The following is a 72,089-nucleotide window of genomic DNA, read 5'->3' on the forward strand; positions in this document are numbered from 1 at the left end:
GTATATTTTGAAACAAAAGTGATCTGCAGAAGCAGAAAGAGAGAAATAGCACAGTCCTATCCCAGTGTGAACTTCAGCAAAATCTGATAGCTTGACTCTGTAAACTCTTTTGCTAGCAATTTTGTTAGCCGTCTGGTTCTGAATACACCTGGATCAGGGCCCTTGTGCTGTTTTGGGAAGCCACAAAATCTTAGATTCTAACATTGGGCCCAATGATCCAGGTCCTGAACTTTCAAAGCAGGTTCCTCCTTCTACTTCTGTAACCAGAACATTTTGTCCTGAAAACTTAATCCCAGCTGCATTGCCGTGCATGAAGTATCACCAATCCCCTTTAATTGCTGATGATTTGTGTCTGAGAGGGCTTGTATGTTTAAGATGAGTTCATCCTGGTTGCATTTGATCTCATCCTTGCCATTTGAGGCTTCAGCAGGCCTTTTGGCCATTCTGTCTCCTTCTCCGGATACAGAAGTTGAGGGACATGAATAGAATTTTCAGGAGGAACAAGATAAGTTTTCAGGTCTTCAGAAGCAGGCATGGACTTGTCTAAGACCTTTATTATTCCATCTTTACCCATTTGGGGAAGTTTAGGAAGCTTGCAGGCATGACAAATTCAGCTAATTTCAGTACTTGAGGGAATAGCTTGGGCTTCAGATGACCCTGCTGACTTCATCTCTGACTTCACTGACCTCATGATGTTACTGACTGACATCCTCTCCCACCTCCTTCTAAGTTTGTATGTGGGCAGATTCTAGGCTAGAGGCTTTGTCTTGGCAGCGATAGTGGCCTTCACTATTATGGACAGAGAACTCCCACCACCACCACCTCAGGTAAGTATTTGGGAGTGACACGGTGACAGGGAAGGCCACATGTACAGCATGAAGGCTGCAGCAGTGACTGAAGCCTCCAGATTCTGCCTTCTGGTGTCTATGCCATCATATGGCATCAAAGCCTGGGGGCATATGGACCCATTTTGTACCAAGCCCAGATGCTGGATGGCCTGAGGTACAGTTGAAGTGGATCTGTGAGGGATGATCCAGGTCTTAAAAAATTGTTTTTTTGCGGTGGTGGGTGGCATTGAGTTCGCTGCCATTTGATGTCTCTGAGGTAGTTTTCTACTCTGCGATCCTTGTATGCCACAGGAATAGGCTTGGTGTATCTTGACAATCAGTTTTCCATTCGTGGCACTAAAAAAGAGGTGGTAGTAATTCTGTGTGGACTTTTTTTCATATGCGAATGTTGCTAATGCAGCCTCGAAAGTGGAAGAGAACTATTTTTAAATTGACTGGCAGGGACGTAGGCTATACAGTTGTCTTGCAGACTGATTTTAAACATGACCTAACTGAATGCAAAAATGCAAGTCAAAGCATTTTGTAAGGGACATAAGGATTGCAACTCCTCCATTGCAAGTATATATTTTGTCTCATGGATTTCTCCTATACTAGAAAAGGCAATGGTGGTGAAAATATGTACAAAAAAGAACCCTAAAGGCAACCACCATAGAAACAAATTCAACACATTGAATTAAATAGTCATTCAAACAATTATTCTACTCCAAGTAATTTTTTACTAAAGTAACCTCTTTACAATACAATGCTACTACCCCATGTATAACATTTCATTACATATCCATGATATTCAACACCTGTGTAGCATTTTAGTATCCAGACCCATCAACATTCAAACACATTTAACACTTGAATCTAAATCATTCATTATAACAAGGCCAAAATTATTTGTTTAACAAGGTTCATGCTATTCCTTGTTTCGAAATATCTTCTTCCAAAACACTTGTCCTTGTACTCGCCAACAGGCAGTGGAAAGCTGACAAAATTTTTCTTTATAAAGTTTTTCAACATGAGAACATCTTCCGGAATTTTATCTATATGATATACAAAAGGCTAAATTAGCTATACTTCAACTAAATCCACATTGGACAATGCCGTTATGTATTATTTACACATTATTTAACATAACAGGAAGATAACACAAAACTAAGACCTTGCATACATACCAAAACAGTCAACAGTCCTTCGCTTAATCACACTGACTATCTGTTCCTCAACATGTTCATTTACTTATTCGCATTTGGTGTATCCCATTATTAACATAATTAAGAAACATTGGCATATTGTCAAGGATCTTCCAGGTTGCAGTGATTTTCCGTATTTTGGTTTAAAACGTTCCAGGAATCTAAAGGATTTATTGATACATACTGATGTTGACCAGCCCACAAGGAGAGTGGATTCTATTTTTGGACATTTTAAATGTGGAGGATGTTCTGGGTGTGCATTGGCTTTGGAAACGAAAACTTTCATACATCCTATGGATCATCGTCATTTTGATTTGGATCATTTTTCGAACTGTGCCACAAAAAGGGTAATTTATTTGATCATGTGTCCATGTGGCCTTATTTACATTGGTAAAACGACACGTGCAGTGAGGACAAGAATATTGGAACATAGATCCAAGGTTAAACATCAAATTGTGGAGGCACCCCTTGTGCAACATTTTATGGAGAAAGGACATGGATGTAATGATTTTAGGTTTCTGGTAATAGAGAGAGTTTATGCACACAAGTATAATTGTGTGCCCTGTCCTCCTTTTCATACGGTCACCCTACAGTTGTTGGAAGGCCTCTATTGGTGATAGCATGGCCACTAAGTAACCAATATCTTCCCACACACCGCAGATCCCATCAGCAATTACGTAACAATTGTTTTTTTTAATAGGTTCTGATTTTCTTTTGCAGATTTAAGGATACATACCTACTTCTTCATACAGTGCATAGTTAAATTATGGAATTCACTTCTGCAAGATGTGGTGATGGCCACCAGGGGATTGGTCAAGTCCATGGATATTAGGTTGTCCATGGCTACCTTCAGTATCAGTATACCTCATTATACCAGCTGCTGGGGAAAGTGAGCGAGAAGGTCCTGTTGCACTCAAGCCCTGCTTGTGGGCTTCCTGTGGGCAGCTGGTTGGCCACTCTGTGAGCAGAATGCTAAACTAGATGGACCCTTGGTCTGATCCAGCACAGCTCTCCTTATGTTCTTATGCATGCACTGCTTTGAAAAATCATGGACAGTTCACCTGATGTATAAGGTTTGAAGAAGACTGTGGGTTTATCCAATGATTGGCTTGTTGGGATGTAATGAAATGACTGATTGAATGAACGTATGTAGCTCTGTAATGGAAGATGCAAAGCCAGGCCCACATTCAAGCAGTAATATACATACATGGAATTTTATTTATTTATTTATTTATTACATTTTTATACCGCCCAATAGCCGAAGCTCTATTGTCTATATCTGTAGCAATGAATACATATGAAATGCATAAAATACAACTTTCTAGCAATTATAACAAGAGCGGACCAGATACCCAAACAAGTATCCATTTGGAGGTGACATAAAGCTCACTATCTAACGATATTTTAAATTCTAAATATTCTATTTATGTCATTGGTCTTTGCAGTCAAATCCCTGCAGCTGAGACGCGCACCATATTTCTTACGAAAAGCTGAAAACGCACTTGGAATTTATTCAGAACGAATCCAAAATGTGCAATGGAGTTAAATGGGTTTCATTAAATCTTCCAAAAAGAGACTTGCCCAAATCTTTCTGCACTGACTGTGTGGTTTACTAGGCATAGGGAGTGACTTTCCCTCACTCAAAACTCCAAGGAAAGAGCATTTTGCTAATAGAATCCTTTGCTACCAGATTTGCTTCTGCCCAGTGAATGTTGGAAGCAGCTGGAATTAGTCTTGATTGTTATTCTCTCATCTTGTTTTCTGAGTTTAATTTCTGGGAAAGAAGCTGAGATCAAGGGTGCAGGAGGCATGGTTTTTTTTTTTTTTTTGCCTTCATTTGCCAGCTTATATTTCTGTATAATGGAAAGGTTCCAGGATAGTTTTGCATGTACTGCGCACAGAATGTAGAGAATTTGCTCCTTAGCTTCTTGTTTGCTGGGCTCACCCCTCTACAGTGCAGGAAATGCCCATGCATTTCTAGGAAGCCTTTATGACATCATCGCCCCCTCTCCTCTTTCCCTACTTCTGTGTCTGACAGGCTCCTTCCCTATTTTCTTTTTATACAAGAATTTAGAAACTTGTGTTCTCGTCCCAACCCACAACAGTTGTTTAAAAAACAACAACACAGGGGTACTACTACTACTACTAATATATTTTTTTATTACCCGCCTCTCCCTCTGGATCGAGGTGGGGAACAACACTAAATAAAATATATTACATAAAACTAGTTAAAAGAGCATATAAAACCAATACAATATTAAAATAACAATCACAATATCTTAAAATTCTTAGGTTTAAAATTCATCTGGGTAGGCCTGCCGGAAGAGACTGGTCTTTACAACTGTCTTAAAGTCAGAGAGAGCATTAGGCTGACGAATCTCCTCCGGAAGGCTATTCCACAGTCTGGGGGCAGCAGAAGAAAAAGTCCTTTGGGTAGCAGTTGCCAGCCTAGTTGTGGCTGAATGGAGTAAACCTTTCCCAGAAGACCTGACTGTGCAGGGCGGATTGTATGTTTACAGCAAGATGCCTGGGTTACCTTGCCCCCAAAAAGACAAGAGCAGCCTAACTTCAGGGAAACCTAAAATGGTTGTTTGGATTTTGTGTATGTATTTATTTCATTTCGTTTCTATACCGCCCAATAGCAGAAGCTCTCTGGGCTGGTAGGAAACATGTTTAATGCACTGCACAGTCCATTATCTCAGAAACTCCTGGACTGCACAAATATCACGTCCCGAGTTAATTGCTTTTGGTTACTTGTGGAGTTGAGCCAACCATAACCAAACCAAAGCCCCTTGACCCACTATGTCAGCTGCTCCCAACCTGATGCCCTGTGGATGTTTTGGAATGCAACTTCCATAATTCCCAGCCCTTGGCCATACTGGCTAAGAATTATGGGAGTTACAGTCCAACACATCCGGAGGTTATCTGGTTGGGGCAGTCTGCATTAGGCAATACATCATTTTCAAATCATGTCTCCTTCCATGCTTTTTATATTTATCTCCTGCTTTGCTAATATGATGACTACTTGGTTTCAGCTTGTTGTTTTTTTTCTTTCTGTTTGTTGGGTCAGCTGTCCTGTGGTGGGGGAGTGCACCAACCTTTGAGCTGCGCAGAACTCTTTGCATTCCCAAATCATTAGCAGGGCGCATTGGTAAGATTTTATTCTATGTGAATTAATCCAGGACAGCTATTGCCCCCACATTCAGTAGTCATGATCATGAGTTCCTTATACACAAGATTTTACTCTTGTAAATTAATCTAAAATAATTTACAACCTCTGGTTCTGTACTTGGTGGCTAATGTGGATTGGAATTTCCACTCCCTGCTTAAATGTGCCCTGGAAGGGTGGCCAGCCCTTTTACCAGTGTTTACTTGGACTCTAAGTAACACAGGACGGTGATTATTTTTCATTTAACACAGCTCAGACCTTGCTCTCCCACAATCCACTGGAACGAAGCGGAATAATAGCTGTGGTTCTGCACAGCACCTTATTCCAATTACAATCCCATAATGCATGTCTTTGCACGTTTCTTTGCAAGCTGTAGCAATCCTTTGCAAAAAGTTTAAATGTTTGCCCAAGTTTTGTTCTTTTTAAAGGTGTAATTAGTGCTTGCGCCTTAGTTCACTGTCTGGCGCCTCCTGCCTACCTTTCCTCTAAGGTTTCACTGGTTTCACTGGCATGAGGCATGCAGGGGTAATTGTGTGGGGATGGCAATAGCTGGGGAACCAATCCAGAAATGGGGCAGAGGCAGGAGAGGGCCCTTGTCTCTTCCCAGTCCCTGCTCTCAAGTATTGGGAATCCCTGCTATCTTATTTAACTGGAGGAGAGGGTGTTAGATTCCTATATTTGTTCTGCCTGGAACATGTACTCTAGTCATCTGAGCTAGGCTAGAAGCCCCACTGCCTTCACCACTTGCACTGCATCCCTTCATCCCCCTGCCCCCCCCCCCGCTTAGCTCCTGCTTGAAGTTCAGCTCCCTCTCTAAGCCACACTGAAGTGGAGAAACACCTTCACAAAGCCAAATTTTGTAGTGCCAATCAGCTTTGTCCCACCCCTTCCCTCTTCTCCTGCATCATCAGCCAAGGACCAGGTGCCGTGGTGTGTAGAGGAGCCAGGCTCAAACACTTTTTGATTTGCAGGGATGCTGATGTCATCTGCCACCTGGGCCGGCCCAATCATTAGGCAGGGTGAATCAGTTGCTTCAGGCAGGAGGAGGTGCTGGGAGGTGGCAGCAAGGTGTAGGAGGAGAGACCTGTGTGCCATGCAACCTGCCCTGCACCACCTAAATTACCCTGCTGCTTTTCGATGCAGTAGAAGATGCTGTTTCATCTCCAGTCCAGTCAGCTTTTGTTCATGGCATGGGAGGGGTGTCTTGTTCTTTGCATCAGGCAGCAAAATGTCTGTTGTCGTTGTCCCCCGCCCAAATACCTGGTTCCCTCTGAGCTTAGCTGCAATCCTAACTGTGTCTGGGGTGTTTCCTTGTGCCGCAGCCGAGTTCTAGAACCTACCTATGTGGTCCCAGAGTTGGGACCCAAGCAGCATCATTTTCAAACATTGCAAAGGATTCTGGGGCACACTTTTCAGATCATGTAACACGACACAGCCACTTTGGCTAGCGAAACATCCTGGGCTAGTCCAGAGGATAAAGCAGGATGACTGGGAGTCATTTAGCTAAATATTTCTGGAGAGGTGGCTCGGCTCCTTGGCTCACATATTACTTGTTGAATATGTACGCTTTGTGATCCCGGTGGTGCAATTACATATTTCAGATCCTGCATTAAATGTTCTGAACTTCACTCACTTCAAAATATGATAAGCCAGCCCTGTAGTGTTTGGGAGCCCTGGCCATGTATCCCAAAGTCCTGCTCAAATGGTACCAAAATTCTCCTTTGTCCGCTAATCAGAGAAACATCTTATGTTTAAACAGGAAATTGGTTTGCTATGAATCATTCCTACAATACTTTCACGTTCAGGGTGTTCTTATGATCCATCCGTTGATCTTATTCATAGCAACAATATGAACGAAGACCACTGGTATTCCTATTTTACAGATTGGGAACTGAGGTTGAGAGATGGTGAGTGGTCTAAAAGCCCCTAGTGAGTTTTGGTGGCTGAGCAGCAATTGGAATCCAGGTTCCATTAGAACTGAGATGGGGAACTTGATCTTGGGGGCTGCAGTGTCGTCCAGCTCTCCTGATACCATGGAGCCACTCTTACTCTCCAGACCATTCCTCTTGGAATGGCTTCCTTTTCTGCTTTATGTGTGTGTGAATGGGAGACAGAGAAGGAATAGCGTGACACAGAGGGAAAGGGCTTAGTAATGCTGCAAAATTTGTTACTATTGACTCTGGCTCTGCCCCTATCATGCCTGGCTCCACTCACCAGCAGGTATGACCCATGATTGGCTGTTCATGGGTTAAAAGCTCTGATTGGCTGTTCCCATGGGTTAAAAGCTCTGATTGGCTGTTCATAGGACAAAGGTTCCCCAATCCTGCCTTAGACCAAGCAAGAAGTATTGCTGAGTGCAATTTCCAGTGGCCTTGTGTGGGACCTTCTTTCAAACTCTTTGCCCCTTCCCATGACTTTCAAACTTAGAATGCATTTGCATAATTTATTCTGTTTGCATGATGTTGGCAGGTTTCAGAGTTCAGCTTTTCTTTACTCCAAATTTTAACTTTTTGCAGCACAGTGCATATGTTCAGTCCTTTGATTCAGTTTGTGTATGTGTTACTGTGCACATGCTATGTGTTGGCATCTGACCTGCGTGCATTTAGTTATGCATGCATGCGAAGCTGTTGCGCTCCTCTGCTACACCAGTCCACTTCTGCTCTACTCGGAAGTGCTCCTTGTGCTTAAACGTAGGTCAGATTTCTCCATCAGCCTTCCCCTCTGGCGGACAGGGTTGTGCAAGCGATTAACGGCTGGCTATCAACAATAGCACTTCTCTGTTGCTACATTCGGGCTCTATGCATCTCTTGGCTACTTGCACGCTGTACTGGGATGCTCCCATCCACTTTTTCTCTCGTTTTGCTATGCTTCACTTCACATTCTTCTTAACTTTGCAGTCCTTTTCTATCAAACGGTGGCCACTTGCTGCATGGCTTTTTTTCCTACTTCTTGCTCTTTTCTCCTTTTGGCTCCCCAGTAGTCAATTTCCTGCTCCCAAACAAGTCTTCCCTCTTGCTGCTGCTGTGGCTTCTGCTAGTGACTCAACAGCCTTAAGCCAGAGGCTGGGACATGCCTGGATATGATTTTTGGGCCGGCTGTGCTGGTACATCTTGGCATGCCGGGTGAGCACAGGAATCCTACTGGGTCACGGTGCAGGTGCCCAGCTGGCTTGCTTGCTGAGCAAGCCACCTCCCAGCTGGGATGAAAACGAGCAAGATGGGAGACGGTATCCGAGGATTCCTCAACCACACAAAGGTTGGAAATGTAGCCATTGGAAGGGGAAGGGGAAGGGGAAGGGATAGGGAGGGTGGGTGGGTGGGGGTGTCAGGCATGTAGAACTCATAGCCTGCCAGGCTCCCCAATCCAGCCCACAGTTCCTTAAGGATTCCCCCTGTTATTTCTGATTCCCCTGCATCAGGGGAACACAACAGTTAAAGCTGCAGGAGCAGATTTAAAAGAGGGCAGGGCACCTGCAGCTTTAACTGCTGTGAGGAAGAGGAAATTTCACCAGGTTCCCCATATATACAAATGACACCTGCTGAAATTTCCTTTTCAATACAACTGTTAAAGATACAGGAGCCCTGTCCTCTTTTTCATAGGGTCACCCTACACAACCCAGCCATCGCGTGTGCCTGAAACCCTGGAAGGAAATCTTGGCATGAATCAGGCTGCGTGCAAATAGGTCGCAGGCAGATATTTCTGGGGTCAGTGCAAAATGTTTTCCCAGCCCTTGTAATCATAACCCCATGAGCGTGGCGGTATCGGGATAAAGCCTGTGCCACACTCACGTTCCCTGCACTGTTGTGTGGCTGAGCAATGTCCATGGCCTCTTGCACAGAGCTGCTGAGGTGACACAGCTCTTAAAAGTCTGTTCAAGAAGCCACGTTCTGCATCATCTTGATTTGGCACTGTATGCTTAAGTGGAAGTGCTGGAAGCCAACTGAGTTGATACATTAAAATGCTATGTGCATTGGTGTACTTACATGTGTGCAAGTGACTAAAACAACCAAAAAATGTTCTGTGGCATCTCAAAATCTAACCCATTTATTGTAGCATAGCTTGCATAGGCCAGAGATGCCGCTGATTGTGAACATATGAAGATGCCTTATATTGAGCCAGACCAGTGGTCCATCTGCCAAATCTGTCTGAAAGCAGCTCTCTCGGGGCTTGGATTTTGAAGTCTTTTCTAGTCCCGCTCTCTAAGATCCTATTAACTGGAGATGCCAGGGACTAAACATTGGAGCCTTCTGCATGCAAAGCTTATGTTCTACCACTTTGTTGTGGCACTGTGTGTGTCCCCCCTATATCAAAATGCAATTTCTGCAAACTCTGTGGTCTGTACTACCAGGTGTATGGATAGACTTTGAGTGTATATTTGTCCTAGGGTGACCATATGAAAAGGAGAACGGGGCTCCTGTATCTTTAACAGTTGTATTGAAAAGGAAATTTCAGCAGCTGTCTTTTATATATATGGGGAACCTGGTGAAATTTCCTCTTCATCACAACAGTTAAAGCTGCAGGTGCCCTGCCCTGTTTTAAATCTGGTCACTCTAGTATAGCTCCTGCAGCTTTAACTGTTGTGATGAAGAGGGAATTTCACCAGTTTCTCTCTATATACAAATGATACCTGCTGAAATTCCCTTTTCTATTTTTGTGAACCGCCCAGAGAGCTTCGGCTATTGGGCGGTATAAAAATGTAATAAATAAATAAATAAATAAATAAACTGTTAAAAATACAGGAGCCCTGTCCTCCTTTTCATATGGTCGCCCTAATCGGTCCCCCGTCAGAAACTATCTGAACATGCTCTAAGGCATTGTTGCCTCACAAGGTCTGATCTTGTGGCTTTACTTTCAAATGCTCTGCCTTTCATGATAGCGTTCATAAGTTGCATGTTCCTTTGTCTGCATTTGGCATCTGTGAATCTCACCAGCCCTTTTTGTGCTATGATTAGATCAACTGCAGACAAAACGGTGTGAAACTGACAATCGTCCCCTCATGCTTCAGAAACACCATTTTCTACTATTTCCCAAAATTGATGTGCATTTTTACTGTTACTCAGAGCTACTGTACTGCAAAACTACTACTTCTCAGAACTACTGTACTCCAAATCCTCTCTGTAATATTTGCTGTTGCAAGCTAAGTCTGGAACAAGCAAATTTACCAAACACCGTGCAACTCCTTCTGCACTTGATCTCAAAATTGCTGCTGCACTAGGTTTCAGTTCTCTGCTGCTGTTCCAAGTGTGTGCTTCCCTCCATGCATCTACTCATGGTATACTTTGATTCTTACTATCATTACACTTCTCCATTTCAAGCTTTCATATCACTCTGCTTCTTGATGTAGTCATATCCATGCCAGTTTCCAAAGCCTTTTCTGAAATGTGAAAGCTCGCTGACTCTTTCTGCTGCAACAGTTGCGTTTGTTCTGTCTTGAGACTCCAGCTTTTCTGTACCAGATGTATGTATACTGCTTGCATTCTCAGTTGTTTCATCTATCTTTGGTGCTGCAGATTGCTTCTCTTCCTCTTGAAGGCTGCTGCATCATCAGTCCAATATGATCTTGGGTTCATTGGTGCCACTCAGCCACTATTGCAGGTTTGATTTGATGGTAAAAAACATTCTTTCGGTGGCCAGATCTCACATTTCTTCTTGGGGCCAGATCAGATCTTACATTTCTCTTGGGCTGGGGGAAGCAGGTGGGTTGGATGGTTTAACTCTGAAGCTGCTACTTGCTGTTAGGGATAACTTGTAGCTACAGGGCCATTTACATCAGTTAAAACACCCTCCTCCACTCAGCATTGCAGCTCCAATCTGAATTGTGCTCCTTTATTTATTTATTTTAAAAAGTAAGATACAGAAGATCTCTAATTTGCAGTGCCTCCTTGGGTCCTTTGTTCTTTGTTTTTGAAGGTATGATATTGGATACTGTACCAAATCTCCAATGGGAGCATGCATGCTTGCCAGTTAAAGGGCCCTTGAGCTGTTCATTTACAAAGTTCAGTTCCCAGTTGACAATATGGTATTTAGTATTTCTTTCCTTAATTCTTGAGCTATGATTCTGCCACTTAAAAAAAAAAAGGCTCTTGCCTTGTGCACTTAATTCCCCTCTCTAGTTCCAAGAAGTACAGATATCGTCTGGAACTTTCGTCTGGCCATCTGTGAAAAGTAGGCTTTTGTTTTTAGGATTTGCAAAACTTTTTATTCTTCGCTATAGTCTGCAAATTCTTCCATTTTAGTTGCGAGGCTGACAAATAAGACATGAGATATACAACAAAACCAGCTTAGAATTTATTCTTTCTTGTTCCAAATATGCCCCTTTGGATATCTACAACTTTTTGCCAGGTCTGTTGTGTTAGTTAATTTGTAGCACTAATAGCTCTCGTTAGATACTTTGAGGCTTGTTATGCAAAAGTTTTTTTTTAATCCCCTCCAACAGTTTGTGGTATGGAAAAAGTGAGAGTGGAAACATACATGAATTTATAGGAATTTTGTATATCTAAATACCATTGCCAACATTTTTCCCGATTTAAACATAGTTCTGTTGGGTAGCTGTCAGTGCAGTTGAAGGCATATGCAACAGGTGAACTCTTTCGGCATCAATGCAGCACTTGTTCCTGAAGAGCTGGCACCTATTGACACGAGTTATTGATTCTTCCACACTTCAGTACAGGTGCTTTTGTTTATTTCTCTTTTAACATCTTGCTTGGCATTCAGGAAAACTCAATACTGCTTGGCATCCAGTAACATCTCAACTCTTCTGAGCCAATAACTATCTTAATGGTATTCTCACTGTTTGTCGTATTTGAAATAAACTTTGCTAAATGAGTGATTAATTCCTAGAAACCTCTAGTAGATCACCCCTGTTGTTGTAACTAGATATCTCAGCTATGGCTTTTGTTTTAGTTATATTAGGTTTCAGCTGTTCTTGGGTTAAGAGACATCTGGGGTATTTTATTTCTGAATGGGTAAATTTGCATTTTCCTTTATTTAGTTTCTGATTCCTCTCTCAAAACTTGTCTAGAATTTGTTTCAACTCTCATTATGTTCTTGTCTGGACTTTCCCCAAACAAGGATATCCTTCATATCTATGAAGACACTTAAATGTCTGGGACACTTCAGGATCTAAAGAAGTAGAACATAGATAATCTTATAAATGTAATAAATGATAATATAATCTTATTATCATTATTATTTATTTATTTATTATTATTATTTATTACATTTATATACTGCCCCATAGTCAAAGCTCTCTGGGCGGTTTACAAAAGTTAAAAACAGTGAAAGGTGCATTTAATGTACATAGCCTATAGTGCTAAAAATCCTGAAATACTACCTCACAGGGTTGTTGTGGGAATAATATGGAAAGTAAGATCATGCATATGGTCTTGGGCTCGTTGGAGGAAAGGTGTGATATAAATGTAATAGCCAAATCCAGCTGAATTTGCCAAAATCTGCTACTGCCATCATTGGTTGGGATCCAGAAACATTCTTCCACACATGGAAAGCCACTGTTTGCATCCTCTACTTCGTTTTGCAGCCCCACCTGGAAGGGGCACAGAGGGCTGCCACACAGAGGAGAAGTGGACATGAGCTGACATTTTCTGCGTGAGGTGGCCTTCTGCAGATCTAACCCAATATATTTAATTTTAAATGTTGATCTCACCCTTACTCCAAAGTTCTAAGTCCAACATTCTAAGCACCACAAGGAAAACAACATCTAAAATGGGGGGGGGGGGAAACAACCCTGCTCCTGCTAACTCAATAATGATTTTCTCTCCAGTAGGCAATTGAAAATGTTCTCTTTAGGGCAGGATAGATGCCCCGGATGATGGAGAGTTTCATTAGAACTATTTGTTCATATCTCTTCGATCCAAATGGACACTAACTTGGTCTCTGCCAGGCTTGCCCACAACCATTAAACAGACAGACTAGAGGTGCAAAGGCAGTGTTTCTCTGGAAACATGCCCAGCGGATCTGTGGTATTTTAAATCCACCCGCTCCATTGGAACCACTGCAGGAGGGAATTAACTCTGCCAGCTCCAGACTGGCATTATTGCTGGGTCAAACCCAGGGGCCTCCAAGGGGGCTTTGGATTCAGTGAATTGAAGGCCACCCCCAGTATGCCCTAACTATCAGTGGATAGTCTGTTGGTGGTTCTCCTAGGCCTGTGGGTCTTTCCGTGGGCATACTGCAGGGAAAAGAACAGCTGCTCCACCAGCATAGGCCCCTTTCCCCATCCTAACTTCCCTCAGCCAGCCAGCCAGCCCTCGTTGGGGTTTAGGATTGCACTCCCACAGTCTCTAGGTTCATCTACTTTGAGTCTATCCTTCAGTTTTTCTGTACAATTCAGTCCCTCTGTTTGAACTTTACATCTTGGTGCTACTGGGTTTAGAGATACCTGTGGATTTATTTGTACAGGGTATTACACAGGCCTCAAAATTCAACGTTCTAATCTTGTATCAGCATTCCATTGATTTTTAGAATATATTTCCCCTGTTCATTTAACTCTGTTGTATCAAATGAGCCACAGTCCTCAGACCCAATACAGTTCATGCACAAAAGTCCACTCTCAGGAGTGCCAGTTGAGCTGCTTTGTCTTCTCTTTCTGCAGTTCAAATTACACTTATCAAACACTTGCAATCGTTTTTCCCAGAGTATCTGGTATTTGAATGCTACAGTGGGTTAGTTTGCAATGGGGTGTGTGTGTGTGTGTGTTTAAGAGTTTAAGACATGATGGCATTACCTTATGCCTCTGTGTCATTTTTTTTAAAATTAACCATTTTGTGTTCCTTTGCAAAAAATACCCACTAACCATTCATCGTCCAGTGCTGAAGAATTCAGTGCACCAGTGAAGACATTTCTGTGGTTTTCCTCATTGCTGCCCATGCAAACGGCTTTGCCTTGAGGTTTTCGTCTGTGTTGTGTATATTTTAGCAAAATGGTTTAAGCTCTCACACTTTCTGCATTCTTTCTGGTATTGCCCTTTGCCACATCTCCGTAGCACCTTTTAGGAGTATGGTTTTGCTTTTGCTTTCCTTTTTTTGAAGCCATTTCAAATACTTCTGCCTCTGCATTTCTGCTGCCCCAAACCTCCCAGTTGCTTTGTTGGTACTTCTTCTGCCCTGCATATGTCCATTGCATGCTCCAGACATAAATAATTCTCTCTCTAGGCCATTTTGGAAGATCAATCCCCACCCCCAAACATGCCTATGTGATTAGAATTGCAAGAGGAGAAGAGCGGGGATCAGGCTGTTGCCCACCACCACCCCCATAGCCCTCTATGCCAGCCTTCCACAACCCAGTACTGCTGGAGCTGATGGGAGTTGTAGTCCAAAAACAACTGGAGAGCACCTGGTTGGGAAAGCTGCTCTATGTACTCAGGCTCAGGTTTTGCAGCAGGGAGACTTCTCTGCTGTGTGTAGGTTCCCCATGCAATTTAGAACCCTGGAAGACTGGGTTTCTGAATCGGGAAGGCTCGCCATGGCAGAAGTTACTTTTCTAATTCACAGAGGGCTGCAGATATCGGTGATGAGGGCATGGGGCTGGGCATAGAGGGGGTAAACTTCTGAACAGGGGTCTGTCTGTCTTAGGGTGACCATATGAAAAGGAGGACAGGGCTCCTGTATCTTTAACAGTTGTATTGAAAAGGAAATTTCAGCAGGTGTCATTTGTATATGTGGGGAACCTGGTGAAATTTCCTCTTCATCACAACAGTTAAAGCTGCAGGTGCCCTGCCCTCTTTTAAATCTGGTCACTCTAGTATAGCTCCTGCAGCTTTAACTGTTGTGATGAAGAGGGAATTTCACCAGGTTCCCCATATATGCAAATGACACCTGCTGAAATTCCCTTTTCTATGCAACCGTTAAAGATACAGGAGCCCTGTCCTCCTTTTCATAGGGTCACCCTAGTCTGTCGTCTGTCTGTCTCTCTTTCTCTGGCCTCATCTACACCAAGCAGGATATTGCACTATGAAAGCGGTATATAAAAGACAGGAGCCACACCAAGCAGGATATAATGGTATGAAAGCTGTATATGATCTGTGTCAATGGGCCCCAACAGTTGTCAGTGCACTTCAGTACCGCTGTAAAGCAGTAGTGTGGCTCCTGCCTTTTATATACCGCTTTCATAGTGCAATATCCTGCTTGGTGTAGATGAGGCCTCTCTCTCTCTCTCTCTCTCTCTCTCTCTCTCTCTCTAATCTGACATTGCCTCTTTGTAGCCTTATGCCATATACGTTACATGATTTTTAATTTGCATATTCCCTCAAAGTCACAAGTTTATGCCAAGAGCTTTAAATCACTCACGTACAGGCCTATGCTTGCTCTTGAGTTCTAGTGAAATGTTTTTTGTGAGACATAAGCTAATGTTTCTCCTGGGTGCACAGTATGTTTCAAATATTAAACTAAAAAGTATTAAATACCTCTCTTGCGCCTTCACCCTGCACGTGAGGAAATAGTCCTGATGGAGATCTCTCTCAAGTCCATATTCCAGCCATCTCCAGCGCTCTGCAGCATTTCCTTCATCACCAATTTTCCTGGAGTTTTAGTTGGTCCATTTTCTTGCTTCACTGATTTACTTCCAGTATTTGCAGTACTTGTCGCTGCTGTACACTTGGTAAAATGATGCCACTTTACAGTCCAAAGTATGAAACAAACAGGCTTTACTTACTACAACTGAACTCAAAATGGCTTTTGTTCCTACGGTTTACACTCTCTGTTTTCAAGGTGTCTTTGGGCCTTGCTAGACCTACCTGATAATCCGGTGGGGAGTAGGGCTGCCGCGCGCTACAGCTAGCGTGGGCCGTTGCCCTTTTCTACACATAACACGCGACAGGGTAAGGGAAAGCCCCGTCGCGTCCTCCATTTTTTTTGGACTTAAAGGGCCATGTGCACAGGAGCGCACCAACGGAAGAGTAAGTCTGTTTTTTTAAAAAAAAATAAAGGGTTCCCCGCTCCCCCTGCCCCTGATTTCCCCCCCACAATGTCTGATGCCCCCCTGCCCGCTCGCTCGCCCACCCCCCCGCTCGCTCGCCCGTCCCCGCTCGCCATGTCCACCCCCCCGCTCGCTCGCCCGTCCCCGCTCGCCATGTCCACCCCCCCGCTCGCTCGCCCCGTCCCCGCTCGCCATGTCCACCCCCCGCTCACTTGCCCGTCCCCGCTCGCCATGTCTGCCCCCTGCCCGCTCGCCTGTTCCCACTCGCCATGTCTGCACCCTGCCCACTCGCCCGTCCCCACTCGCCATGCCCACCTGATCACCCGCCTGCCATGTCCGATGCCCCCTCTGCGCCCCCCCCCGTCCATGATCTCCCCACCCTGGCTCCGCTCTTCCCCCCCCATCTCTCCTGCTGGGTCCGCTCTTTCCCCCGGCCCCCATCTCCCCGCCCCGTGATTTCCCCCCCCCCGCCTGATGGGCACAGCGCTCCTATGGAGTGCTGTGCCCAGTGCGTGGCTTCTCCCGGCTACTCACGAGTAAGCGAGCAGCTGGGAAAAGCCATGGAAGTAGCTAGACCTTCCGCAGCCCCGGCCTCAACCCGGGGCTGCGGAAAATCCGGGCCATAAGCGGATACGGTTGTCCCAGGTCAAGGGAGGACTTAGCCCGGCCTGACCCCGGGATCCCCTGTGCGTCATCTGGATGCACAGCAGGGAGCCCGGGCCTCACACTGGGCTAACTCCTCGTCTAGCAACGGCCTTTGTTTGCCCATGAGCTGTGGGTTAATTTGGGCCTTCTGTTGTCTCTCAGAGAGACTCAAAACAGCTGCTTTTGTGCCTTGGAGAGGTTCACTATGACAAACCTTGAGAACTTTGTTTGTAATGATGGAGGAGGGATTTCAGTGAAAAGCAGGAAACAAGCCTACCTTGAAGCTACACCTTTTCGCTTAAAGGCCTGGCCCTATAAATACTGCAAGCTTGAAAAGCCTGGTCCTGATCACTAAATGGTTCTGTGAACAGCACTGTGCCCCACCATTTTATTGTTACTTTGAATAGCCCAGATGTTTTGGCCTAGAACCCCCATCAGCCTTAGCCAGCCCAATCAAAGGTGAAGGATGCTGAGAGTTTAGGCCAAAAAACCTCTGGAAGGCCACAATCTGCCCACCCTTTTTATAGTCTATGTTTACAACAGGTCCCCAAACTAAGCCTTGGTTCTAATTAAATCCTTGAAAGCAGCCATTAGGAGTTTTGTACCTACAAGAGTTAGTTTGTCATAGTGATTATGAGCATGAGCTATGAATGAGGAAGCTCCTGATTTAGCCATGAACTCACTGGCCTGGTTTGCACACTCGTGGTGGCTGAAACAACCCACCATATGTGCCAGCTGGATTTTGCTAGTTACCCACATTGGTGTGGCTTGCCGTGGCTTCCAAACCTGGGTGGCATGGCTTGTTTGAGGTGGGCAGCAACCCTCAAATGGTCCAACAACATCCCATGGATTATTTGAAGGTTGCCGCCCATCTCAAAGAAGCTATGCTGCCTGGGTTCGGATGATACAGCAAGTCACAAGGGTGTGGGTAATTAGGGAAATCTGACTGGCATGTGCCTGGCATGCATGACAGCTGCAACAAGCCACGGTGGCTTGCTCCAGCTGCTGTGATTTTGGGAACTGCGCAGTTATAGACAAGCTACTGTCTCTCCACATCAGCTTTTCTATCTCTAATATGGTGATAATAGCATGTGCTTGCCTTAAAAGGTTGTCATATAGATTACTGAGGCAGTGTTTGCAATGCACTTTGTGCCCTGAGCTTAAAGAACATCTTCCATATTTATCAATAGTGTATTCCATTATTTATTTATTTATTTATTATTTATTTATTACATTTCTATACCGCCCAACAGCCGGAGCTCTCCGGGCAGTTCATATTAGCATGGTTGATATTAGCATTATAATGTATTCTATGTAAGGATATTCTTTACAATAGGCATAAATATGCTAAAGTGCTTTATTATACAACATATGCAGTTATTATACAATTGCATATTTATTTATACAATTAAATACAATGTTATGCAATTAAAGTGTTTATTATGCAACATCCTTAGCTGTTTTGTACTGCAGCTCCTAATCACTATTTATTTATTACATTTTTATACCGCCCAATAGCCGAAGCTCTCTGAGCAGTTCACAAAAATTAAAACCATGAAGAACATAATAAAACAAACTAAAAACACAACAAACTAAAAACACAAATGCAAAATACAGTATAAAAAGCACAACCAGGATAAAACCACGCAGCAGAAATTGATAGAAGATTAAAATACAGGATTAAAACAGTAAAATTTAAGTGTAAATTAAAATTAGGTGTCCTAAAATACTGAGAGAATAAAAAGGTCTTCAGCTGGCACCAAAAGGAGTACAGTGTAGGCGCCAGGCGGACCTCTCTGGGGAGCTCATTCCACAGCCGGGGTGCCACAGCAGAGAAAGCCCTCCTCCTAGTAGCCACCTGCCTCACTTCCTTTGCCTAACTATATATGCTATGATAGGCTGTCCCCTCAACTTGGCAGTGGGGGCAGGGGCAAAGCTCCAATTGTGAGAAAATTGGGGGTGCACTCCTTTCTTTAATGGCTTTATATGTCAAAGCCTTGAGTGCATGTGGCTGGTTGCCTTTGTTTTCAAAGGATGTGAAAGTCCGATGACAGATAAAATCATTGTAGAGCAGAAGGGCGTTTGGAAGCATCTTCACCACAGCTCAAACAACCAGGCCAAGGAACCTGTTGGGCAACTTTTTGAAGTGCTTTGCTTTCTGAAGGGGGGCGGGGGAATCTAGCTGTGGACAGCACCGATTGACAAGCACTCGTGACGTCACCAACAAAGCTCTTCCCCTCTCCGCCCCTAAATTCACAAAACAGTTTTGCAAATGTTTATAAAATGTATTAGGCCTTGGGACATTCTGTTGTCTAAAGCTTCAGGTGGTTGGGCCCATTCTATTTCCTCAGTGTGAGAGAAATGCCACAAAAATATTAGCATTCCAATCCGCTTATCAAATTTGCAGATGACACAAAATTGGGTGGGATAGCTAATACCCTGGAAGACAGAAACAAACTTCAAAGTGATCTTGATAGGCTGGAGTGCTGGGCTGAAAACAACAAAATGAAATTTAATAGGGATAAATGCCAAGTTCTACAGTTACAAGATGGGGGATACTTGGCTCAGCAATACTACAAATGAGAAGGATCTTGGAATTGTTGTAAATCACAAGCTGAATATGAGCCAACAGTGTGATATGGCTGCAAGAAAGGCAAATGCTATTTTGGGCTGCATTAATAGAAATATAGCTTCCAAATCACGTGAGGAACTGGTTCCTCTCTATTCAGCCCTGGTTAGGCCTCATCTAGAGTATTGCGTCCAGTTCTGGGCTCCACAATTCAAGAAGGACGCAGACAAGCTGGAGCGTGTTCAGAGGAAGGCAACCAGGATGATCAGGGGTCTGGAAACAAAGCCCTTTGAGGAGGGACTGAAACAACTGGGCATGTTTAGCCTGGAGAAGAGAAGATTGAAGGGAGGCATGATAGCACTCTTCAAATACCTAAAAGGTTGTCACACAGAGGAGGGCCAGGATCTCTTCTCGATCCTCCCAGAGTGCAGGACACGAAATAACGGACTCAAGTTAAACGAAGCCAGATTCCAGCTGGACATCAGGAAAAACTTCCTGACTGTTAGAGCAGTACGACAATGGAATCAGTTACCTAGGGAGTTTGTGGGCTCTCCCACAGTAGAGGCCTTCAAGAGGCAGCTGGACTACCATCTGTCAGGGATGCTTTAGGGTGGATTCCTGCATTGAGCAGGGGGTTGGACTCGATGGCCTTGTAGGCCCCTTCCAACTCTGCTATTCGATGAGCACACAGGAACCTTTGAAGCATTCCCCACGGTTTAAGTGAAAGAGGTGGCCCCTGCTCATGTTTTCTGGGTGCATAACAGACCCATGTAGTTCTGATTCACTACTAATGTGTACAGGAGTCTTTATTCCATTGCTTTTGGTCGATGAGACAATTCCCCAGAGTTTGGGTGGGGAGCAAGGAGCTGCCCTCTGGTTCAGCAGTTTCCTGCCCCAGAGATGCAAAGGGCTTAGATAAAGACACTCGAAATATTTAGAGAATTTGATTCTGATATAGACCTTGCAGCATTCTTCCCTGGAGAGGAGATGCTTAGGCAGGGATTCTTTCTCTAACGTGCTTTGAAACCAGCAAGTGCCCCCCCCCCCCCTTGCCAAATCTTTGAAGGCTGTTTGTAGGAAAGTGACTGAAAAGTGGCCAAAAATACACAAACACCTTTGCGGTATGTAAATGAGAGAACATGGGTTACTTATTTTCCTGGAATTCTCATAATGTTTATGCTGCAACTGTGAGGCTAGAGGCAGACAGTGGAAATTTTTTTACAGAGCTGAAGGTAGTTTAAACGGAAGAAAAATGCTTGGACTGTGCATTCGCCCTCTATATAAATAGGTTTGGCAAGGTTTTGTGTTTCGATGCCCTGCAAAACGGAGTTGACAGAGTGAGAGAAAATGTGTGTGTGTGTGTGTGTGTACATGCGTGTCCACCAAAGAGGCAATGCTTCTCTCAACCCACTTTCAACTCTTTTAAGTTGACTTCAGCTGACGCACTGTGATTACATGCTTTGCTGCCACTCCACAGTGCTTTTCTCGGAATTCCTCATACTCATTCTTCTGTTCCCTCATCATTTCTCTTGTGCTGCTCCCTATTTCAGGAATGCAGTCCCCCTTGACCCCTCACCTTCCTTCTCCTCTTTCTGTTTTTCACAAACTGACTTAAGATTAATCTTGCCTCTTCAGGTGAATACCTCTTCAGCCTTCCGATTCGGCCTACTGGCATTTTGTAACCATTCTGTTCTGCGCCTCCCGTTTTATCTTGTGCCTTTTCAAATATGAGTCAGCCGACAGGCATCGTGTCGTAATAATTCTCTGCATTACTTAATAAATTAACACTTAACTAATATTTACTCTTAAATATTTGTCATCCCATGTACCCAAGGCTGTTTGAAAGGATCATTACATTGCATTTTCTTCTGCTGCCCCTTACGCCTGGAACGCTCTTCCAGAACATTTGAGAACTACAAGCTCAATCGCAGCTTTTAAAGCTCAGCTAAAAACTTTTCTTTTTCCTAAAGCTTTTAAAACTTGATTTTGTTCTGACTTTTATACTATTAGTTTTATTCTACCCTGTGCCTGTTTGGTGCATTCTCTTCCCCTCCTTATTGTTTTATTACAATTTTATTAGAATGTAAGCCTATGCGGCAGGGTCTTGCTATTTTATTGTTTTACTCTGTACAGCACCATGTACATTGATGGCGCTATATAAATAAATAATAATAATAATAACAGGAAGCTCTCATAGCATAGTGGCTAAGGGCAGTTGCTGCATGTTAGGATTGCTGTGAAAAACACTGGTTGCACCAGTTCCGCCTGCCCACCCACCCACACAAACCAGGGGAATCTTTTTCAGCCTGAAAGCTGAATTCAGTTTTAGAGAAGCTCTTGGGGCGGGCACACTTCAGTGGTGGGTGGCACTAAAGGCAAAGGGTGATTTCCCAAAATACGAGCATATTTTAGCATTAAGACTCTCACTTTCAGTAACTCAGCCTTAGGAGAAGCACTCCAGCCTTTTAGAATGGGGAAGAAACTGCACAAAAGCCAAGTCACCCTCCAAATAATTGATGGTTGGAGGAAAGAGGGTGGAGCCAGGAAAAGGGGCGGGGTCATGTGGGGGCCGAATTGGAATCCTAGGAGAGGCGGGTTCGGCCCCTGGGCCTGAGTTTCCCTTCCTTTGACCTGGAACAAATGCATAAAGTATGGAAGTAGGAGGAAATGTGTGCATTGTCTTGGAAAACATGAGTGCCAAGCGGTGTGGGCTCTAAGCAGGGAGATTTCATATCACACCACTGTGCTCCAAAAAATTAATTTTAGGCTCTGGACTTAAGTACCCCCCCTCTCCTGTAAGACCTTTAAGATGGCAATGGATATTAAATTAGCTTGCTTCCAAGTGTGGTAAGCCAGACCTGCTGTGTTTAGGGGCCCTCCTCCTCCTCGTTCTACTGAGTGAAGTCCTGAATGTCTGCCCCAAAGTCCAACGTTGAATGCACCCCGGCTGTGTTCTCGTGCAGCTTCCATTCATTTCAGTGGAACTGATGCAGGACAGCTTCCTGGTGGATCATGCCCTTGGGGCAGAGATATCTGGCTGATGCACCCTTACAGGCGTGGCCGAAGGCATTTTCCTGCCTCAAGCCACTCCCCCTTCTTTTCCTTCAGACGGCGGTGCCACCGCTGCCTCATGCCCACCCAGCTGGCCACACCTGCCTGCTCACCTTCTGCCCACCTGACCTGCTTCAGCAGCCAGCTGGCCAGCCAGTCAGCCACCCACCTTGCTGCCACTCCTGGCCCATCATCTGTTTCCACCTTGCACTGCAGTCGCAGGACACCTAGGCAGGGCCGGATTAAGGCCAGCTGATGCCCTAAGCACAGCCTCCTAACGGTGCTCCCTTGGCCCTTCCGTTGCTTAGCCAGCAAGACATTAAGACTCCATAAGTGCTGAAGGTGGTTGATAGGGTGTAATAAAATAAAGCACAAATAATAAAAACTTGCTGCTCTTAGAATATGCCGCTAGGCTCTCTCTATGAATCTGGAATTCCTTAAAATTAGATGGCTACAGCTATGGTACTGGTACTCTGTGGTCCCCCCTTCCCTTGGTGCCCTAAGCACATGCTTATATTGCTTAAAGGTTAGTCCAGGGCTGCACCTAGGAGAGGTCGGCCGAACTGTTGCGAGAGTTCCCAAAGTACCTAGAGATGGCTGGGATCTTTTCTCGCGATTCTTCAGCCAACATCTTCCAGAAGCCCTGCAGCTTGGGAACAAGGCCAGTGTGGCAGAGAGGCCGTCAGACAGGCACAAGCGATCGAGAGGGACGGAACGGCTATTTCTTGGTCCTGTCCGCTGCCTTCATGGCAGTGCAGGTGAGAGCAGCTCAGACAGGCGGGTGGGAGGAAGCAAGCGGCCGCCTCTTGAACCTGCTGGCCACCTGCATGGCTGTTTGGCTTGACTCGCCATGTAGGTGGCCAGCAGGACCAAGAAGTGGTGGGCCCTTTGGAGGAGGAGACCTGGGGCAGATCCACACATAGCCTTCGGGACGCCCTGAAGGCGCTTTGGGGAGTCCCGAAATCGATGATGTGTACCCTACCTTAAGCGTCCCAAGAAGAGGCAGCGGCGGAGGAGGCGGCCCCTCGCGGGGACGGGATGAAGACTTGCCGCGCCTGGCGCCTTCGCCGAGCAATCAGCTGCCCCCCCACCCGCTGTTTGCCTGGGTGAGATGTTCACTGCCGCCCACCTACCCGCCGGCCTCCTTTTGCCGGTGAAAGAGCCACCCGGGCTTTTTGCTTTTCTACACAAAGCTGTTAATCAGCTGCATCAACTTCCGGTTCCTTCGCAGAACTGAGATCCGAGCACTACACAAGGAGTTTTTCTTTTCCTGCTTTTCTGCTACATAGCCTCAAGGCGGCTTCTTCCGCCAAGCTCTCCGGTTCTTTCGCCGGCAAAAGGAGGCCGGCGGGTAGGTGGACGGCAGTGAACATCTCACCCAGGCAAACAGCGGGGCGGGGGGGGCAGCTGATTGCCCGGCGAAGGCGTCGGGCGCGGCAAGTCTTCATCCCGTCCCCGCGAGGAGCCTCCTCCTCCTCCTCCGCCGCCGCCGCCTTTTCTTGGGACGCTTAAGGTAGGGTACACATCATCAATTTCGGGACGCCCCAAAGCGCCTTCAGGGCGTCCCGAAGGCTATGTGTGGATCTGCCCCAGCACAATTTACTGCTCTTCCCATACTCTGCCACCTAATGCGCCTGTATCAGGCTGCTTCGTGGTAAGGCCAGCCCTGCATCCTTAACTCAATGGCTAAGCAAATGTTTTACATACATAACGTTTCAGACCCCATTTCCATGTGAAAGGATCTTAAGAAGCAGGACTCGTATGGGACTTTAGAGAACCACTGCCCTGCTGTGGGGGACCATACTGGTCTAGATGGAGTCGAAATAGGCAGCTTCATATGTGTACTACTCCGATGCTCCTAGTAGCACCTGAAAACTGTCACCTGCCTTTTTCTTCATACACTACTCGCAAGCTTCCACGTCTTCTTTTCTCATCCCTACCTCCAAATCTCTGGTATCTTCCTTCCAGTATAACTGCCCACCTTCCTGCTTCAGTTTCTATTCCTGCTTTTTAATCCCATTTAGTGAGGAGGCACTGATCCAATTTGTATCCAACCCAGTGCCCTCAGGGCACATGGAGCATGTGTCTGTATAGTTCTGTGCTGTCTAGGCTGGGATGAATGAGCTTTTGGGAAGGCAGCAAGCAAGGAACAAGGCCTCTGTCTGTGTGTCTAATGAGCTCCCTCAGACAGCAGCAAGCACGTGCTTTTGGAAGATCCAAACAAGCCCTCCTCTGTACTGTCATACATGGAACAGCTCTACGGAAGACCCAAAGGAGCAAGCACGTAGGTAGGCACTTGCTTCAAGCAAAACTACCCCAGGCAAAAGTAGACCGTGAGGACCTGCAGATGGGGGATAGAGAGAGACACGACAATATTCCTAAGGCATGGTGACCCAAAATTTATAAGCCGTCTCTTGCTGGCCATGAGGTATGCCATTCCAGTCAGGGTGGATAAAAATAATATTTAGGAATATTTTGAGGGAGCACTTGTCAGATTTTAATCACGAGCAATCCTGGTGAATGACTGATGTCATTAGCTGAAGCAGGCTCAGTGCAGCTCTTTAGTTGGGCAGTTGTGAAAAAAAGCATTTGCTAGGAGGGGTTCACTTGTAGATAATACTGGTAACCTTCTGGGAATGGGTGGGGATACTAGGTCCGGAGGTGAAGTCCAGCAGATTAACAAAAAGCTGCTGGCAAAAGGCTTGGGGAAAACTGAATAAAAATGAGCTATTTGACAGTTCTAGTTATTTCTTTAAAAGCTCATTTCATTCTGCAGTATCTAGTGAAGACCTCTACAGCACCTATTGACTCTCCAACAGGGTGGATAAAAATCAATGGTGTGTGTTTTTTTTAAAAATCAGATTTTTTAAATTTAAATCAGGGTGGTTTTTTATTTAAATTGGATTTTTTTAAAATAAAAAAATATAGATAGGAAAAAAAATTTGAGTAAATATATTGAGGAAAAATGTATCTAAAAATAGTTTTCTATTTAAGATACATTATAGTCCAAAGGTTATTCATCATGAAATAAGGATTAGTTTTTAATTATGTAGCATGAAGCTGTTTAAATTTTTTGGTAAATGAGTTCCATTAATCCATTCCCAATGTCATGCTCTTCCAGAGGTTTCTGTAAGATTATTTTTCTCCTTCCAATAAAGTACAGCAGAAAAGTTGTCCAAATATGAATGATTACCCTATTAAACTGGAGATAGTTCACCTTGAAATCATAATTATCTATCTATGATGTGTTTCTAATAGTATAACTAAATCAGTATTTTTTTGATATAACTGTAAAACTAATCTGAAAAGTTGCTATTCTAAAAATGAAACCTTCATCTGGTTGTAAATATTAAGATTATACCAGCTTTGGTAACTCTGAGTTGTGTAAAATATAGCGAGGAAGAGTGCACTTGGGGGTGGGGGTGTCACATGATTAAATCAAGTCTTTCTGAGTAGTGATTTAAATCGTGATCCACCCTGATTCCAGTAGCTCTTGGCACTAGTTGGTCTTCATCTCTCCACGGTTGTCTGCTAATTCCTTCTCATGCATATTTAGGGTCAGGTGTGGGGGTGTTGTTTCTCCTGGCTGCTCCATCAGGAAAACTTTGGAGCCTGATACTGTTAGCTAGAGAGCTGACATAGCAGGAATGCTGCTTGAGAATAGTGAAGGTATTTGTTCTCCATTGCTCAGATATTAAGTTTTTTATCAGTTTTTTGGGTGGGTGGGTGGGGTTTACTCTGCACAGACATTACTAGTAGTCTGATCTGGGAAATCCCTGGTACAAATCCCACCACTGCTATAAACTTACTAGTAGGGATGTATGGATTTTTGTTAAATCTATTCTGTCTGTGTTTCCCAGACTGCAAAAGATGAAGAAAGGAACCGAAGAGTTATAAAGTGGGTATGCCTGTGACAGTCCAATATAAATATAGTATGTTTATTCGAAGACAACGATTATAATTGTACAATATAACTTCAACAACTGCAATTGTTGTACTACAACAATTGTTGTACTACAACAATTGTACTTCAACAATTGGAAACGTACTACATTTATATTGTACTATCACAATTAGTCCCACTTTATAACTGTTTGGTTCTTTTCTTTATCTTTTGTATGGACTGTGTTTTGGGAAACTTCTCCTTTGGTTTATCGTGTTGTGTTTATCATATTGTCGTTTGTTTCATTCTGTCGTTTGTTCATTGATAGAACTGGTTTTTTCTTAGCTTCCCGAACTTGTATTCACATTGGAAAATGTGTACTTCTGAAAAGGTACATTTGTGCCAGTCTGTGATTCCCCACCAAATTAGCATTTTCACTTTAGGCTGTGGTGTGTGTGTGTGGATTTGCTTATTTTTTTGCTTTTTTTTTTACAATTCTGCAGAGTTAAAAAAAAAATGGTCCACGAGTCCATGTCATAGAAATCTGAGCTCATTTGAAGCCTTTGCAGATTTCTCCACATCCCTACCCAGTAGGTCAGCCCTCCTCAATATGACACCCTCCAGATGTGTTGGACTGCATCTCCCACCACTGGCCTGCTGACTGGGAATGATGGATCATAAAATCAAAGAATAGTAGAGTTGGAAGGGGCCTACAAGGCCATCGAGTCCAACCCCCTGCTCAATGCAGGAATCCACCCTAGAGCATCCCTGACAGATGGTTTTCCAGCTGCCTCTTGAAGGCCTCTAGTGTGGGAGAGCCCACAACCTCCCTAGGTAACTGGTTCCAACACATCTGGAGGGCACCAGGTTGGAGAAGGCTGTACAAGGTGACCTTAGGAAAGCCATTGTCTTGGAACCTTTTCTCCCTACCCTCCAGTATGGAATATGAGAATAACATTGACCAATAGGATTGACCAATAGGATTGTTGTAAGGTTGGGGTGAACAAGCTGTGGCCCTCCAGATGTTTTAATCTACAACTCCTAGCATCCCGCACCTATTGCTGTGTTGTTTAAGGCTGCTGAGATTTTGAGGCCAAAACATCTGGAGGACCACAAGTTGTTCACTCCTCATATAAGGACTACTTAGATAATGGTCTTTTCTACACCGCTTGTGTATCCCACCACTGTGATGCTGTTTCTTATTCCCAAATGCGCGCTGGCAATGTACACCTGTTATATCGGTACTTTCCAATCTATTATTATTATTATTATTATTATTATTATTATTTATTGCATTTTTATACCGCCCAACAGCCGAAGCTCCCTGGGCGGTTCACAAAAACTAAAACAAACTAAAACTATATCTCTACACAAGTGGATGGGGCCTCTGATAAACATCGCTCCTGATCTGTGATAGTCCCTTTAAATAGGCCTCAGTGTCATGGATTCAACTTTGCAGGGCCTGCACCTTTTCCCTCCCCCCTATAATGATTGCTTAAGGGGTTGGGATTGACAGAACAAGCCTGCTTCCCTGCTCCTCTATGTTAGTTTGGGTGTTAGCTTGGCCTTCTGCAATGGCATAGATGTCTCTTGCTCTCATAGTGAATGGTGCACTGGGGCATTTGCACACCAAAGTTATGCTGGCGAAACAGCATACCGATGTACCGGGATACTGAAGGGTGACACTCTCACCTGAGCGTTATCACCACTTGACATCAGCACCGCATTGTTCAACATCCGCTTACACCAAAGCACGCTATAGCGAGAATGCAGGAATAAGCGGTCGTATGATGGCGGAAACGTGCCGCAGCTGCAAAAAATGCCACATTTCCCCCCTACAGAAATAACACGAGGAAACAAGGGGATAAATGACGGATAGCTGCTGGAGGACAACCGCATCATGTACTGCCCACGGAAAACACCGTCGCTGAGGAATGACGATGACATGAAAAGCAGCCAGTGTGGGCTTCATATTGTAACATATTGAAATACTAGGAAGCTTCTTGCAGACTTTCACCAGGTGCTGCCCCATTTCTGTTCCTAACATGAGCTGAATTTTTTCAAGCAGCAAACCGAGAAGAAAAGTTCACATTTTGGGTCTCCATATAAAACGAATGCAAAAATAAATGGCTATTCTGCATTAGACAATCTGATCTGCAGGTTTCATTCAAAACTTGGTAACTTGGTAACTAGCGTTAGCAGAATTTTTGAATTTTTCTGGCAAGAAGTCCACAGTGTTCTTATAAAAAAGGGGTTGTGTGAGGGCTGAATGGCACATTCTTCTGTAAATGCATCTCCCAAATCCTGTTCACTGAGATGATGCAAATGGAAGAGGAAAGGGGGAGGGGTTCACAGGAGAATTGGGAGGAGTGTTGAACCCTTCCTGTGCCTGTGAATTCTCTCATGCAAAGGCCCCGTCCCAGTTATTCTTCTCCCCCTACCCCAGTTGTACTTATTTATGGTTTTGAGGCCTAGCTTGTGGGGAAATGAGCTAAAGTAGCCAGAGGGACATGTAAACTGTTAAACATCCCCTGCCAGTTCTCCCTTGACCCCCCCTCCCCAGGCACACACATATATTACTGTTTTGAGGCAAACGTAGGGTAGAGTCAAGAGCCCTCTCTTTGCCCTGTGATTTTCTGTTCCTTCCTGAGTAAAGGGAAGAATAGGTAACCATGCAGAACTCCAAAGCTCCAGTTCTAAACAATAGAGCTCTTTATAGATGATGCTTGTATTATTTTCTAAGGGAACCTCTCACAAGATACTATTCTGCCTAGAGAACTGTGGAAGAGTTAGCATTCTCTGTTTTATTTGGGTCTGCCGTGCACCTATTGGAAAGGAGTGTGTTCTTTATGAGCCAAAATTCTTCCGGGAAGTGGGTGGGGGTGAGTGGGTGGAATTCAGCCATTTTCTTTTTCGTGATGGGAGTAACAGTTGTCCACAAAGCTGCCTTTTTCTACAAAGGAAATTTTCTTCAGTTAAACTCATCGTGGCTGCCTTCCACAAGCCAAGATGCAGACAAAGGCCATAGCTAGATAGGGCAATATCCCAGGGATTGCCCCGGGATTGCCCCTGTGTGTTCACATGATGCACAGGGCATCCCAGGAACAGGGAGGGATGATCCCTCCATTTCCCCAGGATCTCGCCCTCCCCTTCTAGCCTGGTTTTTCCACGGTCCCAGGCTGATCCCGAGACCGCAGAACGTGTCTGTGGGCGTCGCAGGTTGTCCCAGCTCTTCACGAGTAACCATGAGGAGCCAGGCACTCTGTGCCCATCGGGGGTGGGGTGGGGGAGGGGGAAGTTTGTCTTTAAAAAAAATACATGATTTTCGCACGAGTGCTCATGCGCTCCTTCTCATTTAAAAAACAAATTCAAAATGGCGGCTGCGATGTCATGCCCCGCATATAGACCCGGGCGACAATCTCACGATCATAAAATCACAAGATCATCGCCCTACTATTCACCTCATCTAACTGAGGCCAAAGAGTGAGTGAAGCAGACATGAATAAGGGGAGAACACTCTATCCGTGCTACTGCTGTTGACACTGGGCGAGCCCTTTTGGAGTGTATCTTGAATTAAGTGGCTGGGCACCGAGTCGTCCAAAGATATTTTTCACCCTAAGGCAAAGCATAAAATGGCACTCCTCTACTCCCCTCAAGGAGCATAGTATCCAAGCCTGGTCGAGTTATTTTTACACCTGATGCCGAAAATCCCACAAGCGCTTCCTTTCCCAATACCTGGCAGTCAAAATACAATAACAGTAATTTAAATAATTTGCTGTCCTTTTATGACACCCAGGATCAGCTGCCTGGGGTGGCTGCCTCACTCTGTCTAATGGTAGGGCCGGCTGAATTGTATTAGAAGAGGAGAGTTCTGATTAGAGACATGAATGACCAGGAAAATGGGGTGGGGATTTTTCCCTCTGGGATTTTTGGAAAGTTTGGGGAAAACATCCCCCCCCAAAAAAAATTTTTTTCAAGGGGGTTCTGTTTCCCCCCAATTCTTGACATCTCTAGCTTTTGCCAAAGGCCTCTGCTGGTTTTCATACAGGGAAGGAGGAGAACTTTAAAGACTCACACAGGACAAATGAGTCAGTGGACAGTGCCAACAGAGCCCCTGACCTGCAGAACAAAACCCTAGACAGGGCTTGGGTTTAGTCAGTGCTGTCTCCAAGACTTTAGTGACCATGTTGATTAGGGAAGATGGGAGTTGTAATCCAATGCAACTGGAGGGTGCTAGGTTGGGGAAGACTGCCTTAGTGGTACTCAGGGAAGGGTATCAACTGGGACCCCTTATCAGCTGGAACTAGCGAGGCTTGCAAACAGAATTATTTTAGGCTGCTCCTGACGTTCTTGGGTGTTCTGTTGGGGGCAGTGAGCCCTTTGCCAGTCTTCAGGTCAGGGGTAGGTGGGAATGCAGGAAGTGCCCACCCCAACCCCATCCTCTGGAACCTGGACCACCTTGCTTCTCAATTGTAAGTTTCTTTTGTTTTTAAAATGGTGAATACCAGCAGGGCAGACACTACTGAGTGCTGGAAGTTAGAACATTTTGTAATGTTTATTGAGAACTGGGCACGCACTCACTTGAACTGTCTGAGACTGGGAATGTTTCCAGTTCTAAATACAACCCTAAATCAGATTTGAATCTGTTTGGTGCAAATGCTTCCTGTGATTACCAGCCTGTCCACCCTAACGTATCTATATCTCACATGGTAGCTTGAGCAGCAAGTCCAGCAGGCAACCTGCCTAGATGGGGAAGGTTACAATGGTCTGTTGCAAGACTGTGTGATTCTCATGGCCTTTCTAGCCAAAGTATAACAGAATGTTAATAGCTAGTGTTTATGAAGGATATTTTTGTGCATTCAGAGTGCTTCACATATGTCTCAGTAATCACAAGACTACGTGTGTCCTGTTCTTTTAAAAGTAAAAATCCTGAAAAGCTGGATTCTGTGATTTCTATCCATTATGCTACCTGAGAAAATTTGCATAATTCTAGTTTTGCTACTCATGGGGAGGGCAAGGTGCTCAGCAGTCACCCCTCCGGCTTCTGCGATTTCAGCAGGCATTGCCCACACAATCTCAGCATATCTTTAGTCATAAGAACTGGAAACTTTTTTTAAAAAAAATGGAAGCTGAGATTCTTGAGAAGCTGGATGCTATGCCCAGGATCACACTCCACACCTTTTCTCCTTTCCCACAAAATCACGGACTACACAGATCCCTATAAGACAGCCTGCAATATAAAGACAATAATATTGGACTTCCTTCCTTCCTTCCTTCCTTCCTTTCTGTGTCTCTGTCTCTCTTTTTCAATGCATGCGTACAATTCTAAGTTAAGCTTTATGTGCAACTATGTGTGGGATCACATGTGAGCTTAGTTTAGATTAAATCAGTTCTTTGCTACCATCACTTGAAGGCTGTGGGGGACATGCAAACCAAATGGAAATGCTGGAGTTGAAAACTAGATTAGTTAGCATTACATACATTGTTATTTACGTTGTTATTTATTATGGTCACAGACCAGCAAAATCAAAGATTAGTTAGCAGATGGCCATGACCCTTCAGAATTTTGGCCTACAACTTCCATCAGCTCTAGCTAGCACTGCCAGTGGTGAGGGTTCATGGGAAACTGTACGGCAAAACATCTGGAGGGTCACAAGTTGCCCACTCCTGAAATAAATACGTTTCCATTTAAGGAAGGGCCATAACTCAAGGGTAGAGCACCTGTTTTGCATGCAGAAGGTCCCGGGTTCAATCCCTTGAAGTAGGGCTAGGAAGGAATCCTCCCTGAAACCCTGGAGAGCCAGTGTTGACATTACTGGGCTAGATGAACCAAGCGTCTGACGCACTGCAAGACATCTTCCTGTGTTCCTATCTCATGGAATCAGTTCTTCAAATCACTCTGATGCCCACCACATGCAACTGAGCAGGGGGTTGGACTCGATGGCCTTATAGGCCACTTCCAACTTTACTATTTTATGATTCTATGTCCCACTTTCTAGCTTATATATAAGCCAGGCATGGAAGAAAGACAGTTTCGAAAGAAGATCATTTAGTGCTGTGGCAGTAAACCTGTGTGTCAGGGGTGCACCCATTTCAGACCCCACATAAGAGAACTCACATAACTGAATCCTCCTTTATTAAAAAAAAAAAAAGCATTCCCTAGAAAACTATCATCTCAGGGATAAGCTTAGGTTAGAAATCATAGAATCATAGAATAGCAGACTTGGAAGGGGCCTACAAGGCCATTGAGTCCAACCCCCTGCTCAATGCAGGAATCCACCCTAAAGCATCCCTGACAGATGTGTCCAGCTGCCTCTTGAAGGCCTCTAGTGTGGGAGAGGCCACAACCTCACCAGGCAACTGATTCCATTGTTGTACTGCTCTAACAGTCAGGAAGTTTTTCCTGATGTCCAGCTGGAATCTGGCTTCCTTTAACTTGAGCCCATCATTCCATGTCCTGCACTCTGGGAGGATCGAGAAGAGATCCTGGCCCTCCTCTGTGTGACAACCTTTTAAGTATTTGAAGAGTGCTATCATGTCTCCCCTCAATCTTCTCTTCTCCAGGCTGAACATGCCCAGTTCTTTCAGTCTCTTCATAGGGCTTTGTTTCCAGACCCCTGATCATCCTGGTTGCCCTCCTCTGAACACGCTCCAGCTTGTCTGCGTCCTTCTTGAATTGTGGAGCCCAGAACTGGACGCAATACTCTAGATGAGGCCTAACCAGGGCTGAATAGAGAGGAACCAGTACCTCACATAATTTGGAAGCTATACTTCTATTAATGCAGCCCAAAATAGCATTTGCCTTTCTTGCAGTCATATCACACTGTTGGCTCATATTCAGCTTGTGATCTACAACAATTCCAAGATCCTTCTCGTTTGTAGTATTGCTGAGCCAAGTATCCCCCATCTTGTAACTGTGCCTTTGGTTTCTATTTCCTAAATGTAGAACTTGGCATTTATCCCTATTAAATTTCATTTTGTTGTTTTCAGCCCAGCACTCCAGCCTATCAAGATCACTTTGAAGTTTGTTTCTGTCTTCCAGGGTGTTAGCTATCCCACCCAATTTTGTGTCATCTGCAAATTTGATAAGCGTTCCCTGCACCAATCCTTCCCCAACAATCTAGCTTTCAACAGAGAGAGAAAGGACCATCCATTGTATGAGTAATTTAAAATTGGTGCAGACTAAACAAGGTTTTTAATCAACTGAGTGAAAAGTAGGTCTTGGGGGGGATCCGCACATCGCTCCCAGAGCGCTTCTATGCGACCCCAGTGCACCCTAAAAACGATAGTCTGACTTCCCTGTAAAAGAAACGAGGAAGAGCCGTCCATGACGACGACGAGGAGAGCTCTCCGCCGGCGAGGAGAGCTCGGCAAAAGAAGAGCGGAAGAAGCTACCCCGCCTTCTTTTGCCGAGCTCTCCTCGCCGGCGGAGAGCTCTCCTCGGTGGCGGCATGGACGGCTCTTCGTCGTTTCTTTTACAGGGAAGTCAGACTATCGTTTTCGGGGTGCACTGGGGTCGCATAGAAGCGCTCTGGGAGCGACGTGCGGATCCCCTCTTGGTTACCTTGATCTGATTCGGTTGTATCTGATTCAATTAGTGAGTGAATCTGGATTGTTTGCTAAATTGCTGGGAATTCACCTGACCCTTAAGTAATTCACTTTAAACTGGACCTGTTGAAGATGATGATGATAATGACGATGTCATTTCTATACTGCCTGTCAGCCAAAGCTTTCTGGGTGGTTCATAAAACAAAACCTAAAACCATAAACTACAATAACATAGTAAAACATAATATTAAAAAAAACATAAGTTTAAAACAATAAAACCAAAGTAGGAACTAAGTTAAAAACTGAGAGCAGTGCAAAGATCTAAAAATGCTCTAATGCAGCCTTTAAAACTGAAGGTAAAAAGGTCTTCACCTGGTGCCAAAATATTAATAATTTTAATAATTTATATCCCAGTTTCCTTTATCAAAATAAACCCAAAGCAGCTAACAGTAGCATAAAATCAATAAATACTAAATATCACATTTACAAAATGTAAAACAGAAGGGGGGGAAATCTGATCCTTTTAAAACTATGTCCTGTCAGTGGCTCCCAAACATGGGTGCTCAGATTAAAATCTTGTTAAAGTCTTGATCTTGAGCTCTTCCTTCCAGGCAACTCAGCTCCCACACAGACATGGGTCGGCAGTGAGACATCTCCAGTGTGCCATCTCCAGTATTCGAGGCAGTAAGCCTGTGTGCACCAGTTGCTGGGGAACATGGGTGGGAGGGTGCTGTTGTACCATGCCGTGCCTTGTTGGTCCCTGGTCAATGGCTAGTTGACCACTGTGTGAACAGAGTGCTGAACTAGATGGACCCTTAGTCTGATCCAGCAGGGCTCTTCTGATATTCTTACATTCTTAAGTGCTGGAGTTCCATGCACAGAGCTGGAGTGCACAACAGGAGGAAGCCGGCCATGGATGTTTCCAAAGCGTCACAGTATGAAACTTAGTCAGTCTTTGCAGGCATGAGACTGTGCCAAGGCAGGCTTGTATGCTGTGTGTGGAGATTAGCCAAACAAGCTATGGACAGCTATGAAGGAAGGGGCAATTTGGGAGCCAGCTGGAAATATGAAGGTGTCCCTCTTGTTATTTTTGTGGGGTCAGAAAAGTCCCTGTGACATTGGTCTTAGATCCATTCTGTATGTCTTAAAAGGGGTTAATTCAGTTAACTTGTAAATAGCTACTCTCCTGTAATGTATAGTAATACTCTCCAGGCAACCAAGCAGGGAAGTTTCTGTAAATTGGGCAAGAGCTGGTTCCTCCCACCACTGCCCTGGTTATTTGGGCTGTTGATGTGCCACAGTGATTTATTTGGCTGGGTGATGGGTCGGTATCTTTTTTGTGTGGATTTCTTTGGGAGACCATAAGTGTCTAGAGTTAGCAATAAATACTCAATGTTTAAAAGCTGGTCCCTCAGGGTATAACTAGATGATGCCAAGAACACAGGGATCCTGCCAGGCCCGTGATGAATTTCCTTTCCTCAACTTGTAGCTGCAGCTAAAACTGTCCTGCACCCCAATGTCATCTCAATGTGCGATTTTCCCTGTGTCTCAATCAATGCCACATCATGGGTTGGTCCTGATTGGGAACTGTACACCGTAATGGCATCAAGCCATGAATACATTCTAATCTAGATGATACAGAGTGATGGGGCAAGGGGAAGGGACCCAGGCTGCTGTTCATTGTATTTTTATGTTCTTACGTAGGAAGTGCAGCAGATCTCTAGGTTTTCAGGAAAGGGGGGGGGCTTCCCTTGCTGGAACCCAGAAATGATGGGGATTAAACCTAGACCGTCTTGCGTGCAAAGCAGGTGCTCTACTGCTGAGCTACAGCCCTTCCTGTAGTAGAGGTCTGCTCCAGCCAGATGAGTTGTTCTTAATTTTATTTTAATATTTGTGTCTTGCCTTCATGGTTTCAAGGCTTTGAGAGAGGCTAGAGATGTAAAATTTCCAGAAATTTTGAAGCCATGGGAAAACCCCGGTTTTTTGGGGGGGGGGGGTTGGGGGGGTGGAATAGAAATTTTCGGGGAAATTGAACTAATGCAATATTTGCACTTTTTACAGATTGAAAGTCACTGTTACTTTAGTAACATAAAATGTAATTATGTCAAAGTTGGTTTGGCATAAAATTATTACATTTGGTATATTAAAAGTACAGTGTATTCAAACAATTATTACAAATTTAATTTACTTCTTAACTTTTTAAACTTTTTTTTTTTTTTTGGTAACAAATGGAGCTACAAGCTCCTGAACTCTTAGGAACACCTGAACTGTAAGGAACCTCTTTGGTTCTGCCAATTTACGAGGAGCAGGCAAAAAATCAATTTAAAAAAACAACTGAAGAAACCGCCAACGTTAGTAACAAAGAAAATTATTTATGTTTCCGCTAGTCCTCCAGTGTCAAGACATAAAGCCCCCATTCCCATAAAAAGAACTGAGAAAAAAGGGGAAACCAAGATTCAATGAATATGCATGAAATTTAATCAGACTCATTTTCTGACCTATAGCTCTATCACTATCAGTTTCAGTCTCTGCGCCAATGGCAGTGCTGCCCCCTAGAGGCAGAAATGCATCTTGCTCTTGCATTTGAGAGTTGTAGTCTCAGTTTGCAACCTAGGACTTGCTTGTCCTTGGTGCACAGACATTGTAATAATCTGATAATGTACCTGAACACCTTGTCTTAAACATTTTATTCATCATGCTAAAATAAAACATCCCGTAATCCGTTTTTCTTCATTTTTTTCAATTTTTCCAATTTTTCAGAAAAAAACCGGGGGGACGGACGACCGGTTTCCCCCCGAATTTTTCCGGGTTTTTTCTGGGCCTTCACATCTCTAGGAGAGGCAACGAAATACAAGCTTAATCAGTAGCATTAGAGTCTCTGCACAGAGAAGGAAAAGTCAAATTGGCAGAAACCTGGAGGGCCAACGTTAGGGCTCCTGCACCCTTGAGCTGTAGCGTAGCAGAAGGAACGTCAGGAGTTACAGCACTGCAGGGCTCCGAAACAGGTGCACCTGCCACCGTTTTCTTGCCTACACAACAACAAAGAGGAGCTCTGAGGGTGAGTGCAGATGAAGAAGGAAAAAAACCAAGAATCCGCAGCATGTTTTACCCTTGCAAGGTGAGCTGAGCTTGCTCCTGTTATTCAGAATACAGATGACAGGCGTACTAATCAGTGAACCAAATCTTGATTCAATTGTCATCTCCATCAGCTGAGTTGACCACCTTTTCCCATTTTCAAAGGGGGGCACGTATGTTTAATACATGTACATTTTGACCACCTTTTTTTAAAAACCACGATCAGTTTTAAATAGTTGAAAACACCCTTCTGAGGAGGTGAGTTTTGTGGCGTTATAGATTCCAACTCATTGGAGCGGCGCTTTGCAATTTTCTCCTGAAATACTTAATTTTTCCCCGAGATCAATCTGGGTTGAACAAAATTCACTGAGTGGGGTCCCATAGCAGGCTTGCCACTCAAATTTTGTACATCTCTGAATGCACCCTAAAGTTGAAAGGCTGGTCATCTTTAGAGCGCCTGTGTGTGTCCTCCTGACTGTGCTCTTGGCATAAACTAGGATTTTTTTTGCACTGGGGTTCACATAATGCATGACACCCCCACCCCACCCCATCCCATTTGAATGCTGTTCACTCAATGCTGTTCAGTTTGAAGCAGCATTCTCTAGCTACTTGAAGCCTCATCCAAACACCCCTTTTTAAAATTTCTAAGAATTTTGGAGGAACCACTCTCAAGGTTTCCAGGCTTTTCCATGTAACCACAAGGACTAGAAACTTGCTGTCCCTGATTAATCTTCCATGTTAGCAAGTAGCAACCTCATGTCTTTTTCTAGGCCTCCTGATTACTGGATGAAAGGCTACAGTAGTGCTGTTATATAGCCCCCATTCATTTCAGCGGTTCCTGTACTGGAAAACTTTCCAGTGGAATGGGCGCTATGGGAAATTTTGTTTTAATTAGCAACTGGTTATACATAATATTCTTTTCATGTTTCTAGGGAGTGTCACTCAAATTAAAACTGGCATGACACATTTCACTAACTGTATTCATATTATTATTATTTTTTTAAAAAAGAGAGTTAAGAGAAGCATTACTGAAAGCACCTCAGGTGATGAATCCTCCCGCTCCATCCCCGCTTGGGCTCTGGGACATACGTGGGCTCATTCGTCTCCAGTTGTGCTGAGATCAGCATGTGACGATGAGGTTGCTTTAAACTTGCAAGCAACGTGTCCTGGTTTGGTTCAGCCTAAATGGTGCGGCTGTAAAAATGGCCTGAGGAAACCGCTGTTTACTTGAATTATCTGTTTAACAAAAGAGTTCTGCTGACAGTGTATTAGTGGTAGCCCGGAGAGAGGGCTCCCTGGTTTGTGCTGCTGCTGCGCAGGAGGTTTAGCACAGCTGATCCTGCCTCCCAATGACTCTTCCAATCTCTGCTCGCATCCTGTGTGCGATTGCTTCACTGCCACTTCTGAACAATAGTAAAGGTTACCCCAGGTTGTTTGCAAACTTTGCCATGGACTTAAGCCTCGGGCGTTGGGGATGGAACATATCTCTTGTCTCTGTTTTAGAGAGCTAACAGAGAACTGTCCTCTATTTGATGTTTTTTCTGGTCCAAGCATGTCTCTACATTAAAGAAAAACCCTGTACCCTTAACAGGCTTTTCCCCCCCTATGGTCTTTCCGCTTTCTCTATGGCTCCTTTAGATGGCAATTAACGGTGACCACGTGATTTGTAATTGAAAAGATCCCCTCTTGCATTATCCGTAAAGTTAAATGAAACAGCGCCATCCAGTGGCCTGTGACAATTTTAAATAGTGCATTATCTCTGATCTTTTTAAAAGCGAGATTACCGAGAGAAGGTGCGGGAGACATTCTGGAGGTTGACGGTGTCATGTAAAGGACCCACAAACTTCTGTGAGTGTGTAATTATGAGCTTGCAATAAATTGCTCATGTAGAGAAGCTGTAAGTCTAGTCTCAAGCTAAAGAACTATAAGAAGGGGGAGCAGGAAGGGGCCTTGACGGTGCCCATCAGCACCTGGACAGCAGACTGAGCAGGCACACAGGTCACCTAGTCAGTCTTCATCACTACGATCAGATTCTTGTATTTCTATTTGAATGGTTATATCTCAACTTGTGCCTTGCTTTCCCCTCCCCACTCCCAATCCCCTTTCCTTTTGTGTCATTTTTTTTTTTTTTTTAAGATTGTAAGCTTATGGGCGGGGACTGTCTTAAGAAATGCCTTTGTAAGCCTCCTTGGGAGCCTTTTTGGCTAAAGGGCAGGATAAAAATGCTACAAAAAATAAAATAAAATCCAAGGCTGCCAGCGGAACCTACCACTAGCAGTGGGACACACCATTACCCCAACGGGGAGCTAGTGGTTCTGAAAGCAAATGGAAAGAAGCTGAAATGCTAATTCCCAGAATGGGGCAGGTCAGCAGAGTTTGCAGAGGGAAACTCAGCTGACCTGTCCCGATCCGGAAACAAGCGTTTCCGCTTGTTTCTGAGGTTCCTTTAGGAAGTGCTTAACTCCCTGTCGCACTAGCAGTGGGTCCTGCGGGCGCAATGGAATGAGTGGATGTGCAGTAGCACTGGACACTGCTGTAAGTTTCACATGCAAATATTATGCATACTTGTGTCCTCTTTTGTGGTGATGTGTAAGTGGCCACCCTACCCACTGGAAATGCCCCGTTCCCTTCCAAGTGTGGGAAAGAAAACCTTCCTCACCCGTCCATTCTGTCTCACATACCTTGGGCTAGCTCTTAGTTGGTATTATAATTATAATGTAGACTTTTATATTCTGAGTTTTAAGTGAAAGGAATCAATCAATCACTTCTTCTCTTCCTAGCAATGGGGATGTCGTGGGTATAAATGAGGCCCACACTTGCAGGGAGAGGTCTAGAAGTCTTGTTAATTTTGGCCAGTCTTTTCAGAGGACGTCTGGACCTCCATTGTTTTTCTTTTGTCAGTTTTATTTGAAGCCCATGGAAATGCCTTACCATTTTCCCTGCCTTATTTATTTAGGTTCCCCCCCCAACCTCCTTATTCTAGAAAATGGGCAGTTAATTATTAAAAACGTGAAGTATCCAGTTCAAGCAAAAAAACAAAAAACAGCTGAGTGGTCTTTCGAAGAGGAAGTGGAGAAGCCAGTAAGACATAAGAGAGGAGGGATCCTTAAGTTGAACTCTTTACGGTTTAAAAAAAAAAACACCAAGCAAATCACATTCTTTCTAAAGGCAATAAAACAGCATTTCAGACTTCCAAGTACTCTTGTTATAGAGTGTTCTTTGTTTGTGAGCCCTGTGCTTCTCTACTCCTTTTCGTGAATCATTTTGCAGCAGAAAGAAAGAAAGAAGCTGCTCAGAGAGAAGGGAAGATAAAGGTGGATTTGGTCTGTCTGTTACTTGCAATCTCAAAGAAACACACACACACACACACATAAATATCTCAGCTTCCAAAGAACTGCACAGAAAATGACAGGCTGTAGCCATTGAAAAACCATCTGGATTAAGTAGGCATCAGCGGTTTTGTGACATCACCAATCAATAAGCAAAACCTATCCCTTTTCTCACACCAATTTGCATGATTCCAGCACTAACTGCACCCAGTTGGATGAATAGACTCCCAAATTTATTTATTTATTTTATTCATTTACAATATTTATATACCGCTCCCTGTTGAAAATTTTGGAGCGGTGTACAAGATAAAAAAAATAAAAACAGAATAAAACACTTTAAAATAGATTTTAAAAGAAGCAAAACATACAGTGGACCGTGGCTGGTCGTTAAGGAAAGGCTTCCTGGAATAATAATGTTTTCAGGAGGCGCCGAAAGGGGGGCCACCATGCTGAAGGCTCTGCCTCTGATGGACTCCAATTGGAGGATGGGTCTATGTGGAACCACCAGGAGCAGGCCCTTGGATGACCTCAGTGACTGGGCAGGTTGGTAAGGGAGAAGGCGCTCTCTCAGGTATCTTGGTCTCAAGTTGTTTAGGGCTTTGTACACAAGTACAAGAACTTTAAACCTGGCCCAGTAGCGAATAGGCAGCACAGTCAACTGCACAGTTAAGCTATAAATAATAGTTTACCTATAATCTCTTGCAGTTTAAGAGTAGTATGAGAATAATTTGCCCATTAACACTGGCATTAGGTGGGAGAATTTAAATCCATCGTTTAAAAAAAAATCTTGGAATAACAGCCTTCTATGCTTCTGCCCCACCCCACCCCACCCCACAAGCAAACAAGAAAGGCCAGGCAGGCAGCCTAAGAAACCAAGTATGGGAGAAGGGAAGGGAAAGTGTCACAGAAGCCTGTGAGAGAAGGAAGAAGCAGGGAATATAGTAAGTGGGAGACGAGGTGTATCCCTGCCAAGAGTTGGCACTGCCACATCCTTACATAACTCAAGGCCCCCGGAGAGCTATCAAGGCATGAGACCACAAAATAATAGAAAATATATACTTCAAGATATGTTTAATTGTGAATCTAAAGGAGTCATCTATATTAACCAGTGCCTCTGTCAATATTTTTATGCAGGTATGATTACCAAAAAGATAAAAGTAAGAATCTGTGAACATAAAAGCTGCATTAAGAATCAGAAGTTGAATGCTCCACTAGTGAAACACTTTGTGGAATTACAGCATACTGATAATGATTTATAATTTTGGGTCCTAGACAGTCATACGAGTTGTGGTAAAATATTAGAAAATAAATTAAAGAGGAGAGAATTGTTTTGGATTTTTACACTCTAGTCAATGGTGCCAAAAGGGTTAAATGAAAAGTGTAAGTGGTTACCAGTGCTGTAGTTTTAAGCCTCAATGCTGTATTAACTGTATACTATTGGCTTTGTAACTGATTAGTCGTGGTCTTTGTTATTGGTAATTAGAGTGCCTAAATTGATAATGTAAGGAATGCTTGTAGTATCTAAGAATGACTTCAGCCTATTTCAGAGCACAGGTGTGTGCTGTAAACGCTAAACCTAACAGATATTTTTTGGATTAACCAAAACAATGTTTTGGATTTTTTGGATTCAAAAAGCCTCGCTTTGAATGGTTAGGTACAGACAACAGTTTGTCGCCCATGGTAGCGGAAACGCTGTAAGTAACATTCCTGATCTAGTACAAAGTGATTGGCCGATTTCCCGCCTTCCCACCTATCGCGTCCTCTGGCTGCCTTGTTCCTTCCTGCCGTTTTCATGTTGATGGAGCTGTAAAATTAAAGCAAAGACAGGGGAATGGGCAGCGAGAGGGAGGAGACGTGTTCAGTACCCTGGTCGCATCCTCCTCCACTGCCTCGTTCCTATCCTCACTCGGTTTTCCTCCTATAAGGGGATACAGCTTTTAAAATTAAAACAAAGAGGGGGGAATGGGCAGCGAGACAGAGGAAACGTGTTCAGTCCCCCTCTCGCATCCTCTGCTGCCTCGTTCCTTTAAGCCCTCTGTTTTCCTCTTCTATGAATCTGTGGAGCTCCACAGATAAAATGTATAGCTTCGCTTGTCTATACTCCATAGCATCATAGATGCAATTATGTGCATTGATAACTGCACTACCCAAAAAAATTCGGGAGATAAATCGCTGTTGCTGCTGCAGTCTGACGCTCTTTACCTAGATTAGAATCAACAAAAAATTGGATTTATATTCTATGAGGAGCCATCCTGTCGTCATATAGACTGGAGCCTGAAGTTAACATTGCTTCATACAAGCTTGTCAAGGACAATGATCAAAGATGCTCAGACTATGCGATCTTCTGCATGGTGTTCCTCTAAACCAGCTTTCCACAACCTGGCGCCTTCCAGATGTTTTGGACTTCAACTCCCAGCATTCTTGACTATCAGTCATACTGGCTGGGGTTGATGGTAGTTGTAGTCTAAAACATCTGGAGGGTGCCAAGTTGGGGACGGCTGCCCTAATCTTACTATTTCAGTTCTGTACTTTGCCTTTCTGTCCAGCTGGGCAGCTAACAGTATTCATATACAAATACTGTCTATCCCCTGTGATTGTAAGAAGCCCAGAACAAACAACACAGGATGATCCATTGGCTTAATGGTTCTGCTTTTTGCATACTTCCTCAGGAGAACGTAATGCTGACTGATACTGAAGGCTGGGATTCTGGATTATACATGAACCAAGGATCCACTGAACCTGTCTGGCAAGCCTTTCCTTGACCTTCATAAGGACGTGGCCCTGCTCAGGTAATATACATGCAGATCATCCCAGAATGCAGGACACGGAATAACGGGCTCAAGTTACAGGAAGCCAGATTCCACCTGGACATCAGGAAAAACTTCCTGACTGTTCGAGCAGTACGACAATGGAACCAGTTACCTGGGGAGGTTGTGGGCTCTCCCACCCTAGAGGCCTTCAAGAGGCAGCTGGACAACCATTTGTCAGGGATGCTTTAGGGTGGATTTCTGCATTGAGCAGGGGGTTGGACTTGATGGCCTCATAGGCTCCTTCCAACTCTACTATTCTATGATTCTTCTGTTGGCTAAACAGCTGCACTGGGGTGACAGGGAGAAGAAGGGAGGAATCTCCCACAATGCATGAGGATGTTACCATGGAGGTGTCCCCATCTCCTGATTGACAGCTCTATAAAACAGATGTTGCTGGAGGTTTTTCTATTCTAATGCACATTAGAGAGGCAGTTGCACTCCGTGGTCGCATGGGATCAAAAGCGACCACAGCATGCTCTTCTCACCTAAATCGCACATAGGTGGCAGAGAAATGACATTTCCTTACCAATAACGAACAATGTGTGTTTACTGGAGAAGTGTTGCAGCTTGGAGTGTTGTGCGTGCTGTCACTCTGCACGTGCCGTGGGTTTCCCTTGCCCATAATAGCGTTGGCAAAAGTGCAAACATTTGCCAATGCTCTCACCATTTCGAGAAGTTTTTAGGATGCAATCCTATGCATGCTTAACATTTCCATATCGTTTTAGGGTGCAATCCCGTGCATGCTTAGCTGGCTGAGGCATGGTGGTAGTTGTAGGCCTTTTTTTTCTATGTGTAAGCATGCGTAGGATGTGTTGCTCAGTGTGTACAGGACAACATAGCAGCCAGGCTTGGGAGGTGGGACTGCTCTGCCAACGCTTGTTTATATACCCAGCTTGTTCCAGAGTAATCCCCACCCATCCTAGCAGGCGTCTTCATTTGCTTGTGATGTGGGTGAGGTAGAGAGCTGCCTACTGCTTAAAAAGGTACGTAATTAATCATTTGGGCTGGGGACCAGGCTGCATGCTTGCAGAGTTTTTGAAGTTTGAGGGAAGCAATTTCACTCTCCTCCTCCCCCCTCCCTCACCGAGTGGGCGTGAAGAGTAGTAGGAGGCTTTTTTCTGCCCTGCCCCAAAGCCAGGCCTCTTAAATCCTGGAGACTTAGGTCTGAGGGGGAAGGTGTGGTCTCCAACCTAGTATTAAAATGAAAGTTGAAATGCAATATGTCTTAATGAAAAAACCGCAACTTGAATGCCTGTCTTGTTTCTCTGACAATAATGTTATGTTGATAAGTAACTGCAGGCACACCTTAATTGTTATATGGATGTTTGATTAAATGTGGGGATCTCATTATTGTTGTACTGTGTGCTCTACAAAAGCCGGTTGAAAAGATCAAAGCAAGCAGTTGTGAAAATGGGGACATAAAAGTAAAGTGGTCTTTGTGGTTCTTTTGGTAACGGCAACCAATAGCTGCTCCTTTGCTGGGTGGACATCAGTATCTGAGTCCTGGTGCTCATATTCTGTCCTCAAATCTACCAAGGTAAATGCAGTCCACTAACCATGCTTGACCATATCCCATTTTTTGCTGTACCAAGCAAAACGTGATGGGTCACCATACGTGGCTGGTGGGCTACCTCGTCCAAGCCTGATCCCGTCTCTGTCATGTGATGCTCTCCCTACAAAAAGAAGAGACTGTGACTGGATCTCCGCTAGAAGGGAAATATATATATATATATATATATATATATATATATATATATAGCGAACGCTGGCAGAGTTGCATGTTTTTTAGGCCCACTCGAAGCTGGATGTGCAGAATAACATATTGCGTGGAATAATAGCCATGTCCTCTGTGTTTGAAGAGGGTGGCCACTTGTCTATTGCCAAAGAAGAGACATTATTGCCAAAAAGGAGGGGTAAAGAGGGCATGTATTTGCATAAAATTTGCAAAATGCTAATTTATATGTATAGACATAAATTTAGACATAATTATTATCATTGAGATAGAAGTATAAAGCAGCAGTTTCTGCAGCCGAAACTCTCCCCACGGCCTGAGTTCGATCCCAGCAGAAGCTGGTTTCAGGCAGCTGGCTCAGGTCGACTCAGCCTTCCATCCTCCCGAGGTCGGTAAAATGAGTACCCAGCTAGCTGGGGGAAAGGTAATAACGGCTGGGGAAGGCAATGGCAAACCACCCCGCTATAAAGCCTGCCAAGAAAACGTCAGTGAAAGCTGGCGTCCCTCCAAGAGTCAGAAATGACTCAGTGCTTGCACGAGAGGTTCCTTTCCTTCCTAGTGTGGAAGACTGTGGTCACTTGACCTATGTGCCTTGCCCAGTCTGCTCTCTAGGTGCACTTGATGGGGTGCTTCAAGGCCTTCAAGAACCATTCCTTCTGATTTATCTTTACCTTTAAACTGGAATTGGGCTGGACAGCCCTTCGAATAGAGGATGGCCCTCTGTAAAAGAGGACACATTACCACCCTAGTATTGAATGATGGTATACCTGTGCCATATACCTGTGCATATGCTGTACAGAGCATATGCTTTGTACACAGAAGGTCTCAGGTTCAATTCCTGGCATCGCCAGTTTTAAAAAGGATGGAGTTTCATAGCCCAATGATCTGTCCAATTTCCCACTTTTATGTTACCTGGGGGTCGGCCCTTATAAGAGATCGTATCATGCATATGAATTGGCCATCGACACCTTTTTGAGCGCCCTGTCACACTGGCAGTGAGGGGGGCAAAATGCTGGATTTGCTGGCAGTTTTCATTGATTGCCAGTTCTTGCTGCATTTGGAGCAAAACTTACTTGCTTTCATCTGGTCGGGAGTTATTTTCCACAAGACCAACTGGACAATTTGCAGGCCCCTGTCGCACAGCTGTCATCTGGAGTTCTCTTGTGGTAAAAGTCGGAGATGCAGTTTTGCTGCACGGAACAGCTTGAGGCCAGGAGGGTCTGGGGAAGCGGGGGACTCTTTTGCAGCCAGCAACTCAGAGAGGGGCCATGCGCTTAAAAGCTGGCGTGCAGATCCGGCTTCCGGCCCCCATCCTGTGTCTGGCGGGAGCTGCCTTCTGAGCAGGAAATGCAGTAGCAAAGGAACAACAATTGGTCTGTAGGGTGCTGCGCTCTGGAAGGGCAGGGGTGCGAGAGCAGCTTTCCTGTCCCAGCATGGCCCCTCCCTCCCCCACGCCCACCCCGGCCCACCACTGTGTGTTCGCCTTTTGTCCTCGTCCCCCCAAGCACCTAGAGGCAAACACGGATCCAGGACTTGCTAAGACCCTTCCGCTGCCTGGAGGCAAAACTCCAGAGTTAGGCTAGGGCCAGGGTTCAAATCATAGTTCAGCCGTGGCTATAAAGTCGATGCAGTGCGGATACAAAGAGCTATAAGCCAGGAAGTCTCCGTTTCAAACCTCACCACAGCCATGTCCTTAAGCAACCCACACTTCTCTCAGCCTCAGCCTGTGCCCATCTGCAATATGGAAATAATCATACTGGCCTACCTCACAACGTTGTGGCAAGGATTACTGAGATAGTGTGCATGTAGCATTTTGAATACTTTAAAGGTGCAACCCTATGCATGTTTAGACAGGGAGTGGGGGGGAGTCCTACAACTCCCAGCATGATGGGAGTTGTAGGACTTCTTCCCGTCTAAACATAGTGACTGTGATATGTGAATGTACCTTTAAGAGGTCTGCAACTGTCAGTCTTTAAGAGGTCTGCAGCTGTTAGTCTCCAGGTCCTCAGCAAAGGCCTGGGTGGGGCTTCTGTTTCATGCTCTTCCTGGTGGGGGCTTTGCTGCAGAGAGTGTGGTGTGTCCCTGTTCCAGGAGGTTTTAATAATAAAGGCATCCATCAAGGAAAAAGCTCTGAAGTTATTGCCCAGCAGTCTAGGTCTGGGGCAAGTGGCAGGCTGAGCAGGTAAGCTTACCCCTATGGTCCCTACGCCCGAGGGATACCACAGTGACCTCAGTGATATATTATTGCTCCGCATTAATGTCTTCCTCTCAGACTCAGCTCTGCATCTGTGAAATGAGAATATGACCTACCTTAAAGGACAATTTATAAAGCACTTGTAAAGGTGCTTCTAGGAAGCACCTTCCTAGTATGGATTTGTCAGGAATAATGGATTTGTCAACAATGGATTTGTCAGGAACAAGTCCTGTCAGACTAATTTGATTTCATTTTTTGATCAGGTAACCTCCCTTGTGGACTGTGGGAATGCTGTGGATGTCATATATCTTGACTTCAGCAAAGCTTTTGACAAAGTGCCCCATGATATTCTGATTAACAAACTAGCTAAAAGTGGGCTAGATGGAACAACTATTAGGTGGATTCACAGTTGGCTACAGAATCGGACTCAAAGAGTACTTATCAATGGAACCTTCTCAAACTGGGGAGAGGCAACGAGTGGGGTATCGCAGGGCTCAGTCCTGGGCCCAGTGCTCTTCAACATTTTTATTAATGATTTGGACGAGGAGGTGCAGGGAACACTTATCAAATTTGCAGATGACACAAAATTGGGTGGAATAGCTAATACCCTGGAAGACAGAAACAAACTTCAAAGTGATCTTGATAGGCTGGAGTGCTGGGCTGAAAACAACAGAATGAAATTTAATAGGGATAAATGCCAAGTTCTACATTTAGGAAATAGAAACCAAAGGCACAGTTACAAGATGGGGGATACTTGGCTCAGCAATACTACAAACGAGGAGGATCTTGGAATTGTTGTAACATTAAGAATTTACAGAATAGTGAGGTACTCTACCCTAGTTACTAAATGTGATACTAATATTCTTGCTAAATGACTATCAGACTTTGAAAAGATGATATCACTGGATCAAGTTCATCAATTATGTTTAATTGAATAAACTAAAAAAATGTAATTGGATTTTAAATAAATATTCAATTAATTGTTACTGTTTTGAATTTTATGGTTATTATCTTCCTTAGTGGGTCGTTGAAAACCACTATTCTGAATAATTATTTTTATAGGGTAGGGTAGGGGGCACTGGGCATGAGTTTGTGGAACCAAGGGGGCGGTTACCTGAAAAAGTTTGGGAACCACTGAGTTAGAGCATCCATGTACACGATGGGCTATCCAGTTACAAGATGAACATGTGCGCCTACGGCTGCCTTTCCCATGACTGCCAACTTGTATGTTCAAAGATTTTGAACTCTAACTTGCTTCTCTGAGTATGTGCTGAGTGCCTTTCACCCATGGGGAACAATTTCCATAAGTCCTAGACAAGTGGGCCAGTAGTAAGGGATCATGGGAGTTGTAGTCCAATACATCTGGAGGGCACCAGATTATCTACCCCTGGTCTAAGATGAGATATACATAAACACACACACACACACACATTGCTTCAGGGGTACTCTGACCCTTCATCTATTTCTTTAAAGGCTGCTTCCTGTATCAATAGGAAATCCTTACCCACACTCCTTTAGAGGAAGTGGGATTTTGTTCCCTTTGGGGGAAGGGCACTCAGCACATGTTCAGAGACACAAGTTCAAGTCTCAAAATCTTTGAATATAGAAGTTGGCAGTCTGGCAAGGGAGCTGTAGGCTTGCATGTTGGTCTTGTAACTGGATACCCACACCCATGGTTTGAATTTTTGAGAGAGGGCCTGCTGTATGACCTCTCCAGTGAGGAAACGATGTAGGTAGAGACATCTTTCCCAGGCCCTGCAGCCCTGCTTTGGATTGCTGAACGTGAAGCAAGCAGTTGTGCCTAAGACCCTGAAAGGAATAATGTTGCTAGAATGGTGTCAATATGGGAACCTTTTTCTTATGTGTTTTATTGTACGTACCTTGCTGGGGTTTTCTAATATTATTGTTGATGATTTTTTCTGCTGTGCTGGTCTGTGACCAAAATAAATAAACAGTGACAGGGTGCTATAAGTCAATCTGAAACCCCAAAAACAAGAATATAGTTGCAAATATTTTATTTATTTATTTATTACATTTTTATACCGCCCAATAGCCGAAGCTCTCTGAGCGGTTCACAAAAATTAAAACTATAATAAAACAACCAACAGGTTAAAAGCACAAATACAAAATACTGTATCAAAAGCACAACCAGGATAAAACCACGCAGCGGAATTGATATAAGATTAAAATACAGAGTTAGAACAGTAAAATTTAAATATAGGCAAATACCTGTAATATTCTATAACCGTAAAGCCATTTTTCATAAAGCAAATGCCACATGCATGTCACCCTTCCCAATAGCTCCATGCATGTTGGGCAGAATGTGGGAAGACGGGAGGGTTCTTCTTCGTGGTCTCTATGCATCACACATATGGGCTTTGCGCCTGCGCAGACACCAGACCGGAACCTTCTATAGCTGAGTGGAACGTTTTTGGCGGGAACCCCTCCCCCAGGCTACCGCGCATGTCCATGGGGTTCCCGCCCTTACCTCAGTTCTTCGTCGTCCGCCATTGTGCTTAGACCATAGAACCAAAACCTCTTAGCGTTTTTCTCTTTAAAATCCTTCTTTTACTCCAAATCTTTTCTCTTTTCGCTCATTTCTCGCTTCTTAACGTCTCTCTTCTATTCTATCCTAAAAATAAATAAATAAATAAATATAGTAGTAGTAGTTAGATTTCCTCAGCGACTTCGGTCGCGGTGCCTAACCGTATGGCAGTTAAGGCCCCGTTTCGCAAATGTGTGAAATGTGGAGCTAAGCTCCCTCCAACTGACGGGCACTCTCTGTGTGTTTTGTGCTTGGGAGAGGGCCATAAAGTAGAGGCTTGCCATCATTGCATGGCCTTCACCAAACAAACCAGGAAAAATAGAGCCGACCGTCTTCGCTCTATACTCTGGGAAAAAGCCCTCAGGGCCACGGACAAGGCCTCCAACGCCACAATGATGGGCAAAACGGCAACCAGTAAGACCGTTGATGACCGTTGCACTGAGGTGCCTGAACATTCCAGGGCGGCTAACAGGGCTCAGATACCCCTAACGCCTGGACGGTCACTGGCGAGTTCCGCGGCCAGGAACATTTCCAAAAAGGCCCGGACTCCCAAATCTTCTTCTGAAATGGAGGAGAAGAAGAAGAAGAAGAAGAAGAAGAGAGACGCGGAAAAACCCTCTTTAGGGTCATCCCGCACGGCGGAACCGGCTAGGAGTCACTCTACTCCTCCCGCCTTACCGACCGCTTCGATACCGAGGCCTCCCTCGGTATCGAGATCACAGTTGCTACCGACAGCTACGCTACTGGTGCACCCTCCCAGTCTATCGGAGGGCGAGTTGCGTGATTCGGCGTCAGCGGCCTCTTTTCGGGAGCCTGCCAGGCCTCAAGAACTCCAGGGATTAATCCCTTTACAACCCTCGCCAAGACGCACACCGCGGCGTGAATGGGATGGAGTTTCTCATTACTCCGATCCCCAATCTAGATGTGGCGACTATGACTGGGATCGATATCGCCCACAACGATACTTCCAGGGTGATCACCAATACCCACAGGAAGAATATTACACTCACCCTCCACCTATATCGAGGGTGTGTCATTTACCGCTGCCTCCGCCGCCTGTCCATCAAATGTCCACGGTGTCGACGCCTCGACACCGTACACAGCCCTTGGCGTCGACTGCTGCAGTTCCCACGGTACCGACGCAACAACTAGACCTGCAAGTGGTTACGTTATCCTCGCCTGAGGATAATTATCCATCGGATTCTGAGTCGGGGTGTCAGCTACTCCATCGATGCCTTCACCAGAAGATGAGGTTCATGACAAGGACCCTTCTTCCCCTTCCGACGATATGGTCAGATTTTCTGACCATATGCTTAGGATGGCTCAGGCATTAGGACTGGAGATCCAGCAAACGGACGAATCGGTCGTCGACCCAATATACGACGTGTTCCAGTCTACCACTAACCAGCGACTTGCCATCCCTATTCCACATGCTTTGAGACAAACAGCACAATTGTCTTGGAAGACACCGGCTATGACTCAAGCCACATCGAAAAGGCTAGAGACCCTCTATCGAGTCCAAGAGGAAGATGTACAGTTTTTGGTCCAACATCCAAAGCCAAATTCAATCGTAGTGGAGTCGGCTCAAGGCCACTCACAGAAGACACATTCTGCACCTGTGGACAGAGAAGGCAGAAAGTTGGACCACACCGGCAGGAGAATTGACTCCTCATCCTCTTTGGGCATCAGGGCATCAGCCTACGAGGCTACCATGGCACAATACCAGCTCTTCCTCTGGGAGAAAATGGGATCACTATGTGAACATCTCCCAGAGGACAAAAAAGAGCTGGCAAGAGTGTTCCAAAGTGAAGCTTCAGCCATAGCCAGGCAACAATTGTCGACAGCGCGACACCAAGTTGATTGCCATTCCAAGTCGATGATGGGAGCCGTGTCCTTGAGGAGACATGCTTGGCTCCGTTCCGCCAATCTGTCTCATGACACCAAAGCCAGGATTGAGGACATGCCTTTCGATGGCGAGGGATTGTTTAATAGCAAGACGGACGAGACCTTGGACTCCATATACAAGGCTCGTACAACAGCCAAGAAGATGGGGTTCGCTGCACCTCCTATGCAATATAAACCAAGGCAATGGTCAAGAACACCTTCTCAACAACGACAGCAGCGGCCATTCTATCAGGGTCAGCAGAGGCAGCAGCAACAACAGCTCCAGAGGAAGCGACCCTACCAGGGCAGATTCCAGCAGGACAAACGTCAGCCCGACTTCTCTAAGAAGCAGCGGGTTTGACTTCTTTATCCCAGATCCACCTCCCTTTGCGAACCGCCTAGCACCACACTACCATCAATGGGAGTCAATAACATCGGACTCCTGGGTGCTCACTATCATCAACTCGGGGTATGCCATCGAGCTCGATGTCCTTCCTCCTCCTTCAGGGGTGAAAGTAACGGCGCCATCCCCTCCTCTGCTTCTCGAGGTACAGACCCTGCTATCGAAGGGAGCCATCTCTCCCGTACCAGCAGAGGAACTCAACCAGGGTTTTTTCTCTCGATACTTCACGGTCCCGAAAAAAGATGGAGGTCTTCGACCGATCATGGACCTAAGGCAATTAAACAAATTCATCACCCCGAGGAAGTTCCGTATGACAACGGTTACTTCTATTCTGCAGCTCCTACACAGAGGAGTTTGGTTCGCTGTGGTGGATCTGAAGGATGCGTACTTCCATATCTCCATCAGGAAGTCGCATCAAGCTTACCTACAATTTTCAATCGGTGCGTCCCAATTCCAATTCACCGTTCTTCCTTTCGGCTTGGCCACGGCACCGAGGGTCTTCACGAAGGTGATGGCGGTGGTGTGCGCCCACCTAAGACAGAAAGGGATTTACATATATCCATACCTGGACGATTGGCTTCTGGTAGCGGACAACAGCGACACGCTGCAGAGAGACATTTCAACCACCCTCAACCTGTTGTTCAGGAGGCAACGAGGAGAAATCCATCTTGACCCCACATCAGAAGCTGGACTTTATAAGGGTAACCCTGTCGTCTCGGGACGGGAGAGCATACCTGCCCTTGACCAGAGCAAGTACCCTTCAAGATTTGAAGGGTACTTCAAATGCAGTGATTACTAGAAGCCAACATGGATTTGTCAGGAACAAATCCTGTCAGACTAATTTGATCTCATTTTTTGATAGGATAACCTCCCTTGTGGACTGTGGGAATGCTGTGGATGTCATATATCTTGACTTCAGCAAAGCTTTTGACAAAGTACCACATGACATTCTGATTAACAAACTAGCTAAAAGTGGGCTAGATGGAACAACTATTAGGTGGATCCACAGTTGGCTACAGAATCGGACTCAAAGAGTACTTATCAATGGAACCTTCTCAAACTGGGGAGAGGCAACGAGTGGGGTGCCGCAGGGCTCAGTCCTGGGCCCAGTGCTCTTCAACATTTTTATTAATGATTTGGATGAGGAGGTGCAGGGAACGCTGATCAAATTTGCAGATGACACCAAATTGGGTGGGATAGCTAATACCCTGGAAGACAGAAACAAACTTCAAAGTGATCTTGATAGGCTGGAGTGCTGGGCTGAAAACAACAGAATGAAATTTAATAGGGATAAATGCCAAGTTCTACATTTAGGGAATAGAAACCAAATGCACAGTTACAAGATGGGGGACACTTGGCTCAGCAATACTACAAATGAGAAAGATCTTGGAATTGTTGTAGATCACAAGCTGAATATGAGCCAACAGTGCGATATGGCTGCAAGAAAGGCAAATGCTATTTTGGGCTGCATTAATAGAAGTATAGCTTCCAAATCACGTGAGGTACTGGTTCCTCTCTATTCGGCCCTGGTTAGGCCTCATCTAGAGTATTGCGTCCAGTTCTGGGCTCCACAATTCAAGAAGGACGCAGACAAGCTGGAGCGTGTTCAGAAGAGGGCAACGAGGATGATCAGAGGTCTAGAAACAAAGCCCTATGAAGAGAGACTGAAAGAACTGGGCATGTTTAGCCTGGAGAAGAGAAGATTGAGGGGAGACATGATAGCACTCTTCAAATACTTAAAAGGTTGTCACACAGAGGAGGGCCAGGATCTCTTCTCGATTCTCCCAGAGTGCAGGACACGGAATAACGGGCTCAAGTTAAAGGAAGCCAGATTCCGGCTGGACATCAGGAAAAACTTCCTGACTGTTAGAGCAGTGTGACAGTGGAATCAGCTACCTAGGGAGGTTGTGGGCTCTCCCACACTAGAGGCATTCAAGAGGCAGCTGGACAACCATCTGTCAGGGATGCTTTAGGGTGGATTCCTGCATTGAGCAGGGGGTTGGACTCGATGGCCTTGTAGGCCCCTTCCAACTTTGCTATTCTATGATTCTATGATTTAGCCATCGCTACCGAGAGCCGCCAAAAGGTCTCGGCATGGACAATTCAGAGGCTATTAGGCTTGATGGCAGCTGCAACTGCAGTCATCAGGTTTGCAAGACTCAGAATGAGAATATTGCAGGCTTGGATTTTAAGAACTTTCGATCTTCGGCACGACGCACGACGAACTTACCTGTCGATCCCGAGGCAAGTACGGGCATCCCTGAAATGGTGGTTTTCGATGTCGACGCTCCTAGAAGGAGTTCCGTTCCAACAAGAAACTCCTTCGATAACGATCACGACGGACGCATCGTTGATCGGATGGGGAGCACACTGCGACCTCCTCACAGCTCAGGGTCGTTGGCCTCCTTCTCAAAGGGAATATCACATCAACCACTTAGAACTTTTAGCAGTGGAGAATGCGATAAAAACTTTTTCACAAATGATCGAGGGCCGAAACGTCCTGATCGCAACGGACAACACCATGGTAGTGGCGTACATCAACAGACAAGGTGGGACAAGGTCTCATGATCTGAATCGATCGGCACTCAGAATTTGGAACTGGTGCATAAAGAGAAATACTTACCTGACGGCGATCCATGTAGCGGGCAAGGAAAACATCATCGCGGACGCCCTCAGCAGGTTTTTCCACGTCGACCACGAATGGGAGCTCGATACCAAAGTAAGGGACGATCTTTTTCGGTATTGGGGCCTCCCTGCTGTCGATGTCTTCGCTACCGAAGAAAGTGCAGCCTCTTCCAAGTTCTGCAGCAGAGCAGGAAGAGGAAAGCACTCGCTAGGAGATGCTTTCACCAGGACCTGGAAAGGAAATCTCCTTTACATCTTTCCACCGTTTCCACTGTTGACGAAGATGCTGGCCAAGATACAGTCAGACAGGTCGGACTGCATCCTTATCACACCGTGTGGCCTCGAGAGACGTGGTTCTCCCACGCCCTTTGACTGTCGAACGGGAATTACATCAGACTCCCGTTGATACCGACACTGTTGTCTCGACACCAGGGCAGGGTTCGACACGCAAACCTGTCGACCCTCAAGATGACGGCATGGAGGATATCATCCACTCCTCTCTTTGTGTCAAGGACTTAACTGTAGACCATATATTGTTGGCATCACTAAAGCCTTCAACAAGAAAATCTTACGCGGCAAAGTGGCAGAGATTTCGAACTTTTGCCTTGGAAAACGATCAAGCACCTGAATCTTGCCCTTTGTCATTGATTCTCAAATACCTATTGGCACTTTATCAGCAAGGACTCAACTCACTTCCATCAGAGTTCACTTAGCGGCTATTACGTCTTTTCATCGAGGCATGGATGGTTTTACACCTTTTACACATCCAACATCGAGGAAATTTCTAAAAGGACTTAAAAATACGATACCAACAGTAAAGTGTATCGTTCCACCATGGAGCCTATCAGTGGTGTTACAGGCATTGACAAAGAAGCCCTTCGAGCCCATGGCCTTATCTGACCTTAGGCTTCTAACATTCAAGACTGTCTTTTTAGTAGCCATCACTTCTGCTAGACGTGCAAGTGAGCTTAGAGCTCTCAGGATAGATGCTCCTTACACTATCTTTCACAAAGATAAGGTTGTGTTACGCACAGACCCTGCCTTCTTGCCTAAGGTAGTGTCAACCTTTCATCTGTCCCAATATATCACTCTACCAGCTTTCTTTCCGAATCCTGCAACACCGGTTGAGTCTGCTTTACATACACTTGATGTAAGGAGAGCTCTTGCCTTTTACAATGCTAGGACAGAGAATTTTAGAAAAACAAAGCAATTGTTTATTTGTTATGGAAAGCCTTCTAAGGGACTCCCTGTTTCATGCCAGCCACTGTCACGCTGGATTGTAGAGACAATTGAACTTGCCTACTCTATCTCTAAACTAGAGTTTGTGAAACCTGTGCCAGCTCATTCTACCAGAGCTGTCGCAACATCTGTTGCCTTCGGCAGAGGTGTTCCCTTGACAGAAGTCTGTAGAGCTGCAATGTGGTCCACTCCATCCACATTTGTTAGGCACTACAGTTTGGACACCCGTGCAAGATAGGACTGCTCATTTGGGAGGACAGTGCTTTCGGAGATCTTCAGATGATGCACCAACCCACCTCCAAAGGTATGTCAGCTTGCTACTCGCCCATATGTGTGATGTATAGAGACCACGAAGAAGAAATGCAGGTTGCTTACCTGTAACTGTAGTTCTTCGAGTGGTCATCTATGCATTCACACAACCCACCCACCATCCCCACTTGGTGGTGTGAGACTTACAAATGACACAGTTATATGTGGAATGTACTTTATTGAAATTACACTCATGTTTATGGGGGGACAATGTCGGACTCCTGTAAACTGAGGTAAGGGCGGGAACCCCATGGACATGCGCGGTAGCGTGGGGGAGGGGTTCCCGCCAAAAACGTTCCACTCAGCTATAGAAGGTTCCGGTCTGGTCTCTGCGCAGGCGCAAAGCCCATATTATTATTATTTATTTATATAGCACCATCAATGTACATGGTGCTGTACATATGTGTGAATGCATAGATGACCACTCGAAGAACTACAGTTACAGGTAAGCAACCCGCATTTTCTTACTGAACAACTGCACAGGACATTTCCTGCACATTTTCTTCCTTCCTATTTCCATTCGCAAATAGGCTGGCTCTTTCTCAAATGGAAGTGGCGCATTTAGAGACGGGGCCGGGGGGAGACCCCTGTATCCCTCCCTCCCTTCTGCAAGCTTTGGTCCTTTTGCTTAAATGAAAATTGAGATACACCTGATACACATGAGCCTGTATATTCCTAGAACTTTTGTCTGTGCGTTCTGATACCTTCCCTCCTCCTCCTCCCCCCCCCCCGTTTTTACTTGCTCTTTTTTCTAACCCGTTGATTTTGTGTCCCTTTTGCCAATCTTCAGATTTCACCGAGTTGGCCTTCAGCCCCTCTGCTCTGAATGGACACATTTCCGGCGTGATCCTGTCCCAATGCCTCCTAACTCAGACCTCCCCGGGCAGGCCCCAGTGTAACCAGTCCTGGGGAAAGCGTGGCAAAGCCATGGGGAGCATCTACCAGTTCTACTTCAACAAGGAAAAGATCCTGGAGCACTACAACTTCACCAAGGACAAGCTGGAGAAAGATGAGTCCACTTCGCTGAAAACCATCCCCATCATCATCATCGTGCTGTGCTGCTTCATCATCCTGGAGAACCTGCTGGTGCTGGTGTCTGTCTGGCGGAACAAGAAGTTCCACTCAGCCATGTTCATCTTCATTGGCAACCTGGCCTTTTCGGACCTGCTGGCCGGCTTGGCCTTCATTGCCAACATCGTACTCTCAGGCCCGGCCACCTTCTCCCTCACCCCGGTGCAGTGGTTCGTGCGGGAGGGCACGGCCTTTGCCACGTTGGCAGCCTCGGTCTTCAGTCTCTTGGCCATTGCCATCGAGCGGCACGTGGCCATCACCAAAGTGAAAGTCTACAGCAGCGACAAGAACTGTCGGATGGTGCTCCTGATCGGGGCCTGCTGGGTCATCTCGGCAGCCATTGGTGGGCTGCCCATCCTTGGCTGGAACTGCTTGCTGGACCTCAAGGAGTGCTCCACAGTCCTGCCGCTTTACTCCAAGCGCTACATTGTCTTTGTGGTGACCGTCTTCACGGCCATCCTCTTTGCCATCGTGGTCCTCTACGTCCGGATCTACCGCATCGTCCGCTCCAGCCATGCCGAGATGGCCGGCTCCCAGACTGTGGCCTTGCTCCGCACGGTCACCATTGTCCTGGGGGCCTTCATCATCTGCTGGCTGCCCGCTTTCACCATCCTCTTGATAGACACTTCATGTACCAGGAAGACTTGCCCCATCCTTTACCAATCGAAATACTTCTTTGCCTTTGCGACCCTCAACTCCGCCATCAACCCCCTCATTTACACCCTCCGCAGCAAGGACATGAGGAAGGAGTTCCTACGGGTGCTCTGCTGCTGGGGGATGATGGGGCAAGGGAAGCCTGCAGAGCGGTGTATGATTCCCCTCCGCAGCTCCAGTTCTTTGGACCGGTGCACCCAGAAACAGGACCTGACCACGTCACCTTTCATGAAGAAGGAGAATTCCACGTTTGTGTGAAGAGACACGAGGAAGGGGGCTATGGGGTGGACGGGCACCGGGAAAGACGAGTGGGTTTGGACCCAAGAAAGCGGTACAAAGGTGGTGTGGTACGTAGTATGACATTTTTGTCCTGGGAGCCAGATCATCCTGCCTCGGACTTATGTGGAGGTGTCCATTTCTTCACTAGACCTACACAGTATTATAACTTTCTGTTCGATACCCGTGTGTGTTTGTATAGGTGTGTATGAGAGACTGACTGACTTGAAGTGTGGGAACCGGGTAGCTGCTGTGCTACTGCCAGTCCGATTCGGTACGATTCTCCTCCTTCCTAATAGCTGCCTATCTGCACACCCACGCTTCCTTCTGCCCTGCATGTCAGAGCCATGCTTTTGGGATTCCCCATCTTTGCAGAACACTCCCTCCCTCCTCCCAGGGAAGCAGCGTTCAGCCACTCGAATGGGCTTGGCTCTCTGCCTGAGCAGCGCCTACACTCTTACCTTGGTTCTAATTTGGCTTTGGAACATTTTTTAGGAAAAAAAGGGGGAATGGTTTGAAAGCTCCGTTGCTGTCTGTGAAGCAAATGCATTGGTATATTTTTCTTTCCTGCTCTGGGCTTTGCTCAAACTGGTTTTGCAGGTTTTCTGCACATTTCAGATAGAACCAGAAAACAGCCATTCTTCCCTTAGAAGATTGTATGGCTGGCTCGGGTGCCTATTGGCTAGTGTTAGTGACATCGAAGAAGCCAAACTAGATGCTCTCTCCATCCCTTTTGCATCTCTTAAGTCTCTTGGTGTCCATCCGTCCCCCTCCGTATGGTGAAGGATGAACACACATTCACATAAATATATCACTCTGGGAGTTGAGGTGTCAAATAGTGCAAGGTTACCCATTTAAACATTTTTTCTTTTTACTATTTTTTAAAACTGAATTATCCAGAACAGGATAAACACTTCCTGGTTTTAAAAGGGGTTTTCCCCCCAAAGGTGCACCCAAGCCTTGTTTTCTCTCTCTGCTACACTGAAGCATGTTTCTCCCCTCACCCCCATTTCCTTCCTTATCCTTGTCTCGTTGAAGCTAGTTTGGGGATAGAGCCAAAGCGAGCCATCAAGGGGGGAATCATTCTGGAAATGTTGTGTTTGCCGCCAGAGTTAGTGGGCGTGCAGTCATGGCTCAGGGCCCTACCCATGGGGCTGCCAAGCAGTGTTCCCATGCAGCCTCTCCCCATGTGATTGAATGCAGTGAAGAAAGGTATTAAGGGAGGGTGCACTAAAAAGAACCCTTTGAGTAAGACAAAGGTACCTCCTTTGCCTTTTTCTTCTTCTGGGCTCTCACATGGAAGGGAGGGGGCTGGGATAAGGCCAGGAATTCCTGGAAGTGTCACGAAAACCCAGGCACAGAATCTGGGTGTTGCGGCTTTGTGCAAATTAAAAGGTCCCTCTTCAGGGTCACATTGGTGTGTGTGGGTGTGTGTGTACACAGAGTCTAGGTGCTGTTGCTCTGATCGCTGCTAGCAGTGGTCCCCTCGATTATTGCCAAAGAGCTAAGCAAAACCCAGAGAACTGCATTTCCAGTTTCGACTTAGCCTGCTTCCCTAGGCTGTGGATTTAGTTTTTTTTAAGCTCCCTGAACCACCCCAAATTGTATGTGGATTTTTTTTTAAGCTGGGAACCTTAGCTGGTAATTGGCTCATTTTAGCTCAGGCTAAGACATTTAGGTTGCTTGAGGTGAGCAAGCCAAACTCCAACCTCTCCTTACTAACTTACATGGGATCCCATTAAAGGATGAGCACTTAACCACAGGTAAACTCATGTAGCCCTTTAAAAGAGGCACAAAGGCTACATCCCTCTCTCTCTCTCTCTCTCTCTCTCTCTCTCTCTGGAACTTGGGGAAAGCTCCCTTCTGGCAAGGCCTCCCATGCACCAATTGCGTTTCAAATTGCAGTGCCCGTTGGCCCATGCTGAATTGGGGCCTATGCCAAGGTAGCATTGAGGGGGAAGTTGCCTCCTGAACAGCAGTCATCTTCATGTCTACTCAGAAGTAAGCCCCAATGAATGTACTCAACTTACTCCCAAGTAAGTATGTATAGGATTGCAGCCTCAGTGAACAAACTAGGTTAAACTCTAGTGTGTTTCATAGTAATACTTTTGCTCGTTTAATGCACTTGCAGTAGACCCAGCAACAGTGATACTTAAAACTTTGTGCACTGATCCCTGTATAGTCCATATGGCAATATCTGCAAAACACAACACTATGACTCTTCTCATTCACTGCCAACCCACCCTGTACTTCGGGGGTAGGCATCATGGGGGCCTTGGGCACCCATGCACCTCTGGACAGCTTTTTTTGGCATTCAACAAAGTGTCCCACCCTTCCCAACTTTTTAAAAATTTACACATGTTCTTACCAGTAGCTGGGACTACTGTGAAATAGGTGTCAGTTGGTTCTGAAAAGTGGGTTCAAAGGAGTTGAGGTTCAGACCGTACCTCTGCCTTGTAACTCAGTGTTTTGGGCAGGTTACTCATCATTTGCAACATCTCCCACGGCAGCCATTTTGTGGTGGTTTGGGGTGGCCTCTCCCCAACGTTCTTGAAGGATGGACATCCCTTCTCAGTGAGAGTGGGCAATAATGGGCAAGACTAGAGATCAACTGGAGAACCTGGAGTAAGGATAGGGGAGAAATTCATTGGACTTGCATTTCAATGGAAATCTACCTAAGTGTGCATTTTTGAACCGATATATGAACCGAAACTTGTTTATCCTTCAAAATGCACACTTCTCTGAATTTTGCAATGGAGTTCTCCGATAAAAAAGGCACATAAAAAGAAAATGCACACAAAAAATGCAGATATTAGTGAAAATTCTACTTAAAATGCATTATATTAGAAAAAGTGCTTACAAAAATGTGTACATTAGGCAAAATTGCATACAAAAATGCATAGACTGGGGGAAATGCGCACAAAAATGTTTATGCATTTTTCATGTTAACTTTTTTTTTTAAAAAAATCAAAGTTTGGGATGAACCAAATTTAATACTGGAAATATGAGAACCTAAAATTGATAGATTCATCCATCTCTACCCTAGAGACAAATGTTGGCTCATGACAAGTAACACACCCTTGTTCCCAGTTTCCAACAGAGAGGCAAATGAGGTGAGTGCAGTGGCAACAGGGCTTGCTGGCAATTCCTTTTGGGGCTGGGAATGAGGCCTCCGACCCAGCACCATCCGTCCTCTCCTGAAAGTAGCCCATAACAATTTGCTGGCCAGGGGACTAGACGGCAAACTAGTCTGATGCTGCCGCTCCTTCTAGCTACATGAGCTGCACAGTGTGCCTGTTTAAAGGAAGCCAGTTCCGAGAGATTATTTTGGCATCAGAACAGCCTCCTTTCCTTCAGACTTAAATCATGTGTGTGGGTTGAGAGGCTGAGCTTGCGCACACGTGCTGGCCTCCCTTAGGATGCCATTCCCTGTTCCAACCTGAAATACCAGTCTGCAGCAGGAGTCCTCTGACTTCCAGCTCTTCTGCTCAAACAAACTATAGTGTGGGAACAAAGATGTGTTGTGGGTTCTGGGGAGGTGGGTTTGTGAAGCTGGGGGCATTGCTAAGGGAGAAGAAGCAAGGTGTATGTGTTGTGGTGTGTGTGGGGGGGACGGGGACGGATAATTCCTTCAAGGAAAGAGCCTGGGGTGGATGTGTTTCCTGCCAGCATAGCTGCTCCAGCTGGAAGCGTGATTCACACAACATGATGTGCAGGAACATGCCATTAAGAGCAAGTGGAGGATGTTTTTTATGAATGGGAATTAGATGCAGGCGTGGGAATCATGTCCCTCCCCATGCACAGGCGATGCAGCCCAGGGGATGAGGAGGCGGGTGATTGCTTTAAATAACCCAGCTTCCTCCTCCTCTTCTTTTCCTTCACCCCACAATGTTTTGTAGGAATTAAAAAATAATACCCCCCTTAGAGATACATCCCCCCCCATCCATAAAAACTTCTCAGTTCAACTTGGCTACCATTTCTAAACAAGATTCTATGAAATATAATGTCGGTTGCATGTGGAGCACAGAAGGAGTAGTGTAAAGGTCGTGTGTGTGTGTGTGTGTGTGTGTGTGTGTGTGTGTGTGTGTGTGTGTGTTAATGGGCAACTGTGCATGCTGTGAAACGTCAAACGTAAAAGCGTGTATGCACAAACCACCCAGGATTTAATCTGAGCCAGGACTATTTCAGTCCCAGAACATGTGAACTGGGATATTGGCAACATCAGCCAGGAACTCTTTATATGCAATTGGGTAGTAGAGATGCAATTCTGGGTATGTATATAGATACTTCTCTCTTACTACTGAGCCATCCACCTGGTTTCCAGGAAAGCTTTGAGCCCCAGCACCTCTCCCATCATAATATATTTAGACATGTAAAATTTCCAGAAATTTTGAAGGTATGGAAAAAAACTGGGCTTTTTCGGGGGACGGGACGGACAGGGACAGATTTTTTTTCGTAAAAATTGAAATGATGCAATATTATCACTTTTTACAGATTGAAAGTCACTTTGTTACTTTAGGAACATAAAATGTAATTATGTCCAAGTTGTTTTGGCATAAAATTATTACATTGAATTTACTTTTTTCCTCTCTTTTTTTTTAACCTTTTTGGTAACAAATGGAGCTACAAGCTCCTGAACTGTTAGGAACACCTGAACTGTAGGGAACCTCTTTGGCTTTGCCAGTTTACGAGGAGTAGGCAAAAAAAATTTTTTTTAATGACAACACGGGACCATCAACGTTAGTAATGAAAATTATGTCTCCACTAGTCCTCCACAGTGTCAAGCAGACATAAAGCACCCATTCCCATAAAGAACTGAGAAAAAGATTCAATGAATATGTATGAAATTTAATCAGACTCATTTTCTGAGCTATAGCTATCACTATCAGTTTCAGTCTCTGCTTCAGTGGCAGTGCTGCCCCCTAGAGGCAGAAATACATCTTGCTCTTGCATTTGAGAGTTGTAGTCTCAATTTGCCACCTACAACTTGCTTGTCCTCGGTGCACAGAAATTGTAATAATAATACTGTACGTAGTTTTTAGAAATCTTTTGGAGAAGTAAATATCTGAACACCTTGTCTTAAACATTTTATGCATCATGCTAAAATAAAACATCCCATAATCTATTGTTTCCTTCATTTTTTTTTTCAATTTTTTCATTTTTTTTGGGGGGGGGGGAACCAAAAAAGCTTCAGAAAAAAAGGAGGGGATGTTTTTCCCCAATTCTTTTCCGGTTTTTTTCCAAGCCTTCACATCTCTAAATAGATTTAAACACATCAAAGTGCAACTGCCTAGTACATGGTAAAGAGCAGGGCGTGGAAGATGAGTGCAACTGGATGATCAGGGGTCTAGAAACAAAGCCCTATGAAGAGAGACTGAAAGAACTGGGCATGTTTAGCCTGGAGAAGAGAAGATTGAGGGGAGACATGATAGCACTCTTCAAATACTTAAAAGGTTGTCACACAGAGGAGGGCCAGGATCTCTTCTCGATCCTCCCAGAGTGCAGGACACGGAATAACGGGCTCAAGTTAGAGGAAGCCAGATTCCGGCTGGACATCAGGAAAAACTTCCTGACTGTTAGAACAGTGCGACGGTGGAATCAGTTACCTAGGGAGGTTGTGGGCTCTCCCACACTAGAGGCATTCAAGAGGCAGCTGGACAACCATCTGTCAGGGATGCTTTAGGGTGGATTCCTGCATTGAGCAGGGGGTTGGACTAGATGGCCTTGTAGGTCCCTGCCAACTCTGCTATTCTATGATTCTAACTGTAAACCATGGACAGTGCGCACGCACATGCACGTCACGAGGAATTGTGGGTTACCGTCCTGTGGATATGCAGAAGCAGCTAAGCAAACTATGAATGGAAGGTTTATGTTTGCAAGAAAAATAAAACAACAGTGCAGTGCATAGGTAAGCACAATCCCATGCTTGCCTGCTCAGAAATAAGCTCCATTGAGTTAAGTGAGACTTGCTCATAGGTAAGTATAGGTAGGATTGCAGCCCAAAACTGTGGACCCCATGAAGCATACATGGGCTTGTGCTGCTTGTCACAGCAATGAAGTATCTGTGTGTGTGTGTGTGTGTGTGTGTGTGTGTATACAACCCCAGTGTGCAAGTGCCAGTAAGCGTGGATGTGTGAAGTTGCTGACCTGTAAGGGATTGCTGAGTGGTCATTTTGCATGCCTGCATTGACATAGCCATGCCTGTGTCCACACAATTGGAGCCGGTGATATGTGCCTTTAAACTGGTGTCTGTGCCTTTTCGTATGTGTGAGCATATGCATTTTGTGTGAGTGGGCAAAGGGTGCCACCCTCCTCCTGCAATGGCCTGGCCCTGCTGCAGCGATATTTCTCTGCCCGCGGGGCGATGCCATGTGTAACTTCCCTGGTTATCCCTTCCCTGCATCTGGAATTTTTTATTTTTATTTTGGATTTGCTCACCTCTCTCTTCCTCTGTAGTCAAGTGAAGGGCAAAACTCTTGGCTGCTTTCAACAAGAGACTGCTATATGCTACTTAAGTGCATCTTCTACATCTGAGTGTGAGTTGAGAGGTGACCCCAGGCCCTGTTCCAGATACATCTTCCTAGTAACTGTAATTTCCCCCATTGATTAGTGGTGGGACTTGAAAGAGATGGAGGTAGTATATCCAAGCTGAAGATAGACAATTGTTTTTATCTTTTACATTTTCCCCAGAGAGCTTCAGCATAGGAAGACGGTGCGCATGCAATGCACTATCATCTCTGCTTCATGATTTTGTAGAAGTCCAAAACCTGTTTGATTAGAGATAATAGCGGGGCAAAGGAAAGAGGTGTAGTTCATGTGCACACCCATCCCATAGGCAACAATGGCTCTGCCAAACCAACCCCAGCTCTTTAGAAATGATGGTCTATCTCCAATCCCACCTCCCCATTCCCAAATCCAAATATACCTACAAATTCAGCCTGTGCTTAATGCCACCACTCTCCCGCTCCATTAAGGGAACATGTGAAGGTACTTTCTACTTAGTCAGACTATCTAGCCCAGAACTCTGGACACTGACTGGCAGCCATGGCTCTCCAGGTTTTCAGCCAGGAATCTTTCACAGCCTTACCTGCAGATGCTGGGGATCGAACCTGGGACTTTCTGTATGCAAAGCAGCTGCTCTACTACACTGAGCTCTCCTTTAATATTCTTATAATGAGTGGTGGCAATTTGGGGACAGGCTGTTGCAGGCACAGAACAGAGTTCTTGGGAAGGGGCTTTGGCTTATCATGAAGATGCCGACTGGAAAGTTCCAACTAGGAGCAAGAGCAGCAAATTTGAGCCTCCCTGGTAGCTGCCACTTGGATGTGCATCATTCTTTTTGAGCAGGTCAAAGCAGCACATCACAGGCTTGCTGGTTTCCTCTTTGCCTCTGAGGATTGTAGCATTGGGTTGGGGAACCATAGAGATTGCTCCTAGAGTCATCTCCATCCTCACTCATTTACAATTGCCAGGATTCTATGGGAGAACCCATGACATTTAGAATGGTATAAATCAGATACGAGTTTGTGGTTTAGATGTGTCTTGTAGATGCAGAGCACACCCACTGTTGGAAAGCATTGGGTTGGTCTGTGGAGTGGGGAAGAGGTGGAGCGAGAAACCACTTATTACCACCACGTTGCAGTCTCTCTCTCTCTCTCTCTCTCTCTCTCTCTCTCTCTCTCTCTCTCTCTCTCACACACACACACACACACACACACACACACACCCCAAATGGTATGATCTTTGGCCATTCACTCCTGCTATCCCTAGCCCAGCAGAATATTGCCTGCAGAAACACTAACGCTTTGGGTTTTGTTTTAAAATATAATTCTCTCCTTTAATGGAGATTTGTATGTATTAAATGTTTGCTTTTACGTTGGTCTCTTGTGCACTTTTCTTTTGTTCTTGCTCTCTGAGGACAGGCACATTTGCAAACCCACTAAGGCAGACTTCCAGATGTCGGATGATGGGAGTTGTAGTCCAATACATCTGGAGGACACCAGGTTGAAGAAGATAGCACTAAGGGCTGGTCCTCATTTAGCTTAGCCCACTGGGGAAAATTTAGTTGCTGGGGAGCATAACATGTCCCAGGTTCAGCCCATTTGCTTCCTGCCCAGTTACCTTGCAAGGGACAGTGACACACACACCCCTTCACACAACAGCATAAAATGCACCTGAGGGCTTTGGATATTTGTACTATGGGAATATTCATGCGAGGAAGGCTACAGAAGCCAAACAATCAAAGGTACATACCAGGATTAGGCCGTAGCTGTAGGTTTGACATTTCCATTATGAAATAAGTGGGGTAAAAGCAAATGGTGCACTTTGAACACTAAAATGGTGCAGTGTAGGTACTGAATATCAGTCACCACAATTCAGTTTGGCTCACGCCAATGTAAACCTTATGTGTGCAATTGCACACAGTGGTTGAGGTCCGCCTTGCTTGCTTCCTTTGCACTAGTAATTTGGGGTGGGGGGTGGCAGCATGCTGAGTAATTGCTAGGCTACCTCCAAGTGCTTCATTCTCCTCTGAAACATGGCAACTGCCAGCAGGACAGCAGGACCACGGGGGTGATTATAGCAGTTCCTACTACTACTTGGATCAGCCCTCCTCAACCTGTGTAGGATTGCAACTCTCGATAAATGGAAGACGTGACGATGTACAAGATTATGCATGGTGTGGTTAGGGAGACATTGTTCTTCCTTTCTTATTTATTTATTTATTTATTGCACTTCTATACCACTCCCATAGCCAGGGCTCTCTGGGCGGTTTACAGAAATTCTAAAATTAAGATTAAAACAAGTATAGAAAATTTAAAATTCTAAAACACAGAACATACACACATAAAGCATTAAAAACCGTTTAAAAAAACCTAAAACATGGGTAATTAAGATGTGCCGCCATATGCCTAGGCAAAGAGGAAAGTCTTAACCTGGCACTGGAAAGATAGCAGCATTGGCGCCAGGCGAGCCTCGTCAGGGAGATCATTCCATAGTCTGGGGGCCACCACCGAAAAGGCCCTGTCCCTCGTTGCCACACTCCGAGCCTCTCTTTCTTATAATAGTAGAACCCAGTGGGGTCATCCCATAAAGCTGATTGGAGATTCGGGACAGTCAAAAGGATGTGTTTCTTTGCAGTGCGTGGCCACCAATTTGGATGGCTTGAAAAAATTAGATTCATGGAGGAGAAGGCTGTCAAAGATTACTAGTTACGATAGCTGTATATTACCTCCAGTATGCCTAGGTACAGCAGTTGCTGGGGAACACGTCCGAGAGGGTGCTGTTGCACTCATGTCTTACATGAGGGCTTCCCACAGGTAGCTGGCAGGCCATTGTGTCAACAAGATGCACCCTTGATCAGCACGGTTCTTATTTTCTCATGATCCCATCGTTCCCAGCAATGGGAGTTGATGTTGGCTGGGAATGATGGGAGTTGTAGTCCAAGAACACCTGGAGGGTGCCACATTGGAGAAGGTTGGCCAAAATTGTTGGTTGCCTTAACTTGCAGAGGCACAAGCAGCCTTATCCCTGGTCCAGCTAGCTCAGTACTACCTACACGGAGTGGCAGTTCAGATAAGTCTCCTCAGTCCTGCCTGAAGATACCAGGGAATTGAACCTGGGACCTTGCGCAGGCAAGACCTGCACTCTACCAACTGAGTTATGTCCTCTCCCTGTTAGTATCCATTTAACAAATGGGGACAATTTGGGCTCTGGATTTTCTTCCCAATCCTACTTGGAAATGTTGGGGGTTGAACTTGGGGCCTTGTCCATGCGAAGCTTATGCTGTACCCACTGAGCTACAACGCCCTGCAAATTATGAAACTAGGCCCAGTGCTGGTGGAGGAATCATAGAATAGCAGAGTTGGAAGGGGTCTATAAGTCCATCGAGTCCAACGGTTGTCCAGCTGCCTCTTGAAGGCCTCTAGTGTGGGAAAGTCCACAACCTCCCTAAGTTACTGCTGCTGTCTTAGTCCCAGCCACCCCCACCCCTCAGCCTCCTTGAATCCACCCTATTCCTTCCTTGGGGTGGGGAGAAGGGAGAAATTTTCCTCTGTGTAACTGTTAGCAGATGGAACAGAGCAACAGCTGAGAAACCCCATCCTCCCCATACACACCCTGTCTGGCTGGGGCTGTGGGAGCCGAGGCCTTTCACATCCAGGGGGACAGAAGGATTGTACAAGATTATTTTTCTTTCTATTAAAAAGCCTCCCACCGCCCCCATCTCCCTAGAGGGATCCAGGCAAGAATCTTGCTGAGAACAGGGCTTTCCTGCGCTCGGGAAGGCTCAGCCGAGCAGCTCAAATTAGAGACGGTGGTGTTCAAATCTCGGAACGAGATGTTATGTGTCATGCCTCAGCTATGCCTGAGAACGTGCGCACCGTCAGTATGAACCCTTCATGATAGGCGGTGCCAGTTCTATCACAGAACCCAACCGCTTGTGGGAGGGTGTTTGTGCCATCTGTGGTGGCGTTCACGGGGCAACCCATGGCAGAGTCACTGTCCCAAAGGCACAAGCTTCTCCCAAATCTGAAAAAATTGTGGGTGACGCTACGATGCATAAAGCTTGGTGGCCAGGTATCTTGCAGTATTGTCAGAGACAGCATTCCTGGTGGTTTGTTGTCCATCTTTGTAGAGGATGTTTCTAAATAGAGCCTCTACACCTGTAGTTATCAGGGTGGTATTAGTGAGGAGATTGTCAATGGCTTTATGTTCTGTCAGGAAGTCAGTGGTGTCTTTCAAAAAGGAACACTGGTAGCATAAGGCTTGAGGCTGGCCCACATCTCCAGATACGCCTACCATGAAAGCGCCAAGGCCTGAAACAATGGGATTCCCAGGTTTGTCTATTTTGGCTGATACGCCAGCCTTCCTCAACCCGATGCCCTCCGTAATTTTAGACTACAACTCCTATCAGCCCCAATGGTCAGGGATGATGGGTGTTGCCATCCAAAACGTCTAGAAAGGTCACCAGATTTGGGAAAGCTGTAATAGGGGTTTCTTGGGTGAGGCTCTACACAGATTTTCTCCGCTTACACAAGTGTGGGAAATCCCTTCCGTAGGTTCTTTCTGGTGTTCTTCAGGATGGTTGAAGAACACTGCCTGCCCAAGATGACGTTGGAGAATTGTATCTTAGCCTCTGGCATGGAATTCGTCTTGTTCGTGATAACAACACCCCCACTCCTTTGTCAGCCTCTTCATAATGTCAGAATAGTTTCTGAGGCTGTGGGTGGAGTTTGGGTCTGGATGACCGAGACTACATAGATACTAGCGATGTTCTTTGCTGGTCTCATCTTTCACACGGCAACAGAAGGACTGGATATAAACATCCAGTCTAGGATTGTGACCCTCAAAACTATGGAGAGTTATTTTTTCTTTTTAAAGAGGAACACACAGGGCTGGCCCTATTATTAGGCAGTGTGAGGCGATCACCTCAGGCAGCAGATGCTGGGGGAGGGGGTAGTGGTGGTAAGCCGCCTGGGTGTTTCTCCTGGACTCCTCGCTTTTCCCTTTTGTTGGAGGACAGAGGTGTATAGGCCACGCGACCTGTTCTAGCCTCGCTACATTAGCCTGTCACTACAGGTGTCATGGGGAACCCTATTCCAACGCCAGTATCAAAGTAATATTCAACTGCTACTACAGCTAGCTTCGCCTCAGGAAGAAATATGTCTTGGGCCAGCCTGGTGAACATGCCCGCACACTCTTGCCCAAACCCAAACAAACCAATTCACTAAAGCTCAGCCTCTTAAAAGGTGGATGCCTTGTCCTCCTGCCCCTGCCTCCCCTCGTGATGTAGAACCTAGCACCATCTGGTTTCCACATCATGAAGAAAGCCTCCATGTGTAGAACAGGCTCATCTCTATAGACATGGCCTGGCCCCCAAACACGGTGAGGAGTGGGGCAGCAGGCACAGCCATTGCAATAGTGTAAACCTCATGCCCAGATAAAGCTATTGGGTGTCCCTAGTCTATAAGCACCTTTTGGCATCATCTTGCAAGAGCCACCTGAAAGCAATGCCACCTAACCCTAACCCCACAGGTTGCAGGTCCCTTTGAAAACCCCTTGAGGTATCTGGGAGGCTGACTATATGTGCTGAAAGCCCCAGGGTGGCTGCTGTGTCTAGTTTCCAGACACTTTAGACTCTCAGCAGTAGACTTCAAGGAATCTGACTTGAGAGCTGTCCTGCGTTGGAACAAGGAAACGTATGCTGATGAAGCCAACTTAAGAACATAAGAAGTGCCCTGATGCTGGATCAGACCAAGGGTCCATCTAGTCCAGCACTCTGTTCACACAGTGGCCAACCAACTGTTGACCAGGGACCAACAATGCAGGACATGGTGCAACAGCACCCTCCCACCCATGTTCCCCAGCAACTGGTGCACACCGGCTTATTGCCTCGAATACTGGGGATAGCACACAACCATCAGGGCTAGTAGCCATTGATAGCCTTTGTCTCCAGGAATTTATCCACCCCCCTTTTAAAGCCATCCAAATTGGTGGCCATCACTACATCTTGTGTTAGTGATTTCCATAATTTAACTACGTGCTGCGTGAAGAAGTCCTTCCTTTTATTTGTCCTGGATCTCCCACCAATCAGCTTCATGGGATGACCCCATTGGGTTCTAGTATTTTGAGAGAGGGAGAAAAAAGTCTCCCTGTCCACATTCTCCAAACCAGGCATAATTTTTTACACCTCTATCATGCCTCCCCTTAGCCTCCATCAAGTGGAAACAAACCTTTGCCCAAAGTGAAAATCTAATTTCCAGTCCAAAGTTGCTGCACGTTCTTTTCTTTTTATGTATTCTGGCATTTTCATACTGCTCTTCCATCAGAGTGGCCCACAAGGCAGCTTGCAATCCCAATCAAAATATATACTACAATATGCCAATAAACAATCCAACCACAATTCAAAACAACCAACTGGAAAAGACTGCAGCAGATTAAAAGCATCCTCAAATGGGAGACAAACATTAAATGCACTTTTTTTTCTTTTTTTAAAAGGGCTGTTTTCACAGCACTATCAAAGGCTGTGTGAGTGACTGAGCCAGCTAGTCCTGCTATGAGAAGGAGTTCCAGAGCTCAGGTGCCACCATAGAAAAGGCCCTCTCCAATTTATCCACCAATGTATCTTCAAATGAGGATGCAAGGCTGAGCCCAGACTCTCTCAGCAAATCATGCAGGAGCAAGTGGTCCTTTGGGTACTATGGGCCCAAATCATGTTTAGGGCTTTAAAGATCATCAGCAGAACTTTAAGCTGGGCTTGCAGACATTGTGGGAGCCAATGAAAATTGAACTATATTGGCATAATATGCTCCAAATAATTGGTCGCCAGAAGTAGTTTGGCAGCAGCCTTCTGAATTAGTTGCAGTTTGCAAATGCGCCTCAAAGGCATCATCATCACAGCACTGGATTCGGAAGCACACACAGCCCATTCCTTCACCAGATGAATTTTCAAGCGTGTTACCAAAACTGAAGTTTTAGCGGCAACGTTTGAGATTATCACGGAAATTTCCTTTTTTCGTTACTTCCCTAAAACCAACATTTCCCAGCTAGGTTTGTGGGTGTCTCCTCAAATCGTAACTTTAAAAAACGAAACCTATTTCAAGATCTAAAATGTGCTTTCAATTTTTTTAAGCATGTGTATATTATTTACTTTAAAATCTCATTCAACCTTTAGCCCTATTCGTGTGTTAGTAAAACAAGGAAATTCACCATTTTGAGCAGGGTGGGTGGGTGAGCAGGGCCATGTCAAGTAGCCCCCACCCCATCAGGACACATGTTATGTAGTCCCACCTATAACGTCCACCCTTACAGTACAAACATCTGTAAGGAGGGGTCTTCGTGCATGTACAAAGGTCTTCACACAAGCCAGAACCCTGTGATATGGGGGTTCTGGCCAGTGGCAGCTGGTGTTCATTGGAGCTGGCAGGGGACCTGGCATAGCAGGTACTCCATATTCTACTGAGATTGTCAGTGGAGGACAGGAGAAGACCATGGGTGGCCATCAGCAGCTGCGTGCCGTGTATTGGAGCAAATGTATCTAATTGTGAGGAGTTTTCAGTCACGTGTGAATGGCGGAGAGGCAGAGGATCACTGCCCCATTCGCCCCAAATACAGAGCCG

At 45.4% G+C, this 72,089-nt stretch overlaps 1 protein-coding gene across 1 annotated transcript; it reads left to right on the plus strand.

Moving 5' to 3' along the window:
- The first annotated feature begins 8,400 nt into the window (after window positions 1-8,400).
- S1PR2 (sphingosine-1-phosphate receptor 2) lies at window positions 8,401-58,471 on the plus strand. The gene is made up of 3 exons (XM_063123105.1): window positions 8,401-8,453; window positions 42,900-43,019; window positions 56,762-58,471. The coding sequence occupies exon 3, from the start codon at window positions 56,899-56,901 to the stop codon at window positions 57,952-57,954; it is 1,056 nt and encodes a 351-aa protein (XP_062979175.1). The 5' UTR covers window positions 8,401-8,453; window positions 42,900-43,019; window positions 56,762-56,898; the 3' UTR covers window positions 57,955-58,471.
- Window positions 58,472-72,089: the final 13,618 nt, after the last annotated feature.

The sequence above is a fragment of the Elgaria multicarinata genome, chromosome 3 (assembly GCF_023053635.1).
Source record: "Elgaria multicarinata webbii isolate HBS135686 ecotype San Diego chromosome 3, rElgMul1.1.pri, whole genome shotgun sequence".
Classification (NCBI taxonomy): Eukaryota; Metazoa; Chordata; class Lepidosauria; order Squamata; family Anguidae; genus Elgaria; species Elgaria multicarinata.

What these genes read in the sequence shown, in the direction of transcription:
- S1PR2 (XM_063123105.1), top strand. Translation starts at nt 56,899, where the DNA reads ATGGGGAGCATCTACCAGTTCTACTTCAACAAGGAAAAGATCCTGGAG.